The sequence below is a fragment of the Gastrolobium bilobum genome, unplaced genomic scaffold (genome assembly GCF_033153095.1).
Source record: "Gastrolobium bilobum isolate Gb01-03AN ecotype WA unplaced genomic scaffold, APGP_CSIRO_Gbil_v1 utg3539, whole genome shotgun sequence".
Lineage (NCBI taxonomy): Eukaryota > Viridiplantae > Streptophyta > Magnoliopsida > Fabales > Fabaceae > Gastrolobium > Gastrolobium bilobum.
In genome coordinates, this window is record NW_026897898.1 from 119429 (window position 1) to 191517 (window position 72089).

The 72089-nt window shown below is 33.6% G+C and overlaps 4 protein-coding genes and 1 pseudogene across 5 annotated transcripts; all 5 read left to right on the plus strand.

Annotated features, from left to right (window-relative positions):
- Positions 1 to 12245: 12245 nt before the first annotated feature.
- On the plus strand, positions 12246 to 19853 carry LOC133311260 (E3 ubiquitin-protein ligase HOS1). Its single transcript, XM_061512278.1, has 10 exons — positions 12246 to 12506; positions 13250 to 13640; positions 13877 to 14011; positions 14109 to 14284; positions 14771 to 15172; positions 15277 to 15435; positions 15881 to 16378; positions 17165 to 17302; positions 18076 to 18788; positions 18970 to 19853. Exons 1-10 carry the CDS (start codon positions 12393 to 12395, stop codon positions 19136 to 19138), a joined length of 2895 nt encoding a protein of 964 aa, XP_061368262.1. The 5' UTR covers positions 12246 to 12392; the 3' UTR covers positions 19139 to 19853.
- Positions 19854 to 23034: 3181 nt separating this feature from the next.
- LOC133311265 (transcription factor KUA1-like) lies at positions 23035 to 26106 on the plus strand. The gene is made up of 3 exons (XM_061512285.1): positions 23035 to 23617; positions 24621 to 24829; positions 25312 to 26106. Exons 1-3 carry the CDS (start codon positions 23341 to 23343, stop codon positions 25810 to 25812), a joined length of 987 nt encoding a protein of 328 aa, XP_061368269.1. The 5' UTR covers positions 23035 to 23340; the 3' UTR covers positions 25813 to 26106.
- A 2544-nt stretch (positions 26107 to 28650) lies between these two features.
- On the plus strand, positions 28651 to 35552 carry LOC133311259 (peroxisomal acyl-coenzyme A oxidase 1-like). 2 transcript variants are annotated; one of them, XM_061512276.1, is made up of 14 exons: positions 28651 to 28940; positions 29244 to 29352; positions 29490 to 29551; positions 29740 to 29949; positions 30170 to 30257; positions 30337 to 30499; positions 31197 to 31395; positions 31814 to 32011; positions 32408 to 32539; positions 32942 to 33062; positions 33200 to 33310; positions 34038 to 34107; positions 34873 to 35056; positions 35144 to 35552. In XM_061512276.1, the coding sequence occupies exons 1-14, from the start codon at positions 28803 to 28805 to the stop codon at positions 35351 to 35353; spliced, it is 1995 nt and encodes a 664-aa protein (XP_061368260.1). In that variant the 5' UTR covers positions 28651 to 28802; the 3' UTR covers positions 35354 to 35552. The 2 variants fall into 2 exon arrangements, with proteins under 2 accessions (XP_061368260.1, XP_061368261.1); XM_061512277.1 differs by having other exon boundaries at positions 28651 to 28925.
- Positions 35553 to 43145: 7593 nt separating this feature from the next.
- LOC133311281 (peroxisomal acyl-coenzyme A oxidase 1-like) lies at positions 43146 to 45682 on the plus strand (annotated as a pseudogene).
- A 6959-nt stretch (positions 45683 to 52641) lies between these two features.
- On the plus strand, positions 52642 to 54543 carry LOC133311282 (uncharacterized). The gene is made up of 5 exons (XM_061512305.1): positions 52642 to 52761; positions 52846 to 52891; positions 52984 to 53598; positions 53738 to 53837; positions 53913 to 54543. Exons 1-5 carry the CDS (start codon positions 52642 to 52644, stop codon positions 54541 to 54543), a joined length of 1512 nt encoding a protein of 503 aa, XP_061368289.1.
- Positions 54544 to 72089: the final 17546 nt, after the last annotated feature.

Consider the following 72089-nt stretch of genomic DNA (forward strand, 5'->3'; position numbering starts at 1 on the left):
GGTGTTCAATGATTGGTTGTGGACAATAGGTGCTACAATTTCAGTTCTTTATGGTGGGACTACCGGCACATTCACACACACACACCCATATTGATTAGACTTCACACCCCACTTAGTCATATCTTCGTTCGTAAGAATCTGGTTTCGATTTTATCTGTCCCACCAATCACACTACATCTGTCGATTACTTGTGTCACAGCTATGAAAAATTATTGACTCTCCTTCACAATTATATCCTTCTATTTACAAGTCCCGTTCCTTCAACCCTTTCACATCCTGGCAAAATTGAAATATCCATATGCCAACTGTATCGGATATACCCTTTAGAAAGAAGGTAAAAGTGCAAACTCAAAAAGTAATGCGATTCTCAGTGAGAAATCCACGCTCAGCCAAATAAGCAATCCACTATATAAGTTACTTTAACCTGTTATAACATGTATTTCTCTTTCTTTAAACTATATATCTCTACCTCAAATCTTTCCTGAATTAAGAGCATTTGAATCCAACCCCCTCCTCCTTTTTCTTTTATGAAATTCAACATCATGGACCTCTTGATCACCTGCCTTTAGAACAAAGACTCCATAACTCGAATTACATCAACTCAACACCAATCACGATGCAACCAAGCAACCCAATTCTATATTGTCCCTGTCTTACCTTAGATATCTGTACATAATTAACGACAATAATATAAAATGATAAGAAAATAAAATATTTGATATTTGTTTTAAGGGCTTTATTAATCCCATGCAATAAGAAAGAACTCTCTCATGCAATAGAGATAATCATGTGTGGGACCCATCTAATATAGAAAAAAATAAAAAAGTAACACGAAAATTGATGTATGTGTAGAAGAGAAAAATTCTCTCCTACAACATAAGAGTATATTTTCACTTGTTTTAATATATAGAAGAGGTTCTATGATTGAATTTGATTTTTTTTTTCTCATGGTGTCTTCACTAATTCATTTCGTGACGTAAAGAGTGAAAAAATAATTTAAACGTTGAATGTTAGTTTTAATAAAGTCACTATAACAAGCAAGCTATTGCTTATAACAATATTAACCAAATGTTCAACACCAAAAAACTTTAACAATCAATTATTATTTACATATTCAAAACTATATTTATGTATTTCTAATGAAATTCTGATGTTTTATTATAGGGTTATATTTATCTCATTCAACATGAGATGATTCATTTTTCTACACACAGGACAAATGTGGATTCCATTTTTATTTTTTCTCTCTTCAATTATTTGTGGATCCCTCTTATTATTTTGTTTCATTAACATAAGATAACTTATCTATATCAACATAAGAAAAAGATTTTCTTTTATTATATTTCTATATTTCTGAAATGCTCACATGTATCATAAAAAGTATTTATTTCTTAAGCACAACAATTTTATACTGTCTTCACTTTTTTTAAATTTAAATACTCCAAGGGTAGTTCAATTGTCTTCTGCGCTTCCAAGGATTTGCTTGTGTAAAGAATTTAAACCCGATCTCAAGCAAATTCTTAAAAAATCTTTGGGGTCCAGAGAACGTGCCTATGTCCTCGAAAGGCACCCGCCCTTCCAATAAGGGGTAGCCTTCGGGAAGAGGTTAAATGGGGATACCTTGCAGGTTATACAAAAAAAATTAATAATATTTTATAATTATTATTGCTACAAAATAAAAATAAACCTAACAACACCTAACATAAACTATTACTTTTAGGACTCGTCAAATATCCCGTGATATATGCAATATTTTCGTGTGTGTTTTGTTTTCTAAAGAACGTATCTACTAGTATTCGCAAATTCCTATAATGAAAGCAATTCAACCATTTCAATAATAGCGTAATATTGTCAAAGAAAGGTTTAAATTGACTTAGGCCAGCCAAATCATGACTGGGAGCGTCAACTTAAATCATCAACAATGTTTAGATCGAAGGGCCAAGAATTTGTGATTTTTCATCACATAAAAATATCTCAATCTAGTCAGCATCTTCAACAACTATATATGAAAACCAATTACAAGGTTTTCAAAAATATGACTTGATTCTTTTATAGTTATATTCGTTGTCAAAGTCGATCACGCTTCTACAAACCAATGAATTACACCAACCACCACCCTCCTCTCCTAAAATCATCATATAACTCGTCACATCATTTGGGAGTGGAATTGCCCACCCTTTTGCAAACAGATGATGGTGCTTGTTTGATAGTTGTCTGACTTCCTAGAGTTATCTTATCTCTATTTATTTTCTCACATTTTCGTGCCGTATGGAGAAAACGGATAAAAAGAGTCCATGATACAATCAAATTCATGTTACTTTTAATTTATTCAAATCACGATTGAATTGCATCTATCAAACTCGCAACAAACCAAGAAAAAGAAGTTTGTTAATTATGATAAAATATAATTTCATCATGTCAGGCGGGTAACGGGAAGCTCTGTTGGGGACATTTCTTCCTTTTTGACATAATTAAGGCTTAAGATTGTTGGAACTCTCATTTGGTGCAAGGCTCTAGGTGACACCCCTTTGAGTGACTCAATATTGTCTCATTGTCTTTCCATGATCTAGAATCTTCTCCCTCTCCTATATATACTTGGGAGAGAGTTGGAGGAGTTTAGAATGTGAGTTGAGTGAAAATACCTCTAAAGAGAAGATTGAGAATTAGACCTCTTTAGGAAAGTTTGACTACCATCATTGTATGTGAGGTTTGAGTGAACCACATTTTGTTAGTAAAGTTTGATTTCTTGTAATCAATTATTTTTCATAGTGGAAGTTTGATTCTAAACTAGTGTCCCGTGATTTTTTCTACTTCACGTTGAATAAGGTTTTCCATGTCAAAATTTGACTATGTACTTCTGTATCTCTCTCATTTGCATTTTTTCATTTTCTGCTGCGTAAGGCCAACCTAGTGACTATAGGCCGACCTTTGATTTTTGAACTCCTAGCTTCGAGCTCAACGTGCCGATTTGCAAATGCTTCTGCGCTGACTTTGAGGGTCCAACTTGTCCCAACAATTATATCAGAGCCCGAGTTCAAAGGGTTCTGAGGAGACAAGGTGGAAACTAAAGGCATTGCCCACAACGAAGATATGTTCAAACTGGCAGCAAACAATTTCACTTATTGGAGACCTGTGATTGAAGATCATTTGTACAGCAAAGACATGTATGAACCCATTGTTCATAAAGAGATGCCTGAAAGCGAAACCGAGAAGGAGTGAGAAATCCTGAATGGAAAAGCCCATGATCAGGAAATACATTGACAAAAGCCTATTTGAGCATGTGTCCAAGTTATCAAACGCGTACGAGTTATGAACGAAGCTAGAGTCCATGATTCAGAAGAAGACTCCCAGTAACAAAGCACACCTGATTTGCCGACTTGTGAAGCTGGAATACAATGACGACATGAGCATGAATAAGCACCTCGACACCTTCAAAGGTATTGTGAATCAGCTTTCCAAAGTCGAGATGAAGGTCGATGGGGAAATGCAAGCTCTGATTCTGCTAAGCTCGCTACCAGAAAACTTGTATACTTTGGTAGTTACTTTAAGAAACTCGACTCCTGATGGAAAATTAACAATGGGTGTTGTGACTTACAGCCTCATGAAAGAAAAATCCAAAATAAGAGAACGAGGTGTAACCAACACGTTGGAGGCAAACGTTGCTGAGACTAGAGAAGGGTTTGATGCCAGGGGTCGCCACAAGGGTCACGGTCGTGACAAATCCAGAGGCCGATCTAGGCCGAAATACGAATTAAAATACTTCTATTGTGAAAAGCACAGTCACAATAAGCCTGACTGTAGTACTCTGCAAAAAGATGGAAATAATGACACTGTGAAGTTGGGTAATATTGTTTCGAAGAAGAAATAAGACAAGAGCACCACTGCGGTGGCAACCAACTCGGATGCCGAGATATTCCTTCTAAGAGAAGATAATTTTTTGAATGTGGCTTATGAACTCTACGCTGGATTGTTGACTCAGGTGCTTTCTTCCACTTTACTACACATAAAGGTTTTTTTTCTCTTCATATATAAATGGTGATTTTGGAGTCGTAAAAATGGGAAACCAAGTTACAAACAAAATTGTTGGAGTCAGTCATGTAACCTTGACCACAGATGTTAGGTGCCAACTTATATTGAAAGAAGTAAGACATGTGTTTAACATGCGATTGAACCTAATCCTGATAGGTAAGCTCGATGATGTCGGGTTAGTGAATTGCTTTGGAGGTTGTAGATGGAAGTTGGCCAAGGAAAACCTAGTAGTGGCCTGAGATAAGAAGGAATGCTCCTTGGACGCAATGCAAGGAAGGATCAATGATGGTGAGGCCAACTCTGTCCGAGATGGATCTAACATAGATCTGTGGCACAAATGCCTTGGCCTCGCGAGCGAGAAGGGATTGCAAATTTTGAAAAAGAAAGTACTGTTGACCGAGTTGTAAGGTTAAGTGCTGGAGAGCTGCACACACTGCCTTGTTGGTAAACAACACCGGGTTTTTTTTGTAAGATCGGATCAACCCAGACGATGCATGTATGTTATTGACCTTGTTCATACCAATGTATACTCTATGTCAGAGAGATCCCTTGGAGAAACTCAATACTTTGTTTCTTTCATTGATGATCACTCCCACAAAGTGTGGGTTTATTTGTTGAAATCTAAAGACAATGTACTCCAAGCCTTCAAAGAATTTCAGGCTATGGTGGAAATGGAGATTGGCAAGAAGCTTAAAATGGCCCGATCTGACAATGGTTGAAAGTTTGATGTATGCAATGGTATGTAGGAGATTCGACTTGGCGTATACTGTTGGAATGGTAAGTCGATATCTGTCGAACCCCGGCAAAGAACACTCGGAAGCAGTGAAGTGAATTTTCAAGTATTTCAGAGGAACGACAAGTTTATGCCTCCGATTTAGAGAAGGAAAGGCCGAGCTGCAATGCTATACGAACGCTGATTTAGGGGGAGATGCCTGCACGAGCAAGTCGATGACAGGATACTTGATGACGTTTGCAAGAGGAGTTGTCTGTTGGCAATCAAAATTGCAGAAATATGTGGTACTTTCGACGAATGAGGCTGATTATATAGCTATGACTGAGGCTTGCAAAGAATAATTGTGGTGAAGAAGTTTCTCTTTGAACTCGACTATGATCAAGATAATTATGAACTGAAATGTGACAACCAAAGCACAATTCATCTTGCAAAAAACTCGACGTATCACTCCCGCACTAAGCACATTAGTGTGAGGTATTACTGGATCCGAGATGTGGTGGAGGATGGACAGCTCGAACTCACCAAAGTGTGCACCGACCTAAATTGGTCCGACATGATAATGAAGTCAGTACCAGCAAAAAAATTTGAAGACTGTTGTGAAGGTGCCAGGTTGATGCTGAACTCGACACATTGAAGTCGGAATTGGGAGATTTGTTTGGGATGTTTATTCCTTCGATGCTTGGCACAAGGCTCAAGGTTGTTGGAACTCTTACTTGGTGCAAGGCTCAAGGTGACACCCCTCTGAGTGGCGCAATGTTGTCTATTTGTCTCTCTATGATCTAGAATGTTCTCCCTCTCCTATATATGCTCGGGAGAGAGCTGGAGGAGTTTAGAATGTGAGTTGAGTGAAAATACATCTATAGAGAAGATTAAGTTAGACCTCTTTAGGGAAGTTTGAGTATCACAATTGTAAGGTTTGAGTGAACAATAATTTCTTGATGAAGTTTGATTTCTTGTAACCCATTATGTTTCATAATGGAAGTTTGATTATGTACTATTGTCCCATGGTTTTTATTTCTTCACATTAAATAAGATTTTCCATGTTGAAATTCGACTGTGTATTCCTCTATCTCTCTCCTTTTCATTTTTTCATTTTTTGCAGCGTAAGGATTTCCTAGTGATTACAGGTAGGGGCGACAATACAGGTATTGACCCGCGGGTTGACCCATAACCCGACCCGCCAAATCACGTGTCGTGTCAACCCGCGGGTCGTGTCAGGGTTGTGTAAATGTGACCCATTTTTTTCGTGTCGGGTCACGTGTCAACCCGCAGGTTCGCGTTTCAACCTGCACAGTGTCATTTTTTTAATTTTCAATTAAATATTGTATTATATTATTATTTTTATTCATTTATATATTGATATATATAGTCATTGTTTAGTATAGAAAAGAATACAAGGAATTAAAAATCTCAAGAAACAGAAGCTAATCTTTTTTTATTTTTTTATTGTTTTTAATTTATTTATTTTTCAAAATAATCCCACTATTTTTAAAATTTTAAATTTTGCGGGTCGTGTCGTGTCGACCCGTGACCCGCAACGGGTCGTGTCAGGGTTCGTGTTTTGTGACCCGTTTACAAAATGGGTCGTGTCAGGGTCGTGTCAAATAGTGTACGGGTCGAAAACGTGTCGTGTCGGGTTGACCCGTATTGCCACCTCTAATTACAGGCCGACCTTTGATTGCCGAACTCCTAGTGCTGAGCTCCGAGCTCTACGTGCCAACTTGCAAACGCTTCCGCGCTGACTTTTAAGTAGACACCGTATCTCAGCTCAAAACCTTAAGGCATTGGGTTCACAGATCCTCCTATTTATATGGATCCCATTTAATGGAACTCTATCACACTTGAATATCCTAACAATCTCCCTTCTACCACACTTGAATATTCCAACATTCTCCTCCTCAAGTGTGAACCCCATATTGATAATTTGATATGCTCCCTCTCTCTTTGAGTATCACAGGCCTAAGTACTCAACCAGCCTCAAGCTAAACATCAGCTAGCGATAGCCTAAACCAGCTCCAATACCACTGTCAGGCGGGGCTAGGAAAAGCCCATGGTGCGGGACCATCGCTAATGGGTTAAGCTAAACTAATCATAAATCAAGTGAGTCTGACATCATGTCTCGATCCAAAACCTTAAGGCATTGAGTTCATGGGTTCTCTCACTTATATGGACTCCCCTTACCCATTATAAATCAATATGGGACTCCATAACATTTGAATATCCAACACATCACAATTGCACTTTTAGATAGAAGTGAAAAATTAACCACTAAGCCACCTCACTTTAGTAAAACTATTACTTCTAATTGTAGATATGTTATACATATTTAAATAAATTCAATCCAACCAGTTCAATCACTTATCCATTGACGTGGTATCTTGATTGAGTCGATGATATATCAGAGTTTAATAACACTGGAATATTGGTTTATATGAGTGGGAGATGCTTCTCAATGATATGAGAGAGAGTGAGAGCCCAACCGTTTAGCCATTTACCTTGTTGTTGTGAGTGAGGGTGAACATCACTATATGTACCTAGTAAGCTATGCAGGGAGCGATGGATTCTCTAGTCCCATATACTCACTATGAGAAGGTAGGGGTGTGACCCTTAAATGAACTTTTGTATGTCAGTCCAATATGTTGGGCAGTGAAGACTGGTCCAGAACAAAATACAAAAATATTAAATTTATTAATACAAGTTAAATAATGAGATAATTTTAACTCTCATATATATTTTTAATAAAATGAGATATGATATTAAATTCAAAAGGGTTTAGCATAGGGGTGTAAATGAGTTGGTCGACCTATAGGGGCCTACGGCTTAGCCTATATTAGGCTAGACTTTACCTATTATGAATAGTCAAATAGAACAGGTTTAGGCTTTTAAAAAAACTATTTGAAAAGTAGGTCATAGCCTTTTTTTGTACTTGTCGGACCTATAAGCCTACATGACAGCCAATATCATATTATTTATATTAAATAAAATAAATAAAATAAATAAAATAATTATTTTAATAAATTTGAATAACAAAGTAATATTATTTTGGTTACTTTTTAATTATTGTATGTTTAATAGGTTTAAACAGGCTAACAAATCTAGGTTAAGGCTTTTATTTTTTAAATACAGCTCAGACCAGACTTGTAATCTGGGCCTACATAGGCTTAAAGGTCAGGCAATCCAAAGGATTTTTATACAGGCTTGAACTATTTAAGTCAAAGCCTAATCTATTTACACCCTTAGTTTAGCACTTGAATAAATTGATATGTTTAAAATTTTACCTATTGAAATGAAAAAAGTTCTAAGAATATAGTATTAACGTATTAATGCTCACGAATATAACTCAAGTCTATTTAAATGTTAAAAATAAAATAAAATAAATAATAAGGAGTTAAGTTGTACTATGTTTCGTTGGATATTACTTGATTTTGAAACCTAGTCCCACCAACTTTATTTGTACCCTAACCTATTTTTTGTTAGGAGGTGTTTGGTATAATTTTTTTGGTTGTAATGTTGGAAAAATGGGGTGGGGAAATTTTTTTACCATGTTTAGTACGAGTAAAAGTAAAAAAATTTGAGGATACTTTTTCCCCAATCATTTCCATTTTTAACTACATATGAAAAACAAACAATCTCATTCCACCCATGATATTATTTTTTTCCACCAATTAGAAAATGCATTTTCACATTTTGAGACAAAAATGCCCTTATACAATATATCAACATATGTGTAAAAATGGATAATTTTGTCATTTCAGTTCAGATTTTCATCAAAATTTTATAATCCAACCAAACATAGCATCAGTAAAATTAACTCAATTTTTCAAAAAAAAATTGACCTACCAAATACCTTTTCGTAACTTACCTAAAAATAAATATCTCCTACGTCAAATGTTCCAAAAGTTATTTGGCAAGATATCGGTAATCTAAAATTTGTATTAACTAGAATTAAGTTAATCTCAAGGATGATGCACTCTCACATTAACATTAAGGAAAACTATTCTTACAGTTGTTGATCCAAAACACGTTCTTACTTTCTTGTCTTCTCTTAAGACTAAATGTTATTGTTTTCATAAAAAATATCACTAATGATAGGCCAAAAACAAAAGACATTATACATCGAATATAGAAAGAAAGATGAGTGTTGGCATGGTTGCAAATGCAGCAGCGTTCTCCTTCTCACCTCGAGGTGTGGGCAACCCACGAGGATCCTACTTGGCGCACCATTCTCCATGTCCAATTGATTCCGACGGACAGCGAAGCACACGTGTAGAATGTCTATCCCACGTGCACTTTCAGTCAAAATTACTATGTTTTTGGCTTGATCTGGTCAACGGTCAAACCTCACTTTTCCTAAATAATGATCCATTGATCATCATTATATCTTGCTTTTCTTATAATGGTAATACCAATAATACCCCCTTCCCCTTCCTCTCACTTTCTTAACCAAGGGGTGTTACATTGTGTGTGATTGTGTCTACACCTGCACGTGCAACCACCTTCATGGAACAGTAGCAACGCCAACTTGGCTTCGATGTTAGCATTTTAAAGACCTGGCCATGTGACCCCCTGAGCTGGTAATCATGTGATTAACGGTTAAACAAATCGTTTACTTGGTTAGGTTATATCGTTAATCGATGATTCAGTTCCTGTTTGTTTGCACGTGCGGGGGATGTAGGGACTCTTTATCGTATTGTGGAATTATAAACAGAACAAAGTGTATAAATACCCATGCTTGATAGTTGATTATTCTAAAAAAACGTTATTACCCGAGCATGGAGTGAAGGGTATAATCGGAAACAGCATGATCGATCAAATAAATTTAGGTTATGATATTTGGTTAAAGCATGTTTTGGATGGTAAAGGTTTTATATAAAAATGGAGGGTATGGCAGAGAATATGTATTATGGCACATGATGGTGCAATGATTATTTATAAATTTCATGATCTGGAGGTATCTGATTTCTTTATTATAACATCAACGTTGGCTTACACTAACCCAATCATTTCGCTCGTTGATTCTTCAAATGATGAAAGGTTTCTATGTAATTATATGAAGCATGATGAAACAATGTTTATTATAAAATAAATTATTATATTTTGTTCGAATTTCTTTTCACTTCTAAGATTTCTTTCTTTTCTCCATTGAACTCTTGTACAAATTCAACGATGATTCATAGACCCCAAATACTGGGGAAGGCCCACACGAAATTTAGTTAACAAAGATAGGAGCCTTGCTGTGAGCATGAGAGGGCCATCGTGTTGCTTTAAATAATGCATAAACAGGGAACCTATTTGCAGGTGTGTCCCCTGCTGTCCAGATTTAATGAGCAATTAGGGAAGCTTTTTGTTGGTGTAAAACGTGGTCTACTTGTTATTAGAAAAAAAAACTAAACAAAACGTGGTCTACTTGCATTACCATATTATAGTTCATATTGGGGCTCAATTGCTTATTTGCTTTAGATTAACTTTTGATTGAAAGTGAGAGAGTTGGGTTTTTTTTTATTTTTTATTATTGGATTGCTTGCAAGCACAGCGCGTAGTTTCGGACCATCTGCTCCTTTGAGATATAGGATTATGATTACCTCTGATTAATTGCTTACCCTACATTTAATGTTATTAAATTCTAGATATTAGGTTATTGGATAACTGGTTCAACGAATGAATTATTGGTTCAAATGCATGACTCGATAAGTATATATAAATTTACAAATTATATTAAAAATATTAAAAACATATTCAAATATCAGTAAAAAAATAATACCAATTTTAAATATTTTAATATAAAAATATTAAATCACACATTAATATCCAACAAAAATATATAATGTTTGTAATACAATTTCTCATGTTCAGTAGATGATATTTATAATTATAAATTAAATCAAAATTCTTTGCATATTCTATAACCTAGATAATATTAGTGTTGTAGGTACATAATCTAAGTAAGTTAATAAGCAACAAATCATTTAAATATTTAAAAATAAATAAATAATTTATGAATTAAAAAAAATGATAAACTTTATGATTTTTTTATGAATCGAGTCGGGTCACTAGTTGAATCGACCGGGTTACACCAATTCTATTACTTGGCTCCAATATAAAAATTGGACTAATAGAAATAAAATATGATCGGTTATTCAACATTGGTACTGATATAATAATAATAATAATAATAATAATAGAAATAAAATATTCTAACTGCTGAAGCAATGAAAATCTTTATGTATTCATTTGCAACGGTTATTCAAGTTGACTATTACTGATGCTGAATTCGTACTATCACTGTGAAATAACTGGTGCAATATTACAAGTATACATATCAATTCATTTCCCAAAAAAAGGAAAAAAAGAAGAAGAAACAACAATACGCGCACCACAGATACAATGACAGTCAATATTTCCATCGGAGGGTGTTTCGCAGAAAAGAATTTTTATTATGAGATAATCACAGTTACTGAGAATATAGTGAAAACATAAGTTTTATGAGAAACTTAAAAAAAAATTGTTTGGTAAGTCAAAATATTACCGAGAAAATTGATTTAAGTTTTTCTAGTCTATATTTAATTGAAGGTAAAATATTGCTGAAAAAAAAGGTTGAAATTACTCAAGTAACTATTGTGTATCATTTTTGGCACTTTATTTCAGAGAATTTTGTGTCCAAATTTCGCTCCCTAATTTTTTGTTTTCTAGCCAAATCAAAATATCACTCTCTGGGTGGTATTTTCAACTGGTAATCTAGATAAAATTTTACACACAATGTCATATTAGAGATACAATTTTTTTTGAAAATCCCTATCAAACATGGTCTTCTTTGAATTCTATATGATCTTTCTCAGGTAATAAAATAAAACTCTTCTACCAAACACACCCTTATATTATTCAATATATTGAAGAACATCCGTTTACTGATTATGATTAATATAAAAAAAGCTTAATCGAACCATTTGTTTTTAAATATTTAAGTCAAATATTATTTAATATAGACTTTCATTAGGCTTTTATTTATAACTAATCAAAGGTGTAATTGAATTAACAAATTAAGTTCTATATGAATAATTTTTTTTACAGTGAAGTGATAATTTGAAATATAGCAAAAGCAAAGTTGACGCTTGAGATAATCTCACCAAAAAAGAAATCTTAGATATTCACGGTTAAGAGATTTTTTTTTTTTTTTAAGATATTCTAATCGATTCATCGCTATACTAATCTAATTCGGGACTTAAAGTTTTAAACCAATTATAGGTATTTTTGAATACCCAGGACGTACTTCTCGTGAATTTATAAGAAATGGAGTAATAAAAACAGAGAAAGCAAACGCTTGGAAACTTGGGCCTAAGATCTATCGAAATTGGGTTGTGACTCTTCGGCCTATGTTTTATTCTGAATGAACCCGACCCGACCCGAACCAACCGAGTGAGTAGGAAAGAAGATTGAAAAAAAGAAAAAGAAAAGGGAAAAGTCTTTCAAAAACCCTTCAATTGCAATCTGTGGGGGTTTCCCTCTCCGAGAAAATAGAGTCGTTCAGAGCAATCGATGAGGTTCTTCGATTAAGTTTAATCTGCACCATTTGGTTATCTGTCACCTCATTTGTGTGTTTGCACAAATCTCACGGTTTAGTTATCACTGAGAAATGGATAGGAGGCTGAACGGATTCACCGTTCCGTCGAGCTCTAATGGTGGCACCGGCAGCACAAGATCTTCATCCCCAACACTACAACCAAACTACAGTAGCAAACTAGTTCAGGTACTCTTCCTCTCAATTTTAACAGCTGCTCTTACTTGTTGCGAGCTACATCGTAAACCCTAGCTGCTAATTACTAACACACTGTTTGGTTGGAAATTTTTGTATGCTTACTTTTTCCTTTTCCCATTTCAAATGGGACAGATCGTTCACTTTTAATATGGACACAATTTTAAACCTGTTGACTACACTATTCTAGTTCCCACCCACTTCAATTGAGTTTTGCCGAGGGGGCAGGTTTGAACTGTATATTGCAAACGGTAATCACTATAGTAAATTTATAGAGCTGTGAGTAGTTCTTGTAAACTAAGCCTACTAAGCAAATGAACACCTGTCCTTTAATGTGAACATATTTATTGTTTTACGAAGTTCTTACTGGTTGTGTCTGGATATTTGTCGTGGGCATGTACTGTGGGGAATTGTTAAGCCGAGATAATAAGCTGTGAATTAATGTGAGAAAGTGAGCATTTGTCATGTTCTGAACCTATTCATAATTTAAATATTTATAAATCTTGCTTCCTTGTTATCCATGTCAAATGCTTCATTTGGTTGACATTTCAGTCTGAATTATTATTATACCAGCTCAGATTCAGAAATAAAAAAAAAACCCTGTATTTGTGCTGTATACGAGTTAATTTTCATTTTACTGATGCTAAATAGAGGTTAGCATTTGATATATGTCAAATAAATAATTACTGCATTGAGAAAAGAAAAGAAAATAAGTGGCTTGTCATGCTTGATTTTAGGATGCATTGGAACACTTGGCATCCATTGATCTGATTGAGTTGTGCAAACAAGCCAAAGTTGAGCGCTGCCGTGCAACTAGAGACTTGAGAAGCTGTGGTCGCTATGTCCACCATGTACTGAATTCATGTGGGCATGCCTCTTTATGTGAAGAATGTAGTCAACGGTGCGATATTTGCCCAATTTGTAGAATCCCAGTTTCAAAGAGTGGTGCTAGACTGCATCTCCGACTTTATTATGAGTGCATAGAAGCTGGCCTTATTTCCAAAAGGTTGGACGAGAGATTTCAAGAAATAGAAGATGGGGAGAAACAACTCACTGCTGATGTCCAACGCCTTTATTCTTTGTTTGATGTTGCACTTGAGAATAACTTGGTTTCTTTAATTTGCCATTGTATCCTTTTCTACATCAGTCATTCATTCATTGGCATATTTAATTTTTAATTTTAATGCCTTTTAATCAGTAAGAAAATGTATTTTATAATATTTAGTCTTATTAGTGTTAACACCTTAGAGAAACTTCAAATTCATTTTTTTCTTCCCCTTCCCCCATGTTTCTTATTTGTTCTATTGTTTTATCATGTCCCCTTTTGTCTCCACTTTGCATTTTCCTGAACAGGAATTTTACAGACATTACAGATGTATGTATGGATGAAACTGCTGTTTCCAGTGATCCTGTCATAGCATTTTTGTTGGATGAAGTGGTAGTGAAGGATTGGTGCAAGAGGACATTCAAAAACATCATAACTGAATTACAGGAAATTTGTATCCTTAAACCTTAATTTTTGGTATCTCAAGCTAGTTCTTAGTATGACCTTTTTATCAAACATTAATATTTGTGCTCCCTAACAATATCTACTAGATAATCTTGACGTTTTAGGATTGGAAGAGAGATTGAGTATACTTCTGAAATTCTCATTATACTTGAAGGGTATATCAAATGTGCTAGACATTTTGGAGTCGTCTTTTAAGGGTACTCTTTCAGCACAACTTCATGATTTGCACCATCTCCAAGAGAGCATATTAAAGACGAAGCAGGTTTTATTTTGCAAGATTGTGTTGAATGGAGTAATTGTATAAATGCTTACATTTTTTTCTTTGATATGTGATTTTTGAAATGTTTCTTGCTTGGCTGATGTGCTGTAAAAAGCATCATGATAAAAGTTTGTTGATATCATCTTTTTTTAATGGTATTTCTAGCTATGATTTCTTTTCAAATGATGTTGGCTGTTTTTGTTGGATGAGATTTATTCCCTAATCTTGAAAAGCGTAGATGACAATTGGTAAACTTTGTTATAGAAGTTCACGCTGTGTTTTATATTGTGTGTAAGAGGGCTGTTTGTAGAAGTGGCTGATATTTGTCCTTTCTCTTTCATTAATATTGTTTGTCAAGCCTGTTAGGTTATACTCTTCCTATATGTGTCGTCCTCTGTCCCAGAAGTATGGAATTCTGAAGAATATAGAGTAGCTCATTGCAAATCTTCGTTCTAGTGATTAATTTGTTGTTTTAATTGTTCTACTCAGCATATGGAGATTATTGTTTGGTGTACAAGACATCAATTTTTGGAGAATGTGAGATCCCGTTTTACTGATAGCTCATCATGGGCTTCAGTTGTCCGCAAACGGAAATCAGAAGCAATTAGACGTGCTTGGCCTGATGCAATAAATCAATCTGTGGAGTCAACAGGACATGATGGATCTTTATTTATCGAAGATGCATTGAATAATCTTGATTTGGATGAGGGGTTTATACATGAAGTCGGAGAGGGATTTGAAGTTGCATCCTTGCTGAAGGATGGAGCGTCAATTTTCAGGTCTAACACTGATCGGGCGCTGGGTTACTATCCCTTCAAAAATCTCCGTGCTGCTGCTGACTTACTCTTTTTACGTGGAAGTTCTGATATGGTGATAGCAAAACAAGCAATTGTATCCTTTTACCCTTACCTTTTTATTGTGGGTGTGGAACTCTCGATGTGTCAGTGATAGTTATCATTTAGAGCAATACTTCTTTCTTTCTTTAACCTCTATAGTTTCTGTATTATTTGTATGATCGCCACTGGACAATTCCGGATGAGGAATGGAGATACATATTAGAGGACTTTGCAGCTACATTTAGTATTAGCAGGCACTCATTACTCGAGTCTTTGACTTTTTTCCTTCTGGATGATCACACAGATGAGGCTTTACAGGTAACTTCAACATAATATTATGCTCAGTGAGTCTCATTTCTTGTCTACTCTAATGATAAGCATCATATTCATTCAGGAAAAAAAATCTAGGCACTATATAGGCATTGATTATATTAGAATCTTATATTTGATCCTGAAAATAAACCAGTAAGAATTTATTGGGGCTTGAGTTTTAGATGTTAGTCAGGTTATTTGTTTTTCTCCCTTTTAATGAATTGGCATGCAGTCATGTTTTCACTCAAAGTAAAGGATCCGGGATGTGTATCAAGTTTACCAGTGGTATTTAATGATAACACCAAGAATTCCCTCCTTCCCAATATAAGAAATGGGCTAAATTGAAGCTTGGAATCATTGGGTATAGATTTTGTTGTATTTTGTAATATTGGATGTTATTGCGGACCTGCTCTTTTTCCTTCTAGTGTAATATAATTTATTATTCTGTTAGGAAGCTTGTCGCCTTCTTCCTGAAATTTCTGGCCCGGCATCTCATCCAAAAATTGCTGAAGTACTGTTAGAAAGGGGTAGCCCTGATACAGCTCTCATGGTTTTGAGGTGGGCTGGACATGATGGTGGACCACACGTGGTTTCACTCAGAGATGCTGTCACTGCAGTGCGGGTGAGGGTTGAGTGTGGACTTTTGACTGAAGCATTTATGCATGAGAGAAATCTCTGCACCAGAGTGAAGGAAAAGAATTTCAATAAAGGAGCATCTGGGGATACTTCTGACAAACTAAAAGGCCAATATAATAATTGGGTGGCGTGGGTGGAGGTCCTGGTGACTGAGATTTGTTGCCTCTGTATTAGGAGGAACTTGGTGGATCGAATGCTTGAATTGCCATGGAATTCTGACGAAGAGAAATATATACACAAGTGTCTTTTGGATTATGCTATTGAAGACCCGCTGAGGACAACTGGAAGTCTGCTTGTTGTGTTTTATATTCAGGTAATTAACTTGGATAGCTGGTTCCACATCCAACATTGATGCTACTGGTTTATTGATATTGTTGTTCTGTCTGTCTTGTGGTCTTTTCAGTTGTAGTTTTGGAATCTTGTAAATGTTACTTATAAGTTTTAGCCCATAATGTTATGTTCTGGTCCATATCATGCATATACCACTATTTCCCACCTATTTTGCTTAGCATATCCTAGAATTCCTCATTGATCTCTGTTTAGTATCTACTAGCATCATAACTTAGCTTGCCAAATACTGATGCCCCATACAAGGACAAATGTAGTTCCTACTTACTTGTCCTGCCAGATCCACCGTATGAAGAGAACAAATATTTGCCTTCCAAAGTTGCCGGCAATATCCTTGCCGTATTCAGATCCTTTATTGGCTTAATGTGTAACATGCTTCCTGGATTTTCTTGAGGTGATCGCCTTTTATAATCTTGTATTCATGGCCATGTCATCCATATCTTTTGCGGAGTGAAAGTAAGGGGATTTGGATGATAAATCTTGATCTTTACTTCTTTCTTGCATAGATTAGATATCTGGTTTTTAAAGCCTAATTAATGGATCATAATATGTGTAGTTAACCTCAGTATTGATGTGGACTTTATATATACCTCACTTTCCTATTGGGCTACCATTCCTGGTGTAAATAAATATGAACTTCATTTATTTTCTTCAAATATGTCGGTGTAATTTCGCATAACTTTCTGACGATAATATTTAATTTTGAAGAAAATGAGAAAGCATTTCTGGCTTATAAATTTATGTGTTTCAGCGCTACAGGTACTCCGAAGCCTATCAAGTTCATATTAAACTTGAAAAGGCGGAGCAAGACTCCATTTCAAAAGGTTCTATAAGTCAAGAGTTTCTACCAAGATTAGAAACTGCTATTAACTGGAGAGCCAATTTGGTTGTAAGTGATTTAAATTTTTTTAAATTTGAAGCAAATATGGTCGTCCTGACTTTTATCCTTGAATCATGACAAGCATTAGTTATTTTTCTGGCTAGCATTCACTATATTTCCTGTACACATTTTTTATACAAATTGGAGTTGACTTTTATTATCATGTTTGGATAAACTGTCTCTAAAGTAGAGGAGGTTCCAATTGGTAGATGTTTAGCAGGTGTGGATTTTTTTCGATATAATAATTTTTATATAGAGAACATCCAAGTGACTTTCTTTAAAAAAAAAAAATAGAAATGTATGAAAGGAAAACTGAGGAAATACTTCAAAAATATCATTGCACGAGACATTATGGATGGCCGATCTTGTTGTACATGGTGTCTGTCCCTGAGTTTGGTCCCTTTTGATTCTTGCTGTATTAGAATTTCATTGCAAAGAAAATTAATTAGACAAAATAAACAATAAATTTTGTCAAGAATCAAGATTTGATTTAGCAATTTACCAGAAGATGTAAATTGTGTGAGCCAAAACAAGAACTTCCAGATCTGCTGAAACCACCGAAGCATGCAGGATGTCTAGATGTCTAGATGTAGCAAGAATTTATTTTGTGATATGCATGATATTTCAAATTAATTTTGTGTGCGTCATCACCCCTATCTGGGGAGCTTTTTTGCATTGTGGTTTGCTCTTTTATTGTTGGAGTTATACCTTTAGAAACTTTTGTAGATTCAGCATAGTCTTAGATCAAGTTTGTGAAATGGTTTTATGTTTGAATAAAACAGAATAGATGCTTGGAGTTGATGCCAGAAGTTGAGCAGCAACAACTGAGGAGCGGAAACTGGACTGAGGGTGCTGTTATTTCTCAAGAAGTTGAAATTCCTGATAAATTTGATGTTCCTCAGTTTCCGGATTCCAGGTCAACCAGTTTATTGATTCCTTCATCTGCAAATTCTTCCCTCATGCTGCATAGAGATCAAACGACTGGTTTGTTAAATTCATCAACTTTAGGAACTTCAACCAAAATAAGCATGCCTTTCCCCACTACTGGCCCTGAGCTTGGTACTTACGGTTCCCCATCAATTCGTCATGAGGGGTTATTTACTAATAATGAGGCGGTTCCAAATCATCAAGGTAAAATTGGCAAAATTCTTAGATATGATAACACACCAACTCCAAGGAGTCATAGGATCCGTTTCATGAATGGTTCACCTCTGAAGGGATATAACAGAAAATCACCAAGCAATTTTCAGGAAAATGTGCCAGATAAAATCTCGCCAGGAGTTGAACGGAAACTGCTTTTTGGCCATAATCAAATTACCAGTCCTATGTACTCCTCGAAAGCTACGGCTAATCCTGCTACTAGATCTACACTCAGCTATCCAAAAGAATTTGCGAATGACTTTCCAAATATGTCTAGCTGGAATGTCCAATCACATAAAGATGGTGTAAGTTGGAATATAGGGTCCACTGATGATCCAATGGATGTTTCTCGGAGGTAAGAATATAGTTACCTGTTTCTTTTTTTGCCCATTGCTTTTCTTTTATTGATATTACTTGTTTTGTATAATTTTCATGTATAATATGTCTGTGTGCGTTAATCTAATGTTTTTAATATTCACCGAGAAGGGTTTCATATTTATGTAGACTGAATATTTTTGTGTATTTCATTTCTTTAGCCATATGGAGAAGTTAAATACTGAAGAAAATATCAATGGTGCACCAAGATGGAGATCTGATGAAACTAGTGATGGGGAAGAAGAGCAAGGTCTGGAAAGGGCTATGGATATTGCTTATTATGCAACTCCATCTAGGACAACTAGACGAAGCAGAGTTGCCAAGAGATGAAAATACAGCTTTTTTTTGGTAAAAAGATTCTGGAAATTTTATGGGAAGATACAGGAAAGGGCACAAGTAAAACAGAGTTGTTTATAGGATAAGAGCTGTTCCTTTTTGGAACTTCGGGTTTTTTTCTTATGCATTCACGCTGGCCTCGGTTGTGCAGCTAATATTCAGTGAAGGAAATGTTAATTTTAAAGGTGCATTTTCTTACCCTTTTCCTTTAATGTTTCTTCGAGTTATTATAGTTTTGGAGAACGATTCATTCAAAACAATTCAAAGCTGTGTGGGTATCTTACCGTTCCGTTCAAGTAGGTGATGTATCGATATTCTCTATTATGAATGTATGGAAGGTTGAGTTCACAAAATTTTGTAATCAGTTATTGGTTTTGGTCTTCATATTACGAGGTGGCTTTTTAACTCATTCATCCCAAATGGTCATATTCTTTCAGTCTTTTGTGGTACAATTACATTCCGTTGCGTACAATGCATGATATTGGTTTAGCTATTTTGCGTTCTCCAAGTTGCAGTGTTACTATGGGCTACCAAATTCAGACCATTTCATGTGGAATGCAGGAAAGATTGTTCTATTATGAACCGATTAAATAAAAAAGGTTTGGTCTTTTTGACACCAAAAATTTGATAATGATTATATGATACCCATTGTAACAGCTACTTTAGAATGAAGTTGAGCTCGTTAGCATGATGAGTTGAGAAAACAGTGCGATGTTTATTTTTGCTATTCATTTTTATTTCTTGGTAAGGAGAAATGTATGAATTAGTGAATTACTCAGGCTTTCGGGATATTCTTATGTACTTAGGGCCTTGTTCCTGGTCTTATTTTTTTATTGAAATCTTATGAGACGAAGTTGCAAAAAGGAAAAGGATTCTTGCTTATTGTTTTTGTATATCGCTTTTTAACAAAAAATTTACCTATATGACTCATTGAATTGGTATATAAATTATAAGGAAATTGGAATTATACAAATTAAAACTTGGAGAAGTAAAAAATAAAAATTGGTCCATATATTTTCAAAATATATTTAATCGTTTTCTTTTTCTTATTGCTAAAGTATTTATTTAATAACTAAACTGAAGTGCATAAATTTTTTTAGATTAAAGTTAATTGAAAATGTTAAAATTATTTAAATTTATCTCCTCCTCCTCAGTTGGGCCTTATATCCTTATAGCTAACAATTAACATGCCCGGTTCCCCAATCTCCAGGATGCAAGAAAAGTAATTTATGTTTATATTTTGAACTTGACTTTGAAAAACAAAACTGAGATTTTTAAATGAAAAAGATTCAAATGAAGTAAATCATTATTTATTTAGATTTTGAACAAGATAATACAAAAAATTGTATTTAGTACATGTTTAATTTACTGGTGGTGTTGAGAAAAATTATCAGAACTCAAATGCAATTTTCATACTGTAACCTCATGTTTGGCTTACCTAAATAGTCGATGACATGTTATAAAAAAAAAATATAGTCGATGACAGAAATTAATTTTAGAAAAATGTAAGAGAGTCAAAGTTTTGTGTAAAATGAAGTGTTATGTTTATTGACTTCATAATGAATGAGAGATCCTTACTATTTTTTTTTTTTGGTAAACAAGATCCTTACTATTTTATTTCATCTAACACGACTCTTAATTTTTTTAAATTATGACTTTTATCTTAAGTATGTAGCATTAATAATTTTTCATAATTGATTCTTTTGGCGGCACATGGAAGGTGCTTGTGATGATCTTTTTTTTTGTATATAGTGCTTGTGATGATCTTGTTCCCGTTAATTCACCCATTTATGCTTACAAAACTACCTTCCCTACATTGTCTTCCATTTCTGATGATCTTAAGTATGGGGATTGTGAGTTTGCCGTCCTCGATAATGTTGGAAAATGAATCAGATGTGTATCTTTTTTTTTAATAGTATTTTTATATTAAATAGTGAATTTATCGTATATTATTAGTAAAATAAAATAAATTATTTTAAAGTAATGTTTAAATATGAATTAGAAATACAAAATTTATTTATCATTCAGTTTTTTTTTTTAAAATAGCTTTTTAACATCGATTTTTTCTTTAATCAATTCAATTAAACAAAAAGCAAAATAGAGCCTTAGATTATTTTGTACTACAAATCTAGAATATCCTGTTTTTGCCATTGTCCATGAGTATTACTCAACATGGGTAAGTTCAAACATGAATCTACACCATTATATACGTTGCAATATATTTTTGTCAAATTTAATTGTGTATCGTTTTTTATAAATAGTCCATACAATACAAGAAAATGATCTTATGTATGCATTAAATATTGAACAGAAGTTTATCTTAATTTTCTTTTAAATTATAACCATGGGACTATTTTTGGATTTCATAACTCTTTTTTTTAAAGGTTTAGGACTTAAATTATGAGTTTGACATATGGCCTCTCCTCACTAGCTCCCTAGTAGAGTTCTGGGAAGGAATGAGTATTAGGAAATGGAGAAGTAAGACCAAAGAAATCTACAGGTTAGAGCTCTTGCCAATTGACCTACTAACGTAGGACATGGTTATAATCAGTATTTTTTATAATAGACAAAGCTTATTTTATAAAGTAAGTATTTCAATAATCTTTATTAGTATTTAAATTTAAATAAAATAAAATACACAAGTGGTTTATTAATAACCTTCATAAGGAGCTCCTCAAAGTTCAAACATCTGAGATGGTTTTTTTTCTCTATATATATATATATATATATAGATGGTTAATTCTTCTGAACTAATAATAATAATAATTACATGATGACGTATAGGCTATTTTTTCACTCAAAATATGGGGTAAGACGGGAAAAGAGTTTTATTATAAATAAAAAAAATAAAAATAACTCTTATTCTTCTCTTTCTTTACTTAAACATAAAAAAATTAGAAAATATTTCACTCTTCATTCAATTTTCTTTCCTTTTTTTTATTCCTTTCTTTTATTTTTATTTTGGTATCCTATTTGTATTCCTTTCTTTTCATTCAATTAGAAACAACCAAACATAACCAACAACAATTAATGGTAAAGAGTTTATTTTTCTCAATTAAAAATTTTAAATTTAAACTCGGAAAAAAAAATTAATTTTAAAAAAATAGTCCTGTGCATGCTAGTTAAAATCAGAATTTTACCTAAAATCGAAAGGAGGATAAAAAAAATCATAAAACGTAAAATTCTAACATAAAAAAATCGTAAAAAAATCTTAGAATTTTGATAAAATCATTTTGATTAAAAAAAAAGGAAAAACTAGGGTTATGTTACTGGAAAACATAAATATTTCGAGTTGACACAAAACAACTGACGGGCACACGTGTTTTTCAAAAAAAAAAAATAAGAAAAAGAAAGCACAAAAATCAATGTATCAGCTGGACAAATTTGTGGTTTTGATGTAACAGGACCGTAGTTTAACTCTAAAAAAAAAAAATCATAAAATCATAAAAAAATAAATTTAAATTGAAATTTTAACTACTATAGCCTCGTGTTAAATTGTAGTCGAACCGAATTAATCGGAATGAATAAAAAAAAAAAATCCAAACATAACAATATTATTATCAAGCTGGTAGGGACTAGGGAGTGACGGGAAAAAAAAAACTTTAAGCTAGTAGTGGAGAAAATAAAATCTGCATGTGGCATCGTACAAGTTATCTTCTCATACTGGCCCAGAGATAAATAACTATAAGGAAAATACCAGCATGAAGCCATGAATACTAATTTATCAAACAAATACGATGTATCTGGAAAATGTTTTACCTTTTTTTATTATATTATGGACCATGCTTCTCTTCGTACATTTCTTTATTTATTATTAAAGAAAGATTCGCTGATAAATAATAAAGTTGCAAACACGCTGAAAAATACGGGTGACAAAAACGTAAGGGACAAGCAACTTAGAATTTAGAAGAGACCAGGAAGACTCAAACTTCAAAGGACCATGACTCTGAAATTGCCGCGAAGTACACTATTATTCCCCTTTGTCTGGAACAGGATAAAGTTTTAGTGCTGTTGTGTACTTGTTGTGTTGTTCACCTTCTCTGTCTTTCGGCGAAAGCCCCCAACGGAGACCCGAAAACAAAAAAAAAAAAAAAAAAACCTTCTTGTTCATGTCTCGGATCACGTGATTCGGATCCACTTGACCCGTTTGAAGAATCTCGCTCCTGTTCGATCTGGTTTCAGCTTTTTCCGACACCATGACCCGGCGATGCTCGCATTGCAGCCACAATGGCCATAATTCCAGGACCTGCCCCAACCGCGGAGTCAAGCTCTTCGGGGTCCGATTAACCGATGGGTCGATCCGGAAGAGTGCTAGCATGGGCAATCTCAGCCACTATTCCGGGTCGGGTTCAGCTTCCGGGGCTCACCATCCGGGTTCTCCCGATGACACTCCCGATCACGCTGCCGCCGATGGTTACGCCTCAGAAGACTTTGTTCCTGGCTCCTCTTCAACCTCTCGCGAACGAAAGAAGGGTTCGATTCTTCATCCAAACCCAAAGAAAAAAAAAAAAGCTTTTCCTTTTACTTGAATAGTATTATTCATATTGCATGCAAAGTTTTGGACTTTGATTTTGAAGTACCCTTTTACACTCGTTGCTATTGATTACGTGATTATGACCCCATAATCCATGTTTTAAAAGTTGCTTGTGGAAAGACAGTATTTTGATAAGTTAATTAGTCTTTGCTTTGATGGTATCGGTGTGGAAATAACTAACCAGAAAGTTGCTGCTTAACTTTATTAGAGCTTGTTTTTTTTGAGTGAAATTGCGTAATTTTAAATTGGAGCTATGTTGGGTATCAGCCTATGAAATTGATAGATATTTACCTATCTCATGTAATGTGCTTTCAAAAGAGGTTGCTCATATAGCTCACGGAAGGTTCCAAAAATCATCTTGCATTAGAAATGAGTCTGTTCCCAAGTTTTCTCTAACCTGACCCATTGGAAACTGAAAAGAGAGGATATTCGAGGACCCTTCTCGTTGGGGAAACTAATGAATTACTTACCAAGAGAAAAGCAAAGTCATGATGCTTAATTTCAATTTACTTACTTTGCATTTCTAGTTGGGAGCATGCTCTGTATGTAGTGTGCTTAAGTCTGTACATTGCAAGGCCTGTACAAATTTTAGTTCTTGAGTCTATGTTATTCTTGTAAATGATTTGCTGGTTAATCAAGGATGCACCCGGTCAATTTTGATTTTGTAATTCCATTTTCCAGCCATGTTCTTGAAGGTGGAGCATGTGTGTAAGATCCAGGTTCGTTGCTGGGGTTGACAATGCAGCAATCATTAGCTGGTTTTGCAATTTTTAGTCATGATTTCTTAGTTTTCACATTATACTTAGTTCACCTGAAGCTTACTGATCTTAAATGATGACTTGCTGAATATCTTCACTTCATTTATCCATTTGCGGTTGAGCAAAGCAAACCTTTGATTTGGCATTTCTTTTTTTGGGGTTAAATTGATATTTTTATATGCAGGTGTCCCGTGGACTGAGGAGGAACATAGAATGTTTTTACTTGGATTGCAGAAGCTTGGCAAAGGTGATTGGCGTGGAATTGCACGGAATTATGTTGTATCAAGGACACCAACGCAAGTGGCCAGTCATGCTCAAAAATATTTCATCAGGCAAAGCAATGTGTCTAGACGGAGAAGACGTTCTAGTTTGTTTGATATTGTTGCAGATGAAGTTTGTACCCTTACTTGCAAATGCTGTACATTAAATTTATGTGTTCTCTTGCATCAAGATGCATATATGAGATTGATGCCACATAATCTGTTCCAAGACCATGGATAAGATCATCTGAATGCGTTTCCTTCTTTAAATATATTGCCTGACCTGTTTTAGCTTCTGTAATTAATAATTCAATCTCCTGCATACTTCATTGAAGGTCATTTGTAATTTGTGAAAAATGTCCAGTCCTTCTGCAGAGGATTAGACAATTTGGGATTTTGATTGCCTTACTTTACATTTTGATCATTTTGCTTAGATTTTTTTACCAATTATACGGTTCTTCTGTTCTAGGGTAGTTTGGAGATAAACATTACATTTTCTCATGTTAAGCTTTTTTTTCCGCATCAATTATTAGAAATAAACAGCTTCTGCCCTCACCCATTTTTTGGCACCTTCTCGTTTTTCTAGATTTCTTATATTTTTTGCTGATATTGCAGTCAGCCGACACGCCAATGGTACAGCAAGACTTCTTGCCAGTTAATCAGCTACAGGCTGAAACAGAAGGCAATAGCCCCTTGCATGCTCCTCCAGCCCTTGATGAAGAGTGCGAATCCATGGATTCCACAAACTCAAATGATGGGGAATCTGCCTCACTGAAGCCAGATAGCTCACAATCATCATACCCAGCGCTATATCATTCATATTATTCTCCTTTCTTCCCATTTCCTCTGCCCTATTGGTCAGGACACAGTCCAGAGCCTACTAAGAGGGAGACACATGAAGTGCTGAAGCCAACTGCTGTACATTCTAAAAGCCCAATCAATGTTGATGAACTGGTTGGCATGTCAAAACTGAGTTTAGGAGACTCTATTGGTGATTCTGGCCCCTCCTCTCTGTCCGTAAAACTCCTTGAAGGACCTTCTAGACAGTCAGCTTTTCATGCAACTCCAGCATGCACTAGTTCAAACATGAATGACAGTGCAATCCATGCAGTTTAAGGGCCCCTTGTGCCATGTAATGGACTGTCCTGTAAGCATATCTATCAATATAGTAATCATAAATGTGATCATGTGTTCATCATATATCTTGTGGGATAAATAATTTTTCCTTTTCCCTTTTACAGTCATTAGTTTAGTTATTCTCTGATGCTAGTAGGCAGCATGTAGGAGTTACTTGGGTCTAAACTAAAACTTTATGTTTGTTCAGTTATTTTAGTTCTCAGGGTTATGTAAAATTGATTTTGCAGGATGACAATATACTAAGTTGTGTTTAGTCTCTAATATAGCAAACAAATGGCTAGTAAGTATATACTAATCCAACAAGCAAATGGCTGCTGTGTAATGAGGCTTCCTTTTTATTTCAATATTTTTGTTGTTGTTTCTTTTTTCCTTGCTTATTGTAAATTAGTTCCGTAGTACATAATAAACTTGTTTTCCCTAATTGCGTAACTATCATAGGTTTTTATAATAATTCCATGCTTTGTTCGTGAAAAGCAAGACCTTGGATCCATACACCCTGAGGTTTTTATGCCTTTTACTTGACTCTTGCTCTATTCTGCCTTTTAGGTATCATTTGGCGGAACCTTTTCAGTAATGCATTCATGCATAGTGAAGGGTATCATTCCACTTTCTATAGTTTGATAACTTCAATAAGTAGTCATTTGATTGCTATGTCTTTCTTTATGGTTGTCTCCTTTTTTTTTTTTTCTTTTGTCTTGAGGTATTCTTACAAACATAACTGTGAAGCTAATCCCTCGAGCCAAAGTAATTTTTGGATAGAATCTTTTCAAAATAGCAACTCTAGATATGGCCGTGCGTGTTTTTCAATCTTTCCCTCAACCAGGAGCAAAGTCATGATTTTTTTTTTTTATGCCAAGTTAAAAAATAAATAAATGATGCTCTTTTAAAAAAAGATATATATTAATTGCATGGATAAAATTTTTCAGATATATCATATATATTAAGCTTAAAAAAAAATTAGCTTACTATTTCAATAGTCACTTGCTCTCTAACATATTTTAAGCATGTGAAAATTTTTATACGTGCAACTAACATTTTTAAAAAACTTAGTTAGAATCAATTATCAAATCAAAGATGCTAAAAATGGCTGGACAAAAATCAAGGACAAGCAGATGACAAATTGACATGGGAATGGTTGCTCTAATGTATTAGTGAATATGTCAACATGAGTATCTTAATTATTTATGAATAAATCAATGGTAATAATCAGTGGCGGAGCCATGTTAGAGTCAACAGTTGCCTTGGCACTGGCTTAGTTAGCCACTTTCATTTAGTTACACTTGAAATATAGCAAATTCTGTTTTAATTTTTTTAAAAATTAGTCACGTTTTGATCGTGGCCATAGAATCGTAGCTATTTGGGCACTAGCTGAAGTTTTTGGTACTTGCTAACCTGCCATGCTGGATTCGCCACTGGTGATAAAGAATGAGAGATTAAAATAGGAAATGACAATTTCTATTATTGATTTATTCATGAATAATTATGATTCTCTCACATGATAGGATGATCTTAACTAGATGATGCGTTGCGAATGGACTTGACTTGGTCAATTAAATCCCGAACAACTTTGAATCTCTGAATTCTTTTTTTTTTTTTTTGGGAAACATGAGTCTCTGATTCTAAAGCTAGAAAGACGGAAAGTGTTTCGCACTTCTGTAAATAAAAAATCAATTTCAACCTAAGACAGCCGTTATTTGCCTCATTGTGCTCGTTGCTTTCACTGATGTGTAGATTTAATAGACATTTTTTTTTTTGTTCTTCCAGTTATTGGTGGATTCAACAGTGATCATACTGTATCCAAAAAATAAAAACAATGATCATACCCAATTAGTGGATTGCTTAAAGACCTGAAAATAATTGACTAACAATAAATATTTATTTGAATATAAGTAGTATATAATACTGAATACATCATAATAGCACGCCATTTTTATTTTTTTGCAATGAACATACCCAGAAATAAACAGGCTCAGAAACGCATGCAAGATTGACTAATAAATTGCATAAAGGAAAGAACCAAGAATGATTGATTCTAAATGGTGTAATTTTTTTTCCTCATAAATTTCGAGTTTAAGTCCTAATAAAAAAATAATATTAACCAAGAATAGCTCCCAATATGAGTTTTAAGTGCTAGAACCGATTTAAATCAATTTAATATATATATATATATATATATATATATATATATATATATATATATATATATATAACTGAGAAATGAATATGGGCAGAAAAACACCGACAACGTACCACGTGTGGAAAATTGAAATTTTTATTTTATCAAAATGATCGAGGAGTGAATCTTTTCATGTGCTAATTGACATGATCATATCATGTGGGGCAATCATAATCATACATAAGTGAGTTAGTGGTGATAAGGAAAGAGAGAGAAAAAAAATAAGGATAGAAAGTTATACAATCATAATCGTTAATTTAATTATTAATAGTTAAGATTTTCCCCCGTCATGATCATTTTAAAGTACATATTTCTAAATGATTGGTTCAATAGTGGACACTACATCCTGCTTAAACAAGTCTTGGATTTAAGTTTTTATGAATGTAATTTTTTTTAAAAGATAATTTTATTATAAATATAAATATTCTCGGCTCTCGAAAAGGATATATACGTGGAGGATAGATTATCCAAAAATGAAAATAGAAAAATAATAAGAAAAAGGAAGAAGTAAACGTCCACTTCCAATTCTAGCACAAAATGTTTTGTCTGACAAAGGAAAGCTTTGGAAAAAGCGTCCCACGTTACATTATCAAGAGTTTCTTTTCTTTTCTTTCCTCACGTTGAAAACATAAAACAAATGAGGAATATGCGTTAAGTGCTGTCACCACTCGGCACTACCATTGGGTGTTTTTAAAAAGACAGAACACAGTCTTCATTCTCCTTCAATCTTCGAAGTTGAGACCAAAGCGAAAAACGTTGGGGGGGTTGGAAATCAGAATTCAGAAGGTCGAAAATGGAAGGCGTTGATCACTTGGCTCACGAGAGGAACAAGGCGCAGTTCGATGTCGACGAGATGAAGATCGTTTGGGCCGGTTCTCGTCATGCCTTTGAGCTTTCCGACCGTATTTCACGCCTTGTTGCCAGTGATCCGGTTAATTCCCTCTTCTTTCCTTCTTCAATTTTGGTTATTCACTCTCAAGATGCTTCTACTTAACATGTCTGCAAATCTGGTTCATGCTTTTGTGATGCTCGTGCTCCCTCAGTTTACTACTTACTAGTTCAAAATCTAAATGTTCAAATATGAATTAAACTTTTGTTTCCTTCTGTCGGATATGTCACACAAAGCTTAAAGTAATCATGCTTTTACCTTTTTGTTTTAGAATATCTATGTGCTAAATTTCAATTATCACTTTTTCCTTTGAACAAACCTTGATTGGTTGTCTGTGATTTCTAGGCATTCAGCAAGGATAATAGGACCATGCTTGATAGAAAGGAGTTGTTTAAGAACACTTTGAGGAAAGCAGCTTACGCATGGAAAAGGATCATCGAGCTTCGTCTTAACGGTGTGTGTCTTCTGTTCTTTTAGTGTAATTTGCATTTGGTTTCTTATCTTGTTATTTTTCTTCTACGGGACACAATTAGTTGCCTTTTACATTAGCGTTTATCATTCTTTATAATTTTGTAAGTTGCATTCTTGCAGAGGAGGAAGCTTCTATGCTAAGATCCTTTGTGGATGAACCTTCTTTTACGGATCTTCATTGGGTATAATTCAATTTTTGTCCTGGTTGCATTTTTATTTTCCTTGTTTTACTTAGCTATGTGGAACTATATCCTCTGCGTGCAATGCTAGCTTAAGAATTTCAAAGGAATATAATATGTTTGTGTGTATTAGATCAAAGGAATAAACATTGACTTAGTATTTTCACTCGGCATGAAATATTCTTTTGCAGGGAATGTTCGTGCCTGCTATCAAAGGACAAGGCACCGACGAGCAGCAGCAAAAGTGGTTGGCTCTAGCTTATAAGGTGCAAATAATTGGTTGCTATGCCCAAACTGAACTTGGTCATGGATCCAATGTTCAAGGGCTAGAAACAACTGCAACATTTGACCCCAAAACAGACGAGTTTGTTATTCACAGTCCCACATTGACTTCCAGCAAAGTGAGTAAAATGGTTGATGACTCCAAACTCCAAAGAGCCTTTACTGGTCTATTACTATATATTTTACCATTTGAGATTGTAGAATCTTACAATATTACTGAGTGCACAAACAAGTACAATCAGGGGAAGCAGTTGTACCTTTCTTTCACATTCACCGTGTGTACTTGTTATAAAGGGTATTTGGATATTATTGTCACTCTTTTGATGCTGATTTAAACAGTGGTGGCCTGGTGGATTGGGTAAAGTATCTACGCATGCTGTTGTTTATGCCCGTCTAATTACTGATGGTCAAGACCATGGAGTGCATGGTAATTACCAAATCTAATCATTCAAATTTACAGTGTTAGATCCCGACATAAATTAATTAACTATATGTCCAAATTGAAGGTTTCATTGTCCAGCTGCGGAGCTTGGATGATCACTTACCCCTTCCAGGCATAACTATTGGTGATATTGGAATGAAATTTGGCAATGGAGCATATAATACCATGGATAATGGAGTTCTAAGATTTGACAATGTACGAATTCCAAGGAATCAAATGTTAATGAGGTAGTTCTGTTTTGCCTAGTCGTCCCTTCTCTAGCCTCACCGGAGGAAAATATAATAATCCTAGTTGTGGATTTTATGGTGTATAATGCATACTACATGGATGATCTGTGGGGACACAGTGACAAAAGTTTAAACCACAAGGCAACACATTGAGATAGGGTAATCCAGTCCACAGGGTTGGAAACTGAATCTAACTCTAATAATAATTTCTACCACTGCAACAATAACAATAGCTTTTAGATATTATCTTCAGCGAATTATGGTAGGTGGAATGTTTAAGGTATTTTGTCTATGAATTGAGAGCATTGCTCGGGCACCTACTTTTTACTTTTAAGCTGCTAAAATGCTACTTGCTTAGGAGTAAATACCGTATTAATCAAATCTTGAAACAGCTACATCATTATTTGCAATATTTCCTGTTGAATGCAATTATTAATAGGTTTCTTTGTAGATCATTTACATAAACCGGACAGAAATGATGGTCAAGAATGGCCGACTTGTGTTCACAAAACAGAAACAGGAACAAAGGGTTGTATTCAAGCTATATAGAAGTCGTAATATGAGGGGAAAAGTAGGATATGTGACAAAGCGAGCCTACAATAACCTGATTTTTAAAATCATTTTAAATGTCACGGTGTGCTTGTCAGTTTTTGCTAATAGATTCACGGGATGACTGCTCTGCTTTTTTATCTATCAGGGTTTCACAGGTTACCAGAGAAGGAAAATATGTGCACTCCAGTGTTCCAAGACAATTAGTTTATGGTACTATGGTATATGTGAGACAAGTAATTGTATCCGATGCATCGATTGCTTTGTCACGAGCAGTTTGCATTGCTACAAGATATAGTTCTGTTCGAAGACAGTTTGGATCACATAATGGAGGTCTGGAAACACAGGTAACCTTTAAAACAGCATGGTTGTTGCTTGTTGGAGAAATTTTATTGAGATATGCTACTGGAATTTTTTTTTAAACAACCATTAGTAATTTTGGGGAAAGAAACAAAAAGGAGGCTGAACCCAAAATTACTAGATAAAATTAAAAATTAAGCCAATTTACTTCAATGTTAAATTGCTACTGATTTTCTAAATTCAGGTAGTCTTGCTTTTCACTAAAATATCTGTTTTATATAATTTGTAATGGGTAGGTTGATGGGATTCTTCCTCAACTCGTTCATTAATTGTATGATGTTGAAATTTGCATTTAGATCGATTGACGAGTCAACAAATCAAAATAAAAATTGATTGGCTGGATTTGCATTAGTGTCGTTTTCAGTTTAATGTATGTCTTACTTTGCACACTCTCTTTCCATTTAGGTGATTGATTACAAAACACAGCAGGCTAGGCTCTTCCCTTTGCTAGCTTCTGCTTATGCTTTCAGATTTGCTGGTGAGTGGCTGAAATGGCTTTATACGGATGTGACACAAAGATTGCAAGCCGGTGACTTTTCAACATTGCCTGAGGCTCATGCATGCACCGCAGGGTTGAAATCCTTAACTACATCAGCAACTGCTGTATGTCATTACTTCTGTTCATTACTCTACCACTTGTTGTCAGTTTAAAGTAAAATATAACACTACAGTACAGAGCATAACATGTTGCGGTTTATATATTTTGCCAGCTCAGTTATACATCATATTTATTTAATTTTATGGCCCTTCAACTAAAAAAAGCTTACTTTTCCAGTATTGCAGTACATTATATTTTTACTATTAATTTATCATAGGACATCTATTTGTATATGGGATAACTGACTGGCTGAGTAGTCTTCTCCGCATTTAAATGTTCCAAGTGTTTATGCCGTTATCATGGTGCTATTAACCTTTTACTGTATCCTAATATATTGTCTTCGCTTTGTACATCTGAAGTTTTTGAAGTTCAAATAAAGTTAAATTAATTTCAATTTGCAGGATGGAATTGAAGAATGCCGTAAACTATGTGGTGGTCATGGTTACCTCTGTAGCAGTGGTCTCCCTGAGTTATTTGCAGTTTATGTTCCTGCCTGCACATATGAAGGAGACAATGTTGTTCTACTTTTACAGGTTGTTATATGTTAAATATCTTATACTATCATATTGTTTATCATTATTTGATACACTCTTTACCAAGTCCTTCCCGTTCAAATTAGATTTAAAGTGCTGTATGACAGCCAGCCCATTTTGGGAAGCTAGGATTTTGTTTGTATTTGACATGTTTTCGTACATTTTGGAAAAACACCTACATTTTGGAGTAAAACTCTCATATCTGTTGCTTTAGGATGCTAAAAAAATACAAATTATATTCTTTTTTTTGTTTGAAAAAAAAAAGATTTTGGGATAGTCAAATCCATAGTATTTTAGAATGTTAAGAAAGTTTTAAAAGGATTGAAATAAGTAAAATAATCATCATTAATTTTAAGGAATGATGTTGAGTTGCTTTGACAACTTCTAGAAAATGTCATGTAGGTCGGAAGGCATCTGATGAAGACTATTTCTCAGCTAGGCTCTGGATATAAACCAGTTGGTACTACAGCTTATATGGCTCGAGTGGAACAACTGATGGAATATCATTCTGATGTTCAGAAAGGTATAGTGAAATTGGAGAATATGTAAACTCTAACCATATCAATCACATGATATCCAAATAGGGTTTCAGTTAATATTACGAACTATGCCTGCGTCCTTTATGAGTTGAAATTTTATACTTATTTTGATTCCTTGCAGCTGAGGATTGGTTGAAGCCTAACGTAGTTCTGGAAGCATTTGAAGCTAGAGCAGTTAGGATGTCTGTTGCTTGTGCTCAAAATCTTAGAAAGTTCACTAATCCTGAAGAGGGTAAATGATTCAATCTTGTTTAAGTCACAAACTATATATCCACTTGTCCCTTGTTGTTGATTTGTTTTCTTGGTGTGTGGTGGTGGAGACTGAGTATGGGGAATGGTATGCCTTGACTGATCTGTGTCATTGGAGAGCATATATATTTTGACTTTTTAGAGTTAGAAATCACCCGACTAAAGACAGGATGTTGATTTCTTACGTGTGGAAGAATAGATTGAATATGCAGTTCTGTTTTAAAATTGCATCTCTTGTGCACAGTCTGTTTGTACAGATGACATACAATGTAAAAAATATACTACAAATAAAATGACTCATTTCAAACTATTAAGTTAATTTGATGGCCCAAAAATTAAAAAAGCGAAGTCATTATCATATAAAATATCTATCTATCTATCTATATATATATATATGAGGTAGGATCCTTTGACACCAGTGTCAAATTCAAATTTGACACTTCATATGAGAGCCGTCAGATCAAAAAAGATCAAAGACTCTGATTTGCAAGCATGTGACACCATTGATCTTTTTTGATCTGACGGCTCTCAGACGAAGTGTCAAATTTGAAATTTGACACCGGTGTCAAAGGATCCTACCTCTATATATATATATATATATATATATATATCACCTGCACATATACATGTAAGTGCATTTGTCGACATGTTGTAATTTGTGCAACATGATTGGATATCATGTTACTTGTTAATATTTTTTTTGAAAGCAGGTTTTCAAGAACTCTCAGCTGATCTAGTCGAGGCAGCAGTTGCTCATATCCAGCTAATTGTTGTTTCCAAGTGAGCTTCTTCCAAATTTTACATGTCAATATTGTTTGTAATTAAGGAGCTGGTGATTTTAGCCTCATGAACTTCTTGGTTGCCTACTTGCATCTCTAGATTTACAATAACATTGCATTGCATCGGGAAAGGGTGAGTCTAATATATCCTAGAGAAGCACATAATAGTAGTCCCTTTCCCTCCTATTATTTTTCATGTAATGTCTATAGTTTATGTATAGTGTGACGGATCGTCTTTCAGGTGAAGGGCACCATAGTGAAAGGAGCCCAAACAAAATATTAAACATAGTTGTTAATTTAAGACATTATTGTTTTATGGGTCAGGATCATTTTACATCAGTGTAAGTTACACTCTCAATCTTGTCCGTTAATCCCACTTATATCTAAGGGCTCTAATTTTTTAGTAACGTGAGCCATTGGATACAAGTGGATCAATGGTCAAGATTGAGTGTAAGACTTCTAACTCTTACATCGGTGTAAGAATATCCTGCCCCTTGTTTTATACTTTAAATTAGGATTTCTAACCCCAAGGGGTGGCACAGCTAGTAAGCAAGTTGTGCCTAAGAAGCGGATTGTTGGGGCTGAAAAGTCTCTAGTTGGAATCCTAGGTGAAGCAACTTGTGGCCAATGGTCAAAACCTTCACGCTTTACCCTGCAAAGGGAATTAGTCTCATCCAAATGGATGAGAACACTCCTGAGAAACCAAAAAAAATAGGATTTCTTTGAATATTCTACATTTAAGTTGATCAAACCATATGCTTTTCAGATTTATAGAGAAGTTACAGCAAGATATACCTGGATGGGGAGTGAAACAGCAATTAGAAGTTCTTTGCAGCATTTATGCTTTGTTTCTTCTTCATAAACATCTTGGTGATTTCCTTTCCATTGGCTGCATTAATCCAAAACAAGGATCACTTGCTAATGAGCAGCTGAGGTCTTTGTATTCTCAGGTTTGTCTTAAACGATTTCAAGTCGATAGCATCTTGTGTTTTCCATAATTTTATTATACGAAGACTGATGATTTTATGTGTGGTTAGGTTCGTCCTAATGCAATTGCGCTTGTTGATACTTTTAATTACACTGATCACTACCTTGGTTCGATTCTTGGGCGCTATGATGGAAATGTGTATCCAAAGTTGTACGAGGAGGCATGGAAGGATCCTTTGAATGATTCACTTGTTCCTGATGGCTTTCTACAGTATATTCAACCAATGCTTAAGCAACAACTACGTAATGCGAGACTCTAGAGGATTTTAATACTGGGTTTTTGGTACCTAAGATATTTATCTACACTGTTTTCATTTAAAAGCTTTAATAAAGTTGTATGGAAGGATAAATAAGTGTTTAGGTACATAGAAGTTTGAAATTTGCTACCGAGTTAATTTCCAGGGTGAACATTCATGAGAGGAAATCCTAATTTTTCAACATTTTGTTACATTATCAATACTCGATGTTTAATTTCTCATCTATCCTTTTTCTCGTGGCGTACACATTTCCAGGCCTAACATCACATAGGTTTAAGGGTCTATTTTTACGTATATGGTTGTCGTTTAGTTCATTTTTCAACGTGAAACTTCCTCATGCTAGGTCTTATTCCCAACAGTGTTATTGTGAAGTTTTTTGTGTAAGTTCTTTTATAACTTTTTCATAGTGTTTGTAAAGCTATGCATAGCGGAAGCAAAAAAAAGAAAGATTGATAATAAATTAAAATAAAAAATATGATGTTAATTCTAAGAAGAAAAAAAAAAACTGCTTTGAAAAAAATAATCTCTTAAAAAAAATATTTCGGAAAAACAAATGATCCCCATGAAGGTCATAAAAGGCACTTGGTTTCTTGGTTAGGTTATTTTTGACTAATGATATTAACTCTGAATTGATCATCCACTCGGTTAGAGTACTACGCTGTTGGTTGTATCGTATGATTCGATTCGAATATATATTTTTATAAATTTTTTCTATAATCAAAATTTCTTCTTAATAATTTTTATGTTGTCTAGCAAAATTCATAATTATGTTTATAAATAATTATCCAAAATTATTTCTGTCAACAAATATGCGAACTAGTTTGCAAAACAAGGTCTTGACATTGAAGAAGATATCGTCATCTTCAACCAGTCTCCTCGTCGAATGGTTAGTTTATTGTATGGGCATTTACTTATTTTTCATAACTATAGAACTGTTGAACTTTGTAATTTGTTTTTTTTTTTTTTTTTTTTTTTCTTTCAAATTTCAAATTAGCTTTTTCTCGTTGTCTCAAACTTTCGAATTTCAAACCAATTTACTTAGCATTTTCACTCCTCGTTGTCTCAAACTTTCAAATTTCAAACCAATTTACTTAGCATTTTCACTTTTCATTTCAATTTCACTATTCTTAAGTTTAAATATTTAATCGTAATTTATTTTTGTGTGATTAATATGTGTACATGTGAATTAAAAATTGTGTACTGCTACTTAGGAATTTTGCATTTGATTGTTACTTAAAAAATGACATCATTTCACTTTAATTTATTTTTTAAAATATGCATGATCCAATTGAGTAAACAAAAATCGATCTGGTCCAGTTTTGTCAAAAATTGACCGACTCAAATCGTTTTTCATTGGATCAATGGCATGATCGGTTCGGTTGGCTAATTTGAATCAGTTAAGTAATCAGTTTACTGGTTTTGGAATCAATCCGATCGGGTCGAGCTGTGTTTAGTATTTATTGCTGTTCCAAAATCGATGATATTTTTGTATGCTAGAACAAGACAACATTGAACTGTTCAAAGTAATATATACCACATATAACTAGGCCTAAAGGCTAAGTGATAATGATGATCAATATGGAGAGGACAACCTAAAAGCTATGTAATAATGTAGGATTGCTTTTTGCCGTTTGAAATATCTTGCGTGTTTGTTCTAGTAGTTTTTTTTTTTAGTAATGTATCTCGTAGGTTCTCCACAAATATTATGAAATCTAATTTAATTCTTTAAAAAAAAATTGATTCATAATTTTATGAAATTTAAAATAGATCTATATTAATCATTTTAAAGGATTAATGTAAGTTTTTTTGAATTTACGAAGAATCATGATTTTGACTAATTAAGTTTATTTTGAATTTCAAAAAATCACAAATCAACTTTTTTTGAAATTAGAATAGATTTCATAATATTTACTGAATACTCAAAAAATTCTTTACTCTAACTTTTTTAACCCTGTTTAACGGGTTGGACTATACTCTCTTTCGACTCATACAAGTCCTAAAATGTTATAGTATCTCTTAAATACAGTAATAAGAGTGATTCGATTAAAAGTGTAAATAATAGAAACAAACTATAATAATATTTTCACACAAAAAAATATCACATTATTTTGACACTATTTTTTTAATAATAAACTACATAAAACACAAGTTAATTCTAATACATTCCTTTTGTATCTTTTTGTCCCTAAATAAAAAGGTATGGAAATGATATAAATAGTTTTTGGTGTGTATGCACTTAATTACCACATAAAAACCACAAACTAATTAAAGGGTCATCTGGGAAGAAAAAAAAACCCTTTTGAAGAAAATCGTTTATAAAATGTTAAAGTAAAAAAATCAAATTGTAAATAAAAATATATTTTAGCCAAACAGTTTTATTTTGGCTGACGGCTGTCATTATCTCAGATAATTTGCGCCCTAATTCCATATTTAATGCAAAAAGAATAATTGTATTTATGGGGTCAGAACGTCTTTCATTATCTTGGACAATTTACTCACACTAAGTACAAACCATCATCAATAATTTCTATCCTTTATTTTCGTGGCTCCGGTTTCCTTCTTTTTTATAATTAATTTCGAGTAGATGCAGATAGTTATCGTTATTTTCAATTTTTAATTTAAAGAATAAAAATAATTAAAAAATATATTTCATAAAATTAATTTTTTATTTATTTTAGAGACTAAATCGGTAGCCTAAGAACAAAAATTATTATTTTTTTCATTTCAAATACACTATTTATCAAATACACACATAAAATATATTATCAGAATTTGAAAATTGATATAAGTAAAGCTCTCTCATATATATATATATATATATATATATATATATCAAAAGCAGAGCCATTATGACCATAATTATCATATTTTAATTAGGATCGCTTTTTCTGCAGATAAGTTATCTGTAGTAAGCTCAATACGACGTCGTTTTGGGGCGAAAATCATGATACTTTTGTAATTTTAATTTATTTTAGGGTTATAATAATCTTTATATTTATAATTTTTTAAGATTTCAATACCAAAACGACGTCGTTTTGGAAATAAATGTAGATAACTTATTTGCATTAACTGCAGAAATATTTTTTCCTTCTAATTATGGTCATAATGTCTCTCCTTATTAAACATATTAATAAGGGCGGAAAATATGATAATTATGGTCATAATGACTCTGCTTCTGATATATATAGGAGAGAGATCATTTAACTCCAGAGTAAGACTTATTAAATCTTATTTTTCATCCCAGTCCTTGATTTTCGTTCATCCAACGATTATAGTTTAGGAAATCATATTAATTAATTAATTATTAATTACATAACAAATGACAACCAATGATTTTTATCCATCAACGGCTAAGATCAGAAGTAAGACTTAAAAGTTTTACTCTGGAGTCAAAAGAACTCTCCCTATATGGGTTTGGTGTCTGTCATTTTAAATGACATAAGTTATGTTATTTTAAGAAAGAGATAGACACAAGAAATGTAAATCATGGGAGAGAGAAAGTGGATAATTTTTTTTAATTTAAATTTTAAATAAAAAAAAATTCTTGTGTCTATCTCTCTCTTAAAATGACATAACTTTATGTCATTTAAAATGACAAACAATACATATATATATATATATATATATATATATATATATATATATATATATATATATATATATATATGGGGCAGGATATTCTTACACAGGTGTAAGAGTTAGAAGTCTTACACTCAATCTTGATCACTGATCCACTTGTATCCAATTGCTCACATTACTAAAAAATTTGAACCATTAGATATAAGTGAGATCAACGGACAAGATTAAGAGTGTAACTTACACTGGTGTAAAATGATCCTAACCCTATATATATATATATATATAGGGCAAGATATTCTTACACCGGTGTAAGAATTATAAGTCTTACACTCAATCTTGATCATTGATCCACTTGTATTCAAAGCCTCACATTATTAAATAATTTGAGCCGTTAGTATAAATGGATTTAACGGATAAGATTGAGAGTGTAACTTACACTGGTGTAAAATGATCTTGACCATATATTTATATATATGGGGCATGATATTCTTACACTGGTGTAAGAGTTAGAAGTCTTACACTCAATCTTGATCATTGATCCACTTGTATCCAATGACTCACGTTACTAAAAAATTTGAGCCCTTAGATATAAATGGGATCTGTGGACAAGATTAAGAGTGAAACTTACACTGGTGTAAAATGATCATAACCCTATATATATATATATATATATATATATATATATATATATATATATATATATGATACCCAATAGCGAGTCGTCCGTCATGATCAGTTATCAATCAAATAAGCGATGTTTGAATAGAACCATTAACGCATACATGTAGGGCATCTAATTACATGCTTGTGGGTTTGGGTAGAGATGATGTGACAAACGGCAATCACTAAACAGGGCTCCCTCAAACAAATAATACACCTTGCCGACTTCTTTGGGAAATATCAGAATTAACTCAAGTGAAAAACTACATATTGTTGGAATTTTTCTGACAAAAAAGTTGAACTGATATATCTGATACGAGAGGAATAAATTAAAAGGAAAATTAAATAAAAATGTTTTTCCTTTTCCATATCTTCACCGTGTGATTATGTTTTAGTTTGCTAGAATGATTTCAGCAATAATTAAATTTTGGATTTTTTAGGAGATGTTTTAAACGATTCTTCCATTCGCGATTAGTTCAATTCGAAACGAATCCAAGATTAAAGTTTTCAAACTCCTTCGCACATATATATATTTTTTTGGGATAATTTTAAGGGAAAAACGAGTATCATGTAACATAATATAAGATTTTTTACCTACTAACTCGTTGGTTTCCTCACCATCATTATTTACTTTTTGTTTTTATTACATGTATGGAACCCACATGCATTTTTGTTTGAGTAGAAAAATTTGTTTAAATTATGTTACATGAGAGTAGCTTTATCCTAATTTTAATGTTATTAAGTTCTATTATATTTTTTGATTTTATGATGAGATAGATAATTCTGTTTATTCTTATTTGATCTATTTCTATCTATCCCTATCAACATATACTATAATCTCATTCAATAGTAAAGATTTGTGAATATAAAATAAGGAAAATATTTTTCTCATATTATATGAAAAACCATATTTCATGTTATACACATATCAAAATTTGAGTCAATATTTTTTTTTTCTTTTAATTGTGGGATCCACTAATTATATCTCTACATATAAGATAATATTATCTCATGTAACATGAAAAAAATATTGCCCATAAAATAAATACTTTTATGATTATCCCTTTTTCTCTCCTCACTCCGTTTATGCTTTCTCTCTTCCATTTGGAGTTCAACGCCGACGAGACTTTTTCATGTACGAGCGCCACAGGCCGCGCGACTTTGGTGTTGAGTTGGCATTCTCAACACCACAGTGCTTATCACATCTAAAATGTTTTTTTACATTAAAATAGACTCAAGTATAAAACATTTTTATCTTTCAAAAGATAAAAATATAATTCTTAAACTAAAATAACATAAAAGATAACGTAACACATTCTCATCTCAATCGCATTTCATGTCTGACTTGTTTTTCTTGTAGACCGTAGCTGTCACTATACGGTGGAGATAATAATTTTTATTTTTATTTTATTTTTTCCCTTTTTTCCATGGACACTGTCATATTAAATATTTATAGTTGAGTTGGCATTCTCATATGGAAGGCATGATGTCTAGTTGTTGTCTCATGGGAACCGTGACGGAAAGGAAGGGAGTAGAATCCGTGGTGGTAAAATATGATGCATAGAGAGAAAAAAAAAAAAAAGAGGAGAGAGAAGCGTGGGAAGATAATAAGGAGAGTGAAAAAGATAAAATAATTTATTTTATCTCATAAATCTCTACTATTGAGTGATATTATAATCTAATGAGATTAAGAAAGATAGATAAAGTAAACAAAACAAAAATAGAAAGAATAAGCTATCCCATTTATCATATAAAGTTTCTGCTGTTACTTTTGATAAGAGTGTCTGCAGTTCAATCAAACGACCCCGTTTTGGTCATTTTTTAAAAATCAAATTGCTTACTAACTAACTTACCGTGCAACTCTTCCATATTCATCTCGTTCGCCTGCCTTCACTATTCTTTTTTATTCTTCTTTCATAAACAATGATCATCTTCGTCTCGTGAATTTATCCATACTTGAATTCCAGTTCTTTCCTTTGCCAACAACTTGTGAAGTTGGGACCAAAGCAAAGCCTAAAAGCTGGTCTTCAAGTTTCAGAACACCATCCAAATAACTGCAAAAACATTCACGAAAGGAATTTCTAGCCCTACTAAACATCCAAATCTCACATTTCATAACGCCATCCACCTCATCCTCAAGTTTTCATAATAATTCTGTTGGGTTTTTGCCACCTCCATCCTCAAGAACTGGAATTCAAATATGAATAAATTCACATACGAGAGAGACGAAGATGACCATCATTTTAGTGTTTATCTTTCTCTTCATATGCACTAAATAGGTGAGGTTCAAGTATAATTAATGAAGAGAGAAATAAATACAAAATTTTATTATATAAAATTTTAATACGAGAGAGTTTATGGTATTAATTAATTTGTGATTGAGCCTATGTGTATGATATGGTATTATGGTATAAGCGTGGAATTCAGGACAACGGTTATATATTTGAGATTTTGGTATGCATATAGACAAATCTGCCTTTATATAAAGATTGACTTAAGTTTTAAGAGAATATTAAAATATTATAAATTCATCAAAAAATATGTTGTTATAAAAATAAAAGTCATATTTTTAGATCATTATAAATATATAAATAAAGTGATATTTTGATAAAAGTACAAAATTATACTTTTTTTTTTTTTTAAAAAAAAAACATTTCGGATAGTCAAATCCACAGTATTTTAGAACGGTAAGAAAGTTTTACAAGGATTGAAATAAGTAAAATAAGGATTAATTTTTTTTACATTTACTTAAGATAAATTATCTGCAAAAACGCGATTTCAACTATGTCTTATGAATAAGACATAGTTATAATAATAAAGTTATTTTTTTTTTATAACAAAATAAAATAATAAAATAAAATAAAATAAAAAAATAATTTTTTTTTTTCTCTTTTCTCAGATATTGTTGCTTGACGTGACGAAGAGAGAAAAATAATTTTACCATTACAATTATATTTTATTAATAAAACATAATTAAAATCTTTATAATTTAAAGTAACTTTAGAAACCTTTTATGCTGTAAAATAATCATCATTAATTTAGCTGTCTGCTTCCATTAATTGGCTGTGTCTTAACTCTTTATGCTTTATATAAGTACATTCGTGTGTCCTTTCTCCAATTCTGTGCCTCGTGCAATCTGATTATGGAGGTTTTTAAGGAATGATGTTAATTTAGTTGTTTTGACAACTTCTAGAAAATCTCATGTAGGTCGGAAGGCATCTCATGAAGACTATTTCTCAGCTAGGCTCTGGATATATAAGCCTGTTGGTACTACACAGCTTTGTATGGCTCGAGTGGAACAACTGATTACTGATGCAATATCATTCTGATGTTCAAAAAGGTACAGTGAAATTGGTGAATATGTATGTAAACTCTAACCATATCAATCACATGATATCCAAATAGGGTTTCAGTTATTATATATATATATATATATATATATATATATATATATATATATATATTTGGATATCTGTTTCAGTTAATATCACGAACTATGCCCGCGTCCTTTATGAGTTGAAATTTTATGCTTATTTTGATTCCTTGCTGCTCTAGGATGTCTGTTGCTTGTGATCAAAATCTTAGCAAGTTCACTAATCCTGAAGAGGGTAAATGATTCAATCTTGTTTAAGTCACAAACTATATATATATATATATATATATATATATATATATATATATATATAGGGTTATGTTTATCTCATTTTACATGAGATAAACATCTCTCCTACACACACATAAAGGGGTTGGGTCCCACCATTTTTTCCTCTCTCTCCTCTTACATGTGGGTCCCACTTATACTTTTATCTCTAAAACATGAGGTAATTCTTTTCCTACAACATAAGAAAAATATATCCCATATATATATATATATATGAGGTAAGATCCTTTGACACCGGTGTCAAATTTTAATTTTGACACCTCATCTCAGAATCGTTAGATAAAAAAAAAATCAATGGTGTCACATACTTGCAAATCAGAGTTATTGATTTTTTTTTATCTAACGGTTCTGAGATGAGGTGTCAAAATTGAAATTTGACACTGGTGTCAAAGGATCCTATCTCTATATATATATATATATATATATATATATATATATATCCGCTTGTCCCTTGTGGTTGATTTGTTTTCTTGGTGTGTGGTGGTGGAGACTGAGGATGGGGAATGGTTTGCCTTGACTATGATCTGTGTCATTGGAGAGCATATATGTTTTGACTTTTAGAGTTAGAAATCACCCGACTAAAGAAAGGGTGTTGATTTCTTACGTGTGGAAGAATAGATTGAATATGCAGTTCTGTTTTAAAATCGCATCTCTTGTGCACAGTGTGTTTGTTTAGACGACATATGATGTAAAAAATGAGGTAGAATATTCTTATTACCAAATATTTCAACTACTGCTTTAATATAACTAGATATTTTGGGGAATATATTAAAAACTGTTTTTCTTTCTTTCTATCTTTTCATTAACTTTTCATATATTGTCAGCTGAAAAGTGGGATTCAACAGCTGAAAAGTAATAATAAATTGATAATAAAAATATTTAATATTAAGAATATCCTACCTCGTAGAAAATCTACTACAAATAAAATGACTAATTTTAAACTATTAAGTTATTTTGAAGGCCCAAAAATTAAAAAAGCGAAGTCATTATCATACAAAATATCTAATATATAAATCTCCCGCACATATACAAACTTTCTTGTAACATGTAAGTCATTTGTCGACATGTTGTAATTTGCGCAACATGATTTGATATCATGTTACTTGCTAATGATTTTTTTGAAAGCAGGTTTTCAAGAACTCTCAGCTGATCTAGTCGAGGCAGCAGTTGCTCATATCCAGCTAATTGTTGTTTCCAAGTGAGCTTCTTCCAAATTTTACATGTCAATTGTTTGTAATTAACGAGCTGGTGATTTTAGCCTTAAGAACTTCTTGGTTGCATACGTGCATCTCTAGATTTACAATAACATTGCATTGTCTCGGGAAAGAGTGAGTCTAATATATCCTAGAGAAGCAGATAATACTAGTCACTTTTGTTGAGATATATAGTCTCAAGGCCTTATAAACTCCACATTAGTTGCATATACAACCAATGTGGGACTATATATCTCAACATTTTTTCCTCCTATTATTTTTCAAGTAATGTCTATAGTTTATGTATAGCGTGATGGATAATCTTTCAGGTGAAGGGCACCATAGTGAAAGGAGCCCAAACAAAATATTCAACTTAGTTGTTAATTTAAGACATTATTGTTCTATACTTAGAATTAGGATTTTTAACTCTAAGGGATAGCACAGCTGGTAAGCGAGCTGTGTTTATCAGCGCAGCTGCGCATAAGTAGTGAATTGTTAGGGATGAAAAATATCTTGTTCGAATTCTAGGTGAACCAACTTGGGCCCAATTGTAAAAACCTTCATACTTTACATCGCGATGAGAATTAATCTCATCAAAATGGGTGGGGACACCCCTCGAAAACCAAAAAAGATAGGGATTTCTTTGAATATTCTACATTTAAGTTGATCAAACCCTATGCTTTTTAGATTTATTCAGAAGTTGCATCAAGATATACTTGGATGGGGAGTGAAACAGGATTAGAAGTTCTTTGCAGCATTTATGCTTTGTTTTTTTCTTAAGCATCTTGGTGATTTCCTTTCCACTTGCTGCCTTAAACCAAAAAAAAGATCACTTGCTAATAAGCAGTTGAGGTCTTTGTATTCTCAGGTTTGTCCTAAACGATTTCAAGTCAAAAGCATCTTCTCGTTTTTTTAATTTTGTTATCTGAAGACTGATGATTTTACTTGTGGCTATTTCGTCTTAATGCAATTGCGCTTGTTGATGCATTTAATTAAACTGATCACTACCTTGGTTCGATTCTTGGGCGCTATGATGGAAATGTGTATCCAAAGTGTTGGGGTGTGTTCCTGTTTAATGCTTGATGGATAAGGCATGCGCCTCATCTATGGGTGCTAGTCGCAATGTCTGCCCAGTCATCTCAAAGAATGTTGCCTGCCTTAATCTTTGAAGAAGATTCTAGAAGTAGGAGGAGGGTTCCCCTCACTCTATATATAAACACAACAAAATCCTTGTAATAGGTTAGAAGCTTGAGATCATTTTTAGAGTACCTCTAGAGTGAAGTTTGAAATATGACATCTTTATATAAGTTTAAGAATACCATCATTATTGGTTAAGTTTGAATCCTTGTAATATTTCTTTTTCATAGTAAAAGATTTCCTAGACTAGTGTCCCGTGATTTTTATTCTTATGCCTTAAGGGAGGTTTTCTACGTTAAAAGTTTGTTGTGTTTCCTCTTTATTTCTCTTTCCTGGTGACTATAGGCCGACCTCTAAGTGCTGAGCTCCGAGCTCGACATGTGGACTTACGAACTGCTTTCCGCTGAATTTGAGGGACTCCGTCCCAACAATGGTATCAGAGCCCGAGTTCGAAAGATTCTAAAAGAGACGAAATGGAGACCGGTGGCATTGCTCGTGATAGAGTTATGTCTAAGCTTACTGCTGATAACTTCACATGATGGATACCGATGATGGAAGATCATATGTACTGCAGTGATTTGTATGAGCCAATTCTCCATGTTAAGATATCTGAAGAAAATAACGCGAAAGAATGGGAGAACGTAATGCAGGAAGAGATGAAGTCCTTGCAGAAAAATCAGACTTCTGAGTTGACCGAGCTGCCCCAAGGGAGACGAGCTCTGAAAAATAAGTGGGTGTATACAATTAAGCAAGAGGAGAACAACAAAAAATTGAGATACAAGGCTAGAATTGTATTGAAAGGCTGCAATTAAAAGAAGGGAGTAGATTTTGATGAAATTATTCTCTCCGGTTGTGAAAATGACGTCCATCTGAACTGTATTAGCCACGATAGCCTCAATGAATCTTGAAGTTGAACATATGGATGTGAAGACCGCATTCCTTCACGGTGATCTTGAAGAGGAGATATATATAAAGCAACCTGAAGGGTTCAGAACTCCAAGAAAAGAAAATTTGGTTTGCTGATTGAAAAGAGCTTGTACGACTTAAAGCAAGCACCTTGGCAGTGGTACTAAAAATTTGAATCCTTCATGACCGAGTATAAGTTCAAGAAGACGAAGGTCGACCACAACATATTCATTAAGAGGTATGATGCTGGTGACTTTTTGATTTTGCTTTAATAAAGTTATATGGAAGGATAAATAAGTGTTTAATTACATAGTAGTTGGAAACTTGCTAACGAGTTAATTTCCATGGTGAACATTCATGAGAGGAAGTCCTAATTTTTCAACATTTTGTTACATTATCAATACTCAATGGTTAATTTTTCATCTATCATTTTTCTCATGGCATACACATTTCCAGGCCTAATATAACACCCTGTTATGTAATGGTTTGTTAACATTGCATAGTATTAAGCACAACGGAATAATAAAATTTAATTACATTTTAAATCATATCTTAAATAAAATACACTTAAAATTAATTAGTTCACTATTACATCTGAAATAGACTAGATTACATCATAATCTAAACTGAAAATAATAATTTTATTCTATCAGTCCTTCCACTGAACTTTATACAGTCTTCAAAGTCTTTAACCACAGTGTTTCATCCTACTCTAAAGCTACACATACTGGCATGCTTACTTTCTGGAAAGATTATCATAAAAGCAAACACATGTAAGATAAATCTTAGTAATATTGGAGTTTTCAAAATATAACCAATTCAGCCACTTTAGTGAAAAATATCATCTCTCAAAATATATTTATAATAAAAAAATAATATCATGAATAATAAATATAAGCCCAGACCTTCTTCGTGGATTCTTCATTCAAACATATCCAAATCTTTGTGGGTTCTACATACAAACACATCCATACTTTTGTGGGTTTGTGCATACAAACATATAAAGGAACATGTAGTCTTTAACTGAAACACTAATGCTCAAATTCTGTGAGCGCTCAAATTCTGTGAGCGCCCAAATTATGTGGGTTCTGTATGGCGAAGCTCAAGCTATGATAAGACGTCTTTTATCTTATAACCATCTGATCCCCTTGTAAGTCAGTCACATCAGAATCATTTAGTAAAATATTACATATTTCATAATATTCATTTGGTACCAAAAAAATTCCTTAATTTTATATTCTTGATTCAAGATCATTCTTATAACTAATATGAATAAATTAATCAAATTCACAAACTCAAAAATAACAGATAATCAAAAAGAATAGAAAAGAGTAATAAGAAAATAAATTCAAAATATCAGCTGTAGATAAAAATAAATAAGAAAAAAAAATTAGGAGAATGAGATTTTCTCCTAATATTACCTTCCTATTTTATTCTCTTACTTTCTTCTTCTTCTCTTTTCTGTTTCCTTTTTCTTTTCTTTCTCTTTAGTGTTTCTGTTTCTCTTTTTCTTTCTTCCCAGTATTATATTTTCTCTTTTTTTCTTTTTTTTTTCTTTCTTTCTTCGTCGGGTGCATACCTATTTATATAGATAAATGTTATGATTCTATTGACTAAAGTAATTATTACATACAGTTAGATTTTAACAAAACCAACTAAAATTTAGTTAAAATCTAACTAACATTTAACTATGTAATCATTACCTAAAAAAATCTTAAATATTTTTATCTTTGTCTTTGAAGGATGTCTCCACGTGGTACCATTACGTTTTATTAGATTAATATGACGCTACTGGAGCCACTTTTCTTTTCAAGGTATGGCACTTTAAGCGCCCCGAAAGAAACAAAATGCCCTTGTTAGCGCTAATTTTATTTGGTGGTGGCGCATTAGGTGCCCACCCTAGAAACATAGTGGCGCTTCAAGGGCCACTTATTTTATATACATATTATTTTAATATTTTAATATTTATTTATTTATTTATTTTTATTATTATTTATTTTGGAATCATTATTTTTATTATTATATTATTTCATATATTATTATTTTTTTTTATTTTAAACATGACGCTATCAATGCCTAATAACTTCTTGGAGCCTTTGGCGCCCCTTGCCCATATATATTGGCGTTTTAAGAGCTTATTTGGATAGACTTTTAAAAAAAATAACTTTTTTTACATTGTTTTTTTTTAAAATAACTTTTTTTTAAAGGTAAAGTTATTTTATATTTGAATGTATAATCTAAAACTTACTTTTACATAAAAAAAAAATCATTTGGATGTTAAAATAAAAAAGAACTTTTTATATACTAAATTACAAAAAAAGGACATTAATAGGAGAGCATTAATGTTGTATTAAATTTCTTTTTTGTTCTGTGGCTTAGTTTCTGTGTTTATTTTATTGCTTCTATGATTGTGGCTTGAAAAAACAAAGGAAGAAGAAAATAATCAAGACCAAAGAAAAAAGAAGAACCAAAAATAGCAATTGTGGGATGAGAAGAGACGAAAGAAAACGATACGTTAAAGAAGAAGACGTAGGAATGAAAATAAAAAAGAGGGAGATGTTTGATTGTAAAATAATAGGTTGTTGTAGCTAACATAAAAAAAAAAACATGATCATGGGATAGAGAGAGATAATGAGCTGATAGGATAAGGTTAAATTTGTATTTTAAAAATTTATATTATCTTTTAGATTTTATTTTTTGTTCGAAAGCAACTAATTATTGGCTAATAAAAAGCATCATTTTAATTTTTATTTTAAATTTTACTTTTTTAAAAAGTTGTTATCCAAACCTAGGTTACTTATGCATGTGATTGTCATTTAGTTCATTTTTCCACGTGAGACTTCTTCATACTAGGTTTTATTCCCAACATTGTTATTGTGAAGTTTTTTTCTGTAAGTTCTTTTATAATTTTTTTTAAAAGTATTTGCAAAGTTATGCATAGCGGAAGCAAACAAAAAAAGAGTTGATAATAAAGTAAAATGAAAAATATGGTTTTAATTCTAAGAAGAAAACGCGGAAGAAAAAAAGAAGAAGCTGTTTTGAATAAAATAATTTCCTTTGAGTATTACTTAAAAAAATATCCAGGAAAGGGCAAATGATTCCCATGAAGGTCATAATAGGCGCTTGGTTACTCGGTTATGTTATTTTTTACCAATGACGTTAAATCTGAACCGGTTATCAGTTTATCGACTCGGTTAGAGTATTGGGTCAGTGACTTACTGATTTAACTTGTGAGTGATTGAATTGCATGACCGAATATATATAAATTTATATTCTATATTCAAAATTCCTTTATAATAACAACATCTCGAGCGCTGACGAGGGCGGAGAATGATCGACTGTGCGAAAGGGCATGGACAACAACAGACAACTTCCAGCGGGGGTTATATGAATGAATCGAATCGATACTCGAAAGAGAGGATTCCAAAGACTAATTAATATGAGACTGCACAGTTTGAGATAACTTATAAGAATTAATCGGTACTATTTATACTAACAAGATGCAACTGCTTTTCGGTAACCTGGAACGGAAGACTCCACCGTTAAGCGTGTTTGACTTGGAGCAATTCTGGGATGGATGACTTCTTTCGAAGTTTTCCCAAGAAATATACTAGTGAGGATAAAGTACGCTGAAAAGTCCAGTATTAATGTATGAAGATAGTCATTGATTCTTGAAGCAATCGAGCACTAAAAGTGTATGGGATAATCATTAATTCTTGAAGCAATCAGACATTACAAATGATATCAGAGCAGATCTCTCTCAGTATGATTTTCACCGAATTGATTGTACGGTCTCTCCATTTGCAAACTCGAATTGGTTAAATCGGATCGAGAGTTTAATAACACTGTTTTCTACGATTCCATAACTCGATGATATTTTTGTATGCTAGAAGACAACATTGAACTGTTCAAAGTAATATATACCACATATAACTAGATCTAAAGGCTAAGAGATATGTTATCAAAAAAAAAAAAAAAAAAAGGCTAAGAGATAATGATGATGAATAATAGAGAGGACAAACTAAAAGCTAAGTGATAATATAGGATTGCTTTTTGCCGTTTGAAATATCTTGCGTGTTTGTTCTAATCGTTTTTTACAATCCTGTTTAAAGGGTCGGACAAGACCTCTCTTTCGGCCCATACAAGTCCTGAAATATTATAGTATCTCTTAAATACAGTAATAAGGGTGATTCGATTAAAAGTATAAATAATATAAATCAACAATAATAATATTTTCACATAAAAAAAAAATAACATTATTTTTACACTATTTTTAATAAGAAAATAAATAAAACACACATTAATTCTAATACATTCTTTTTCTATCTTTTTGTCCCCAAACTAGAAAGGTAAGGAAATGATATAATATATTTTGGTGTGTATGCATTTAATTACCATATGAAAACCACAAACTAATTAATGGGTCATTTGGAAAGAATGTTAGAGAATAATATAAATTATTAATAAGAATCTCATTCAATGTCTTAAAGTTTTGAGTTGAAATGATTCTTTATATGGTATCAGAGTTTTCTTGAATACAAGATTACGAATTCGATCGTCACTGCCTCTTACTTGTGGAATTAGACAAGTATACGGTAAACCAAAAAAAAAATTAAGTCTATACAATATTCACACTTTAAGTCTAAAGGGCTTTTGTGTGAGGTAGTAAGTTAGAGAATAATATAAAAAGATCTTCACTCAACACTTTAAAGATTTGGATTGAAGTAATTCTTTACGAAAAAAAACCCTTTTCAAGAAATTGTTTATAAAATGTTACAACAAAAAATCAAATTGTAAATAAAAATATATTTTAGCCAAACAATTTTATATTGGTTGTCAGAACGTCTTTCATTATCTAGGACAATTTACTCGGCAAAAAAATTAAAATATTACACTTTTAATAATAAATACGAATAGGTTGCAGATTAGAAACTATCTACGGATCTATTACAGTCATTCACGCCCAAAATGGGCGGGACAATTCACGCCCATGCAAGGCGTGAATTCCACGTCATTCACGCCCAAAATAGGCGTGACTAATCACGCCCCATGAAGGCGTGAATCAAGGGAAATTCCAGCCCATTTTGGGCGTGAATGACACCTATTTTTCCTATATAAACACCTCTCATCTCCACATTCATCACAACTCTTCTTCATCTTAACTTCTTAGTCTTCGATACAGTCTCACTTGCTTATGCATACTCTGTTTTGTGTTTTTCTTTATTAATATAGTTAAGAATGAGTAGTTCACATTCTGATTTTGTTCGTGTTGTTTTATATTATAATAGTAGAAAAATAGAAGATCGACATGGTGTCATTTTTGAAGGAGAGAAAAGGCTAACACGTATCATGCGGAACTCAACAATTAGCGAAGTACATCAAAAAAATTCGTCAAAAGTTAGCGCTTGAAGGTAAACAATCTATCAATATGGTCACTGTAAGAATATGGTGTGAATCACAATACATTAGTATGCAAGTTGTTGACGATGAAGACTTAGAAATGGTAATCGGAGAGTTTTTCAACCAGTCAAGGAAAGATTTTTTAGAGTTATACGTGGATATTGCCGAAACAGATGATGTTGCTATACCCGTGAGGTCAGTGGATTTAAATTTTGCACATAATGCATCATCATCTGCTGCTCCAGTTGGTAATCTGTCTAAGGAAGGAGAAAATGATCTTACCTGGGTTATGGAAGATGATGGTGAGGATGACGATGATGAAAATATTGCCATGGAAGATCAACTTCTTGTTGAGGATGCTAGCGCTTCAGACAACGATGATGAATGTGGTATTCCTGACACTCAAATCCTAGAATATAATGTTGTGGGTGAGTCTCATGTCCAGGAACATGATAATGTCGCGTCCACTCAGTTACTGCCAATTTTGGAAGGTAAGTAAATGGCTGAAAATATACATTTATATTTGCAGCTTTTTGGGTTTTAATGTTTAATTTGTACTTGCAGGTGACGATGTTGTTCCATTTTGGAAAGACATTCCATATTACACATACATTAATTAGGATCATCCGAGGGAGCAAGATTTAAGTCACGGCAGTTCAAGTTCTGGCTCAGGCTCAGGTTCAATTAATGGTCCGTGGATATTAGGTAACAAGTTGTATGTTAAGCAAGAATTTGAATCAAAAAAGGAGGTGCAGATGGCAATTAAGAGAAACCTAATGAAAGAGCATCAAGAAGCGATCGTCCTTGAGAGCACGCCTACCAAATTAAGTATGAAATGTTGCAAGTATGAACAGGGTTGCCAGTGGAGGGTTAGGGTAATAAAACCAACATACGGTGAAAAATGAAAGGTTACTAAATGGGGTGGAGACCACAATTGCTTGAATGATCATATTTCTCAGGGTCATAGACAGCTTGATGCCCATGTGATTGCTTCACTCGTACTAGGTATGTTATTATATTATTGCCTATTTTGTCAAGGAAATTGAATTTATAGTTAGAGTTTAAGGTTTAATGTCAAACTACAATATGATTGTTAGGAATGATACGAAAAGAGCCATCAGTCTCAATTTCACTTGTTCAGGAGAGGATCACCCATGTGTATGGTTTCAAAGTTTCTTACAGAAAGGCATGGTATGCAAAACAAAAAGCAATGGCGATCATGTATGGGGATTGGGAGGAGTCTTATGCATTTTTGCCTAGGTGGTGTGAATATATGCTTCGCTTTTCTCCAGGTTCTGTTTATAATATTCAAACAGATGATTATTTTGTTACAAACCGACTGGTACGTGATAAACGAGTGTTTCATCGCATATTTTGGACTTATAAACAATGTTGTGAGGCTTTCAATTTTTGCAAACCAGTAATTCAAATCGATGGCACTCATTTGTATGGAAAGTATAAAGGGAAATTATTGATTGCCACAGCTCAGGATGGAAATGCTGAATGTTTGCCATTAGCATTTGCAATTGTTGAAGGCGAGACTTTGGAAGCATGGCAGTACTTCCTTGATAACATTCGTCGTCATGTCACGCAAAAGCAAAACATATGTCTCATTTCAGATCGGCATCGAAGCATATTATCTGCTGTGGAGAGTCATCGTGGTTGGCAGCCACCACATGCCCAACATGTGTTTTGCCTTCGCCATATTGCAAGTAATTTTAATCAAAAGTTTCGGAACGAAAAATTGAAGAAGACGATTATGAATTTGGGTATGTTTTGGTCTCTTTTTTATGATGATGTTTGACATTATTATTCATTGCAAAAAATTATTTAATCTTTTTATCTTTTCAGGTTATACTCCTTCTGAGGTTGATTTTGATATAGCCTTCGTAAAATTTCGTGACATTAGTCCTGAGATTGCAGATTGGATTGATCAGATTCCAAAGGAAAAGTGGACGCGGGCATATGATGTCGATGGACTTAGATATTGACATATGACAATAAACTTGTCTGAATCTGTTAACAGGGTTTTGAAGGGTGCAAGAAACATGCCAATAACTGGTTTGGTTAAGCATACATATAGCAGGCTAGTTCATTATTTTGTGGAAAAAGGTCAAGCGGCTGCAGCACAACTTCATGCTTCAAATCGTCATTGCAAAAATATAGTTGAAGCCATGAAGTTTAATGAGTCCCTTGCAACAGGTCACAATGTGCGTACATACAATGTTGATGAAATTGTATTTGAAGTGGACGAGGGTTATGAGAGGTCGTCTTCTGTCAATCTTCCACAGAAATATTGTCAATGTGGAAAGTTCAAGGCTTTCAAGTACCCATGTAGTCATGCCTATGCAGCGGCATTAAGTGTTCGGCGAAATGCGTTTGGATATGTGGACGATGTGTTCTTGACAGAGAATTTGGTTCATGCATACTCATTTCTGTGGCAGCCAATTGGTAACGAGGCTGCTATTCCACCTTCGGTAGGTGTAGTTATCATACCCGACCGAACTATGTTGCGTGCAAAAGGCCGTCCAAAGTCAACTAGGATACGCAACGAGATGGATGAAGTTGAAGCCAGTCAAAGTCGAATTAAGTGTGGTGTTTGTAAGCTACCTGGGCATAATCGCCACTCTTGTCCTAATCGTTTACCTAATCAGTGATGGACATAAACATTTGTAATCATGAGTGCTAGTCACCTTTTACGTGGCTTTATTATGTTGCATTATCCCAGTACCATGTTTCGTTAATATAGTAATGATGAAAAATAAATAACATGCAAGATAAACAACGATGAAAAAGGAATAACAATCTGTGATAAGCATGCAGTCCATGAAATATACATGAATAAAAGTGTCAAACATATATCACTGCCAAAAAATATGGTGTCCTAGTACATAACAAACTACGATGGTGGAGGTCATTTCCTGTCCTGTGCCTGACAAGGAGGCAAAAATCTGCGTCTAGTAGCTATATGTGGGCCAATGTCGGGATCGGCTGGGCCTGGAACGACATCTGGAACTGCCTCTGGTGCTGACTCTGGCTCATGTTGTGATGCTTCCTCCTGTTCTGGTCCTGGACCAGATGTTGTCACGGGTTGTATAGGAGATGACGTAGACGCATGGTAAGCAGGTGGAGTGGCATCTATAGGCTGATACATTGGTTCCCAATCAGGTGTCAACTCTGGGTCCCAATACATATTCTCCATCAGGTCTTTAACATCTCCATGTGACCATGGCTGGTAATCCTGAATGCTAGTCTCAGCCTGTGTGGTTGACACGTAACCAGGTGCGTTGTGGACTGGACTAGCCTGATACACTGGCTGACTCTGGGAGTCTATGGGTGGACCATGTGTACCAGTCTGCGAAGGGAAAAATGGCACATCCTCATGCTGAAGAGGACCATAATAAATGGGTTGAGAATCAAATGTCTGCCCCATCATTGGGGGCCTGAAGTATCCAGACATATCTATGCGTGGCCTAGGGGCATGTATAGGCTCCGGAAGTGGTGCCACTGCCTCTCGACGGCGTCATAGCCCTCGTCCCTCCTGTCTATGTGTAGGAATGTCAAGCGATATCTGAGGCTCATCCTGTGTCTGGGTCGGGGGAGCCTGTGATCCTGGCTCCTCCACCCTGGACGACTCCCTGAATACAGAAATTAAGCGCCCAATCTCCTCATGAACCCATTCTAAACCGAAGCTCTCAAAATGCTCAGGAGTAATCGCGAAGTATAGCATCTCCAGACCATCAATCTACAATACAAAAAAATAAGTGCAAGTAAAGGCTGAAATTTAATAAGACAGTGTCAATAAATGAAAAAATTAAGCAAGTAAGAGACTGTAAAAAACATACACTACGTCTAATCTTCGCTGCCCTCTGGATACATAACGCTTGCCTCGTAGCCTATACCAATTCATATACTCGTGGTTTGGTGACATCAGCCCTGCCAATGGGGGGAGGCAACTGTCCTATGTGTTGAGCCCTTATCTACCATCTATGTATAAATGGCCTGAGCTTAACTTGCCAGTTATCAGGCCATTTACCTCGAAGCGTGTGATCATGAACCCTTTTGAGCTTTCTAGGCCTCAAAGAGATCGGCTGGTCTAAACCAAACTGTCTCAAGCATCTATCTGGTTGGCACTGCTCAACATGATGAAAACATATGATCGATGTCCTAGCCAACCAAAGATATCGCTCATCTGCAGGTATGTCCAAGAAATGATAGTCTCCGTTCGGCTGCCAAACAACCTACAAAAAATATGATGAATTTCCATAACGTAATAATTTGGCAGCAAGTGAAAATAATAATCATAATTTGTCCAAAAAAATATAACATACCTTGTCCCTAGTCAACGTGTCTAGAGTCCCCCGATATAGAACCTGATGTTGTGGTTTAAAGCGGGCTAAACCATTAAACCTGTTATGGGAAAAATGAAAATATGCACGATTATTAATAATTTGTTACAGATAAATTACAATAATTTGTTACACATAAATTAAAGTATAATTCAAGTACAAATGACACATACCGGTGCCCGAAGTGCCACTCTGGGTGGGTAGGCTGAGGAAGAGGAAGAGCAATAGGAGGAAATCTGGTCCACGCCCATATCTGGAGCAGTATATGACATCCACCCATGTCTGATCTGCGGGGTCTGTAAGCTCGCATAATTGTCTAAGCAAATGTGCGAGAACAGCAGATCCCCAACTGTATTGTCCAATGTCATCGAAACCTCCTGCAAGCAACGCAATGTAGCGACATCCAACGACGCTACCTCCAGATTTGTAGCATAGAAGCCATGATCCCAACATACGCGCAATGTGTGCCTTAGTAAAATATATAACCTGCTGTGGATCCGCAGCAACGGCAGCGCAATGCGCATAATGTCTGTCTAAATATGCGAGCTTGACATCCCCGTACGGCTGCTCTGAAACGAGCGGGGCGTGACCAAGCACCTCTCCGCACAGGACTCGCCAGTCCATGGATGTAGCACTGTAACCACTTTCCCATCAGTCGGCAATCCCAATATAGCCGCAACATCCTGCAACGTAATGGTCATCTCGCCCTGCGTCAAGTGGAACGTGTGTGTCTCTGGTCTCCACCTCTCCACCAGAGCACTGATCAGCGCAGTGTCAATCTAAAATAAATGCAGACATTTATTATCAAAATAAACTTGTTTAAGCATACACTTAGTATATAACATTTATTATTAAATAAAAAGTCACATGACCGGTACTTTCTTATATGCGTACCTGAATATGCCGCATGCGGGCGACATGCAGGAAGCCAGCCTGCTGCAGGTAGTCTGCCACGACATCAGGAATAGCATCAGAAGATGACCCCCCTTGATAACAATGCGTCGTGTCTTGCACTGGTGACACTTCTCCTCGTTCCACACAACCTGTGAAACGTGTTTGCGCTGCGTGCGCCTCCTAAGTACGTCCCACCTGTATGGTCCTGGAAGCACATGCGTCCTGGGATCCAAAGGCTCGGCCTGGGTCTCAGTATCGGATGTAGACCGAGGTGACTCCGACGATGACGAGTCAGCCATAATAGTGTACTATACAGAATAATAAATTAATTGGTTTCATTAATATATTCAAAAGTCATTACATTAATTACATGTGTTACAAAAATTAACTAATTACATGTGTTACACAAAAATTTTAATTTACATGTCCTTTAAAAAAATTAATTACTTGTGTTACAAAAAATATTAAATTACATTTGATACAAAAAAAATGGCAATTTACATGTGTTAACAAAAATATTAAATTACATTACCTACAAAAAAAAATGGCAATTTACATTTGTTCACATTCACTATTGTATTCCACAGTCGCTATTATATTTCTAAGTCACTATTATATTCCTAGGGTTTAAGACACTATTATTAACATATTCCTAGATCACTATAATAACAGTTATATGCAACACCCTAAATTACTATTATAACATGTATCATATTATAAATAACTATTTGATAAAACAGATATGAAGACTTACTTGTTCGACAGGGCTTCACCGCGCAAAATGCTCCACAAATAATCTAGAGAGAAGGCAGAGCAACTTTAGAGAGAAGTTAGAGAGAAGGAGTGAGAGGAAAAAGTGGCAATTTTGCGGTTTATATAGGGCAAGCAATTCACGCTTGGCTTGGGCGTGAATTGTCACGCCTCCTTAGGGCGTGAATTCAGGGCAATTTCTGCCTCACTTGGGCGTGACTTCTCCCGCCCTTTTTGGGCGTGAATGACTGTAATAAATTCGTAGATAGTTTCCAAACTGCAACTATTCATAATTAACTATTAAAAGTGTAATTTTTTAATTTTTTCCCCAATTTACTCACACTAAGTACAAACCATCATCAATAATTTCTGTCCTTTATCGAGCTTCGTGGCTCCGGATTCCTTCTTTTTATAATTAATTTCGACTAGATGCAAATAGTTATCGTTAATTTCAAATTAATTTAACGGTAAGCAAAGAATTAATAAAAGTGATAGATTTAAAATGGTTATAAATATAACTACAGAAATCATACTCCCATGCCATAGGAGAGCAATTTTTTTCCTACACTAATTCATTTTCCGTGTCATTTAATTTTCTTTTTCTTTCATAATATAAAATATGGGACTCACATTTAATTTGTCTCTACTTTTTTTATCTCATGCAATCCTACAACATAAGAAAATATGAACCCATATAACTATACCTTTATTTTTTTTCCTTTGTTGAATGAAATAGATTTAATCATTTATCTCAAGCTTCGAATGCTAAATATGCATTTTATTACCACATGTGAATAATTGATTTAGTTTGGTGGATTGGTAATTAATTTTTTAATTAATGAGATAGTATGATTAATTAAATAATTAATTATTTTTCTTCTTTTTTTTGGAATATTTCAATCGATTCATCGCTTCGCAACTAATCCGATTCAGGGCGAATCCCTAGATTCAGTGGCAGACTGACACTAGTGCCTATGTCTGCACATGCAGACACAAAACTTTAAGAATTTTTTTTTTTAAAGGGGTGGGTGATTTAGGTAAGTAAAAAAAAATTTAGGAAGATTGAAAAAAAAAGTAAACATAAGACCAATCATGGTAGTTAAAACTGGAATCTTACCTAAAATTAGAAGGAGGATAAAAAATCATAAAATCGTAAAAGTGTTTGGAATTTTGATGAAATCGTTTTGATTAAAAAAATCGTAAAATCATAAAATCACATATTTAAATAGGGATTTTAACTAACATAGGCTCAACCCAACCAATCCTTATAATTAAAAGCTTAAAGCTTAAACCCTACCCCATTGCTTTGTTTCTTCTTCTTTTTTTGAAACATAAATCTTATTAGCTCCAAACCTTAATAGACATCGATGATTCCTGAAATTCAATCTTCATCAAGTGGAGGAGAATCGTATGGGATTTTTCACGTTTTTTTGTGAAGCAAAAGTGGCCAACTTTGGATCAAATAAATATCAACAGAGGTGGATTTTTTATCATTATTTTTTGTATGTTAAGTTAAAGTTTTCTTTTATTGCTTATATATTTTTTAATACATTTAAAATTTTCTTTTAAAAAAATCTTCGGCGGTTGTTAAAATCGGGATTTTACCTAAAATTGAAAGGAGGATAAAAAATCGTAAATCGTAAAATCTTAACGTAACAAAAATCGTAAATAATCGTAAAAGCGTTTGAATTTTGATGAAATCGTTTTAATTGAAAAAAATCATAAAATCGTAAAATCGCAGATTTAAATCGAAATTTTAACTACCATGGTTGCCCCCGAACCCCCGCCCTAAATGTGCAGACATAAAAAAAAAAATTCTGAGTCTGCCACTGCCTGGATTAAGATTTTAAACTATTCTCAAAAATAATACTGGAGAGGATCGAACACATACTTTCATCCCTAACCAGAATTAATTACTTTTCTAATTGTATATATATACACGATACTTTATGCTAATCATACTATCTCATTAAGTAAAAAATTAATTAATTAATTATTTTATTACCACATATGATTAATTAGTTTAGTTTGGTTGATTGGTAATTAATTTTTTACTTAATGAGATAGTATGGTTAATTAAATAATTAATTACTTTTCTGTTTGTATATACGATACTTTATGCTATTCACTTGTTCACACTATTCTTGTCTAATCAATTTCTGTTCTTCTTTTATCGGTTTTCCCTCAATCTTTTCTAACTTTTTTTCATATTTATTAACAGAAAGCGAGGGCATTTGTCATATAGGATGTGCATAATAATATTTTCAATTTTCAATTTAAAGAATGAAAAAATTAAAAATATATTTCATAAAAGTAATTTTTTTTTATTTCAGAGGCTAATTAAATCGGTAGCCTAAGAACAAAAATTAAAAAAAAAATATTTTTTTTTTTCATTTCAAATACACTATTTATCAAATACACACATAAAATATATTATCAGAATTTGAAAATTGATACAAGTAAAGCTCTCTCAATTTAATATAGGCAAAATGATTTCTACAGCTGTTGTACCTACAGCAAGAAAGGATCCGCGTCCGGATCTTAGGATACGGCTCCGGATCCTAAGTTTTTTTTTTTTTTTAAAAGCCGTGGGGCCCAATTTTTTGTGTCAGCTGTAGATAACACTATCTACGGCAGCTGCAGAAATATTAAGCCCATATATATATATATATATATATATATATATATATATATATATATATAGTGGCAGAGTCAATGTTCAATTTGAGCCCGAGCCAAAAATTACATGTGTATTTTTTTAATTTTAATTAGTTTATATTATAATATATTTAAATTATATTAACTACAAAGCACCTGAGCAGTTAGCACTAAGAAAAGTTATAATTTTATTTAATTTATTTTTATACAACTGAAAATTAAACACATAATCTAGTACAACTTACTCAAATCTCTTACCAAATATATTTTAATTTTTAAATAGGGCCAATACAAATTTTAGTCTGGGCCAAAATAAAATTTTAACCTGAGCCAAATTATAATTAATTATAAAATTATATATAATAAATATAATTTATTAAAATTAAGCCCGGACCGAAGCCACCCCAGCTACTATATGGCTCCGTCATTGTATATATATATATATATGATAAAATACATGTGTTATTAAACATATTTTTCTGCTCAAAAATTAAAAAAAAAAACATTTGTCTCAAAAATAAGGGCGGAGAATATGATAATTATGGTCATAATGGCTCTGCTTCTGATATATATATATATGAATCATATGATACCCAATAGCGAGTCGTCCGTCATGATCAATTATCAATCAAATAAGCGATGTTTGAATAGAACCATTAACGCATACATGTAGGGCATCTAATTACATGCTTGTGGGTTTGGGTAGAGATGATGTGACAAACGGCAATCACTAAACAGGGCTCCCTCAAACAAATAATACACCTTGCCGACTTCTTTGGGAAATATCAGAATTAACTCAAGTGAAAAACTACATATTGTTGGAATTTTTCTGACAAAAAAGTTGAACTGATATATCTGATACGAGAGGAATAAATTAAAAGGAAAATTAAACAAAAATGTTTTTCCTTTTCCATATCTTTGATTATTGTTTTAAATTAAAACCATATTAAATTTTGGATAATTTTATTAAGTCTTACTATATTTTTTGATTTTATGATATACTTTAATTTCAAACATTTTTTGGCATTGAATAATTAAAAGGTACTGTTTTTACTGTAATGATGGTTTAGTGATATACTACCCCCTTCCCCCAACCAAAAAAAAGATACATGGGCAACAATAAATTAATAAGATAAAGATACATAATAATGTATAGACTCATTAAATTAAATATTTATGAATAATTTTTAATGATAATTTTAAAATAGCTTTAATAATATAAAAATATTATCACTGATTCATAATTATCAACTGAGAATTTTGTGATACCTTTTTTCTTTTTTACCGTTATCTTTGTTTTTGGTAGTATATTATATGTTTGATATTAAATTGTCAAGCTCGTACCAAATTTTCTACCTTTGAGAAAATTTCATTTGGGTGAAAAAAATATCAACCAAGATTAGCGAATTGTGATGTACTGCACTTATGCTGTGTGACTTGTCCTTGCCTTGTATCCCTTAAGAGAGTGTGTTTGGTACAAGATATTTTGTAAGAAAGGAATATTAGCGATTAGCGAAATCGTATAAAGCCCGATTTCGTCACAGATTTGACAGTTACTATACATACACTATAATTCGACACATAAATAGTTTACAATGAGGGTGTGTTTGGTACAGGAGAAATTTTTTGGTGATCGGGAATCATGATTAATGGAAATTCAGTAGAAATTGAGTTTACTTGGAATCTTACGAAAGATGTGTTTGGTTCGCCAAAATATTACCGGGAATACTGGGTAAAAATTACTGATTCCATATTTGGTTTAGAACGAAATATGACTTGGAATATGAGGTTATTTTACAAAAATAACCCCAAACTATTTTTACTTTTGTAATTGATAGATTGGGTCTAGATTTTTATGTGTATTGGGGTATTTTTATCTCAAAATTTATTGTTGTGCTTTCTCTTTACTTGGTATTCTGATTGGTATTCCGAATTACCATATTATTTTTGGTAATCTGAATAGTGACTTTTCTTTATAAATCAAATTACCGGTAATCCTTGGATATCCGGGAATCGTAATTTATTCCTTTTACCAAACGTGGTAATTACATTTACCAAAGAAGAATTACCGATAATCCTCTCCAAAAACTTGAACCAAACACCCCTGAAAGGCATCCAAAAGAAAAGGAATGTCCTAACGGTACTGCTAGGCTGATACCGATTGTAGCCACCTACTTGAGGACTATTAGTAAATATATTATCACAAATTAAAAATAAATGAATCATTTGACATTAAATATAAAAAAATAATGAAGTAAACGTACTTAGACGGATCATTTTATTTTAATTTTAATTTTAATTTTAGTAAATTTTTACTGTCTTCTCAATACTACCAGAGTGTTGAATATATAACAAAACTATGCAATGCTCAACTTTTTCTATTGAAAGCACGTTTCCCTTCTTTGTTAATGATTTTTTTTTTTTTTGGTAAGCTTCTTTGTTAATGATTTAAATAGTGTTATAGAGCCGATGCTTAGCCCAATATTCACTTCACATTATTAAAAATTATTATCACAAAATATCTCTTCAATAATGTCAAATAAGTCGTTAAAGATTTTTGCCCTAACACAAGTTCCCCGCCATTATTAAAGTCTTTTGGCTTTTGAGCATTTCCTGTTTACTCAAGTTCTTTTAAGAGTACTCTTTCTCCGCTGTGTGCTTGTGGACAGAGAATATCATTTACCTACGACCGACGTTTTGAGTCCTGGTTTCCTCATACCACAACCTTAAAGTCAATTTATACAGCTATCAATCATTAATTCCTCCGAATTGCACATTCCCCTTAGATGTGATAGAAAGTTAAGAAAATGAGTCTTTACCAAATAAATAAATAAAAAATAAAGGAGTATATAAAATGTGAATTGTTGTAAAATAAAGGAGAACAAGAACATAGAGAAAATTAGGGCAAGAAGAAAGATGGACAATTTTTTGTTTGTCTCTTTTATATATCTTTATAGGAAAAAAGATGTGTCATTTTAAATGACACACCTTACATCTTTTCACTCTCAGAAAGAGATATGACCCACATTTTGTAAACTTTTTTCCTCCACTCTCTTCCCCATAATTTATCTTTTTCTCACTTAAAATGAGCTTTGTATCCTTTAAAATGATACACATTTTTTCCATCCTTATTAGCTCTTAATATATTGTCAGTTATAACGGAAAGGAATTAATAATTCTTAAGAATTATAATTTGGAATAATGTCTTTGGGGGTTATGGACATCCACATAATGTCCATTAAAATGAACTGCAAAAAAATAGAACCCAGACAAGATTTCGATCACAAGTGGAAGCACAATAAGGTAGCTGATATATGTGACTGAGATTCGTAGACTCAAAGACATTAAATGATGATAAGGAAGAGTAAAATATGTGTTGCACTCTTTTTTCCTTCACCAAGATTTTGTCCCAAATGTATGTTGCACTCTTTTTTCATTCATCGGAGTTTTGTCTCATTGAGTTTTTTTGATAAGGTTTTTAATGAGGCAGCTTGCAATACATATTATTATAAATGTATATTCTTTTTTCTTCACTAGGATTTTTTTTACTCTTTTTTCTTTCACCAAGATTTTGTCTCATTGGATTTTACTGGTAAGATTTTTAATGAGACTTTTTCCTAGTAAGGTTTTAATGAAGTACATTATGGACATCCCAGGGAGAGTGTTGTAAATAATATTATTGTGGATGTCCATAACTCCCAAAGAGATATAACCCATGTCCATAATAATATGATTTGTGTTGTAAATAATTCTTTGTAAATAATATTATTTGCGGGCTCCATAGCAAGAAATTATATATTCTGTTAAAGAAATTCCTTCGCGTAAATTGCTTTGGATGGGTAAATCTATCATTTGTCCTTGTGGATCCGACATTAACCCTCACATACCTACTAATTGGTGTACTTGAGATGCATTTCCTCTAGCTCCTGAAAAAGACCATGATCGGGCTAGCGGACCCAAAGCTATGGAAGAATTAAGAATTATCGCAACAGCAAGGTCTACTCGACATGACTTAGGAATTAATGAAACCTTTTACTTCACAGGAATTGGGTATTCAACCTCAAATTGTAACCATTGAAGAAGTAATTATGGTTAATGATCATATCGTAATCTACCATGTCTTGTGAGCCTATAAGTAAGACATGAGCAACCTATAAATAAGACATGTACAAAGCATCGTGTAGTATGACCATACACTGAAATGTTATTCTTCTTTCTTCTTATCCCAAGTTTTTATCCCACCAAATTTTTCTTGGGGACATTTTTAATGAGGCAATCTTACCCTCACATTTTCTTTAATTTGGTTACAAGACAGAAACACTAATAACCGTGTTGTAAAATAAAGGAGAACAAGAACAGAGAGAAAATTAGGACAAGAAAAAAGAGAGATAACTTTTTCGTTCAATCTCTTTGTCTCTTGTATGTATCTTTATAAGCTCTCAAATATAATAATTCTGAGGAGTTACAATTTGGAATATTGTCTATGGGATTATGAACATCCACATAAATATATTATTTATAACATGAATAAATTATCCGTATTAATAATTTAGATATAAATCACACTAAAAGTGAAGGTCTGAGGAATATTAGATGCTTAACGTCTTAACGCCACAAAAGAAGCTTAATTTATTTCATTTTATATATATGTCAAAGAAAAATATATGAGAAGTCAGCTGTCGTGATTTTTGTTTCGTAGCGAAAATGCCAACAAGAGAAAAATAATAGAGGAGAAGAAGAGAATAATGCCAACATTGCAACTGTTTCTCTTTTAGAATTGGACCCATATCTCTTTATTCACACTCTTTCAATTTATTTAACCCTATCTTTATTATCAAAAAAATATTAATTAATTGACTTTTTTAATCAAGTCAAATTCCAGAATATTTCACTTTTGTCAAAACCTTTATCATATATTATGATTTTTTAATGAAATTATAATTCATATAAGTTTGAATAAAAAAATTTATATTATCATTTAATGATTATCAAAATATCAAATGAATTTGTTAATACATGAGAGGTTAAAATTATTAAATAATGTGATAACAGTGCGATCCTGGTAGATCATTCCCGCACTTGATATTTATATGATTAAAATATGTAGAAAAATATCACTTTTGGGAGGGGTTTAAAGTTTTAATCTTGGACCTGCCACATATCGAATTAGTTGCAAAGCAATGAACCGATTGAAATATTTCAAAAAAAAGGGGAAATATTTCTCTTTTAGCAAGAGATGCAATCTCAAAATGACATCATTTTAAAATTTAAAAAAATAAATAAGATAGTTTGTTAAATTTTTTTGTATAATATATTTTATTAAAAATCCTGTAACTTTTTTCAAATCTCAAAACGATGTCATTTTCAGTTACAGGAAATAAGTTTATCTCTTATTACATGATAGACGATTATCCCTTAATTTTTTTTTCTTAAATCAAAAAAAATTCGCGATAACATGGTATATCATTTTCTTAACAACACATTAAAAATGTCACTTGTCAGCTATCGAAAATGTCACACACATTGAATTTATAAATATATATGACCTTCACATTGTACACGTTTTAAGCATAAAGAAAAAGTCTCATAGGTCTAACTCGCGTGATTGAGATATTTGTTTGCAAGTTATAGATAAAAAAAATTTAATTCTCTTTGATAGAATTTATTTACATATTCCCCTACTAGTAGTATGACCCCATTAAAATTTAATAAGAAAAAAAGGGAAAATGGATGGTGTTTTCCACATAGCCTCGTGAAGTTCCTAGAAGATTTATGTCTGGATACGTAATCCAGCTCGTTTGTATAGAAGAAGGAAAAAACAAAACTCATTAGTTATCACTTATCACCAGAGTGTTGATTAATATTTATCTCACCGGCTGAGTCTTCGTCCTTCATCCGTTCGTTCAAAATGATCAGAACAATCAAATATAAAATGTGAAGGAAGATTAATAGTGGTGAAGAAGCATCTGAATTGAGAAAAAGCACGAGAGATGATGAGGTCTAGAAGTAGATGTTGAACGCATGGTAATTGAAGAAATTTGCGATTTTCAAGTGTGATAAAATCTTGTATTGATTGATAATGAGATAAGTAAAGTCCATATAAGTAGGTGGATTCATAATCAATGCCTTAACACGTTCTAACACATGCTATCGTGCAGAATTTTCCCTTCGAAGAGTTGGCAGAGATCCAAGGGATTATCCGCGCGCTAATCAACGCTTTAGTGCACTAATGCGGTCCAAATTCTTGCCCAAATTGTGAATCCTTTTACTTAGGGCACGAACTTATCACCTATAAAAGGAGAATTTCAACACCAATTAAGGAGCTTTTGATAAGTTGGCAGAGAGAATCCTGCTTTGGTCATAGAAGCGCATCTTTCATGCTTTGGAGCATCGGGAGCGGGTTGAATTCACGAATACGCTAGGAAATCTAAAGATCCACAACGTCATCACACCAATGGAGTTTGAGGAACCTTTATTGTTTTCTTGTATTTTTGAATTCGCTATGCTAGGCTTGATTTCTATGTAGTTAGGAGTAGATGGAACCAAATTGAATTGTTATGTTTATGAATTAAATTGTCTATATAATTCCCCTTTTTATAATTGAATGAATTTATCTTCTCTTAATACCTTTTATGAGTTTGATCTTATATATTGATTTAAGGTGATTGTATAACAATAGGAATGTTGGTGCAGGAACCTGAAATTGATAAATTCATCATAATCACTGTGATCTAGGAATAGATATAGGGTAATTATGTAATCGTATGATTCTTGATCTTAATGCATATTTTCTTGAGGAATAACCAGGAAACTAGGTTCTTTCAAGATTATATAGAATTGGGGTATCAAGTGATTGAGTCTCAATTAAATTAGAAGAATCGATTGGCATTATATTAAGGCAGCTACTTAACTATTTAATTCATAACATAAAGAGAAAACTAGGGAAAATCGAAACCCTAACTACGTTTTTCTTGATTGTCAGAACAAACTTCTTTTAATTGCTTGCTTTTAAATTATGCAATTTTATGCTTTTGCTCAGTATTAGTTTTTAATTCAAAGTTTCTCACAATTTTTGTCCAATGCTTTTGCTCAGTATTAGTTTTTAATTCAAAGTTTCTCACAATTGTTGTCCAAATAAAGTGCGAATAGTGAATTAGTGATTGAATTCTAATCCTCGTGAGAACAATCTCGTACTCACGTACACTTTATTAATTTTACGATCGGTGCTCTTGCTAAAGTCGCAACATGATCCTCTGCCATGAGCTTCCTTTCCTAACAATGGTATCAAAGTCAGGTTGGACTTGAACCTGTTTTCAACCAATATGCAGGTTTTGAACCTTTTGATACACAAAATTTGTTTCAAACACACTCACATAAAAGTAAATGGATCTCATTAATTTTATTCTCAATTTTCATAATAAAACCTACTCATTTTTATGTAAATGTTGCACAAAGAAAATTTCCTATATCAAAAATAAAATGTTTTCTCTAATTTGTGACAAAAAATTTGTTTCGAACACTATAATACCCCTAACTTAAATAATTTAATTAATTACTTTTAATTTAGTAATTAAGCATGTATTAGTGAGTAAAATTAAGAATAGGGCCTAATTAAGTGAGTTGGGGTCACTTTTGAGGTAAAAAGTGTATTAAGTGAAAATTAAGGGGTATAAATGAGTGTACGCAAAAGTATCCAAAATATAAAAGTAAAATTGAAAATATTCCTAGAATAATGTTCCAGACTTTTGGGTAAAGTTTGGTAATTAATGGAGTTAAATAGATAGACGAACTAATACCCACTTATTACCATTTAACTTATGTTAAGTGACTAACCTATTAAAAGAACCCAAAAACCCCCCCATTTCCCGTCGAGCAGAAAGAAAAGAAGGAGAAAAGATAAACTTGATATTTCAACTGTGTGTTTATCTCATTCATTGGTAGCCTTTAAATATGCGAACATACAATAAATGATAACAACGCAACAGACTAAAACAAATAAATACTCTATCTAAACAGTCCTACGGTTACAAAGAATTCAAACAATATACGTTACAAAGAATTCAAACCTACGGTTACAAAGAATTGAATTCAAACAATATACGTTACAAAGAATTCAAACCTACGGTTACAAAGAATTCAAACAATATACGTTACATATAATCTCCAACACTCCCCCTCAAGTTGGAGTATGTAAGGATGAAATGCCCAACTTGGGAAGAAAACTAAGAAGCTCGCGTTGTCCCAAGGCTTTAGTAAACAAATCAGCAAGTTGTGAACGAGAAGGCACGTGAGCTATTGTTATATGCTTGGCTAGAATATGTTCACGTACAAAGTGGCAATCTAACTCAATATGCTTGGTACGCTCGTGAAACACCGGATTCGCTGCAATGTGTAAAGCAGCTTGGTTATCACAAAACAATTCCATAGGACTTGAGTGAGTGACCCCAAGAGAGGTCAGAAACAGCGAGACACCGTTACTTGTTTCTTGGTCTTCCAGGATACGGGTGAAGAACCCAACATAATAAAGAAACCAGTGAGAGATCGTCTGGTAAGAGGACATGAAGCCCAATCCGAATCACAATAGGCATGAATTTTTAGGTCACAATCTGATTTGAGGAGAAGTCCTTGACCAGGATCTCTCTTTACATATCGAATAACTCGGAGAATAGCCTCATAATGAGCTAGGCGCGGTGAATGCATGAATTGAGAAAGGATATGAACAACATAGCTCAGGTCGGGTCTTGTGATAGTGAGGTAAATCAACTTACCAATGAGTCTTCTATACCGTTCAGGGTTCTCATATACTGGTCCGTCATCCAAGGCAAGGCGATGATTTTGTTCTATGGGGGAAATCACCGGTTTACATCCACTGAGCCCGGAATCAGAAAGAATATCCAGGGCATACTCACGCTGACATAAAAATATTCCTTTCTTGCTGCGGGAAATTTCAATACCCAAAAAATATTTCAGACTACCCAGGTCTTTTATTTTAAAACACTGATTCAGATACTCCTTGACTGCTTTGGCAATGGCACACTTATCACCACAATCGCAAGACTTGCGAGTTTTGCTGCCTTCCAGATCGTCCCATACAGCCCTGAGTTTGGTGTAATAATCACCAACGCTATCTCCATGTTGCTTGATATTGGCTAAACTGGATTTCAGTTGATACTGTCTAGGAAAGTTTTGCACTGCATACCTTTCCTCTAGGTCATTCCATAAGTCCTTGACGTCATCAAAGCACTTGATGAATGGTTGAAGTTTTGCATCAATGGTGTTGTGAATCCAACCATTGAGCATCGAATTGCACATCTCTCAGGCGCTCCACTCTTCGGCATCATCCTCTCCTGGTTTCTTGACTGAACCGGTCACAAAACCCAATTTGTTTTTCGCCTTCAATGCGTTTTTCATGAGCTTGGCCCAGTTGTCATAGTTGGTCTCACCACGCAGCATGACAGTCGTTAACAAGAGACCTGGACTGTCGGATCCAGCCAAGTAAAATGGCGAACTAGGATCAGTTGTTTTGGACTTGCTGCCACCACCTGGTGCCATGTTAAATGAACCAGCTTTCGCACTGAAAGGGAATGCGGAAACGTGTATACTAGGATCGCTCTGATACCAAGATAAACTTGATATTTCAACTGTATGTTTATCTCATTCATTGGTAGCCTTTAAATAGGCGAACATACAATAAATGGTAACAACGTAACAGACTAAAACAAATAAATACTCTATCTAAACAGTCCTATGGTTACAAAGAATTCAATCAATATACGTTACAAAGAATTCAAACCTACGGTTACAAAGAATTGAATTCAAACAATATACGTTACAAAGAATTCAAACCTACGGTTACAAAGAATTCAAACAATATACGTTACATATAATCTCCAACAAGAAAGAAGAAAAAGGAGAAAGGAGGGAGAAGGAAGGTAGGAAGAGAGAGAGAGAGCTATTCTCAACCGATTGGAGTGATTCAAAAGCCTAAACCACTCCAAATCTTCTCCTCTTTCATAATCCTAGCTTGGTTCTTAGTGGGAGCTTTGTGTGGTGAGATATTGCCCCTCAAAAATTTGACCCTTTGTGAAATTTTGGGGTTTTGAGAGCTTCAACCTCCATTGAAGCTTGAGGAGCCATCAATCCTTGGTTGTGTGACCATTGGTGGTAAGATTCTAACCTTTGAACCTTGTTTTCTTGGAAAATTTCATGGTTAGGGTTTAATGAATAGTGTTTTAGGGTGTTTTATGAAATGTGAGTAGATTGACTATGTTCAAGGAAGAATGAGGCTTAGAGTATGTTGTAAAAATGCTAGGAATGACATTTAATCGATAGAAATGAGTTTATAGTGTTATTTTAGTATGCTTTGATGTTTGGAGAAATCTAGGCTTGGAACTATGGATTTCCTTGCATTGTTAGCATTGTTTGATTGTATTCCTTGTGTTGATAGGATTGAGGCAAGAGGACCAAGTGGAGTGACCAACCCTTGGGGTTGTGTGCAATTGAGAAAAACTCGAGCAAGGTAAACCTTTGGACCTTGGGGTTGATCCCATTGAGTGTTCCACCATACTCCGTTGAGGAGAAATGGTTTATGAGATGTGATATGTAATTATGATAGTAATTGTATGCTCATGCATTGATTCATGCATTGATACATGTTATGATTGATTAATGATTATTGGTTGATGTTTGATTGTTTAAGAGTAATTGAGGAATTGTTATAGAAGTAGCAATAATGAATGAGGTAATGGTTGAGGATTGTGATTGAGGTCATGAGTGATAGTATTATGATGAGGATAATTGGTAGGAACTTCCCTTGGAAACAGCCCTATGTGGATCTCCATGTGGTTAGAGCCTAAGAGGAACAGCCCTATGTGGATCCCTCTTGGAGGTTCCTAGATTGAGGAAAGGACTTCCCTTGGAAACAGCCCTAGGTGAATCTCCATGTGGTAAGAGCCTAAGAGAAACAGCCCTTTGATGATCTCTCTTGGAATAGATTGAGGAAAGGACTTCCCTTGGAAACAGCCCTATGTGGATCTCCATGTGGTAAGAGCCTAAGAGAAACAACCCTTAGTGGATCTCTCTTGGAAGTCCATGTGATGCTTGTGGATAAGAATGTGTTAAGCTATTATGATTATGTGTACATCGAAAGTGAACCTTAGGGTGGAGTGATCTCCAAGGACCTCTGGTTTACTGTGATATATTCGTATATCTCACCCCGTGTTATGGGACCCCCTTTCAGGTAAGGAAGCTGCAGGAGCTTCTGATGGCAAGTGGCCTTATTTGCAGTAGATCAGGCATGAAGAAAATGATGTTTTGAGATCATATATGTTATTTTGTAGATTTACATGTATAGGATTGATCATTGATAGCATTGATGTATGTATACCTCGTTATATTCGATGGACTTAGCCTATGATCATGCCATTGGATATCTCTTTTGTTGATGAGAGCCAAGGGATGATCATAGCCTTTTGTAGCTAAGTTCCCCGTTATGTAATTAAACTTGTATTAATGCTATTTACTTCAAGGTTATGAATGCATGATGAATATTG

Excerpts from the sequence above, each read along its gene's own strand:
- LOC133311260 (XM_061512278.1), top strand. The coding sequence starts at position 12,393 with ATGGATAGGAGGCTGAACGGATTCACCGTTCCGTCGAGCTCTAATGGT. Across the intron at positions 12,507-13,249 it reads ACAGTAGCAAACTAGTTCAG|GATGCATTGGAACACTTGGC; the intron begins GTACTCTTCCTC and ends GCTTGATTTTAG. Across the intron at positions 14,285-14,770 it reads GCATATTAAAGACGAAGCAG|CATATGGAGATTATTGTTTG; the intron begins GTTTTATTTTGC and ends TGTTCTACTCAG.
- LOC133311265 (XM_061512285.1), top strand. The coding sequence starts at position 23,341 with ATGACCCGGCGATGCTCGCATTGCAGCCACAATGGCCATAATTCCAGG. Across the intron at positions 23,618-24,620 it reads CTCTCGCGAACGAAAGAAGG|GTGTCCCGTGGACTGAGGAG; the intron begins GTTCGATTCTTC and ends TTTTATATGCAG. Across the intron at positions 24,830-25,311 it reads TTGATATTGTTGCAGATGAA|TCAGCCGACACGCCAATGGT; the intron begins GTTTGTACCCTT and ends CTGATATTGCAG.
- LOC133311259 (XM_061512276.1), top strand. The coding sequence starts at position 28,803 with ATGGAAGGCGTTGATCACTTGGCTCACGAGAGGAACAAGGCGCAGTTC. Across the intron at positions 32,012-32,407 it reads TAACTACATCAGCAACTGCT|GATGGAATTGAAGAATGCCG; the intron begins GTATGTCATTAC and ends TTCAATTTGCAG. Across the intron at positions 34,108-34,872 it reads CAGCTAATTGTTGTTTCCAA|ATTTATAGAGAAGTTACAGC; the intron begins GTGAGCTTCTTC and ends TATGCTTTTCAG.
- LOC133311282 (XM_061512305.1), top strand. The coding sequence starts at position 52,642 with ATGGCAATTAAGAGAAACCTAATGAAAGAGCATCAAGAAGCGATCGTC. Across the intron at positions 52,892-52,983 it reads GATTGCTTCACTCGTACTAG|GAATGATACGAAAAGAGCCA; the intron begins GTATGTTATTAT and ends TATGATTGTTAG. Across the intron at positions 53,599-53,737 it reads TTGCCTTCGCCATATTGCAA|GTTATACTCCTTCTGAGGTT; the intron begins GTAATTTTAATC and ends TTATCTTTTCAG.